This window comes from Malania oleifera, chromosome 3 (genome assembly GCF_029873635.1).
Source record: "Malania oleifera isolate guangnan ecotype guangnan chromosome 3, ASM2987363v1, whole genome shotgun sequence".
NCBI classification, from domain to species: domain Eukaryota; kingdom Viridiplantae; phylum Streptophyta; class Magnoliopsida; order Santalales; family Ximeniaceae; genus Malania; species Malania oleifera.
This window is the reverse complement of record NC_080419.1, coordinates 117,513,811-117,585,899: the sequence shown is the minus strand read 5'-3', so window position 1 is coordinate 117,585,899 and position 72,089 is coordinate 117,513,811. Positions and strand designations below refer to the sequence as shown.

Genomic DNA, 72,089 nt, shown 5'->3' with positions numbered 1-72,089 from the left:
CCTGGTCTTCTTCATCTATACTAATATTAATATTAGCAAGATCCAAAAGAATTTTATTAAATTCATCTAAATGTTCATCAATAGATGTTCCACGGGTCATTCTAAAGGTGTAGAGTCTAGTCTTCTTATGGAGTCTATTTGCTAGGAATTTTGTCATGTACAAACTTTCTAGTTTTGACCACACTCCAGCTACCATATCCTCATTGGCAACTTCCCTAAGCACTTTGTCTCCTAAGGACAAGATAATGGCACTATGTGCCTTTTGAAGGATTTCGGGCTTCACTTTGTCGGTGGAGGGTAAACCTAGTTTCCCCTCTTGTGAAGTAGAAGCTCCTTTCTTTTCTCCAAGAAGAGCCTCCTTAAGCCTTTGCCGTACCAAGATGCAACGCATCTTGATCCTCCATAAACCAAAGTTATTTTTTCCGGTGAATTTTTCTATTTTAAACCTAGCGGTCCCCATCACATAGCCAAGCTCTGATACCACTTGTTGTGTGTAATTCAATTGATTTCTAATTCAATTTTCATATTTCAGTCAATTACAAAATAATAAGAATTTGATTTTACCTAAACATCAACCACAATCACACCTAAACGAAAACTTGTTTATTTTAATGTGTGCGTGTGTGCTAAACTGGATCAAGAAAAATATATGTTCACCAAATCCAATATTCAGCAAATATAAATATGCTACAATCACAATCCACAAGAATACATTTACGTGGCTCGACCCAAAAATTGGCCTACATCCACAGCAGAAACTCACCTTCGGAAATACTATATTAAATTCGGCAAAAATAAATATACATACATAGATTTACCCTTTCTTGGCTTACCAATCTCCTCTAGAAATCAGCCCAAGAACGACCTAAGAAAGCCCCTCTTCGCACCTGCGAAGAACCCTAGGCTTCTTCCTATCATTCTCCCTAATTTCCCTAAAAGAAATCCTCTCAAGAAATTAGATCTGTGCATTACCTCCCCTTTACCTGAGAGTGCACCTCCGCTGTAGATCCCCAACACCGAACCTCCGCCTGCCGGCTCCTTCTCTCCCGTGCTCCCCTCGCTCTCCCACGCAGTTGAAAGAACCCTCGCTGCAGGTGCTCTCTCTCTGCTGGGAAAGACTTGCGGCTGGGAAGGAGAAGCCTCCTGCGCTCAGGTGAAGAAGAAGACTTGCTGCGGCTGCCCTCTCTGAAGCTGAAAACAGAAAACTCTGAATCCTCCAAAACCCCCCGCCCCTCCTATATTTTATTCTATTTACAATAAATAAAAGGCAATTACATCCATGCCCCTATAATAAACAAAATGGATAAACACAGCAGCCATTAGATGTAAAATGAAATTTACGGTCCAAATTTCTTTTCCTTTCTTCAACGCTTGACATTCCAACACGTAGCTCATAAGTTTAATTTTATTACATATTTAGTACATGAGAATCAATTTTATCGCTTGAGTTTTTTAAGCTTTTCATTTAAATTTTCATTACATTCTATTCCACAAATCAAACAAGACTCAAGTTTGCATCAGCCTCAACTATTTAGCTGTCAAGGAAGACAATATGTTATTTTATTTCCTGATAATATTAATTGCATGAAAAGAATAGAATATGAAGGGTTTAAAATCAAATTTACAATTAAGATACCTTATTGAAATTAAATTTACAATTAAAATTTGTAATCTTATAAATTCATACTGTCATTTCATCACTTTCTTTTATCATTTCGTTCGGAAAACTAAACATGACGCGTAAAGGGCCATTTTCAGTGGGCTCCGAGGTTGAGGAATTCAGGCCCATATGCTCCGTACACTTTACAAGGCCATTAAATGATTCACGCACGGTGTACTTAGAACACTGGTTGATGGATCTGGATTCAGAGCCCAAATATAATTAGGGGTGGTAGTTTCCAAGTCACCGTAGTTGGGCCCACAATTAAATGGGATGGTGGATCCAAACGAATTTGAGTGGCAGCAGAGAGCCCAATGGGCTGGTGGACTCGCGGGCCCAGTTGGACCCGACCTCATCCCGCGCCCTCCGTACTCTAACCCTTCCCATCAAATCCAGTTAATTCCTCCTTTCCCATTCCGATTCAAATCCGGACTCTCTCTCTCTCTCTCCTCTCCGTCTTCTCCCTCTTCCCCCTCCTCCTCCTCCTCTCTCTTTCTCTCTCTCTCTCTCTCCCTGAGAGGTCAAATATTTTTCCAATTTCCCTCTCTCTGTGAAGTATTTGCTTCTGTCTCTGTTCCATCTGTTGCTTGCTCTATAATTTTAGTTTCTCTGTGTCTCCCTTTCCGCTTTCTTTCTCTGTGTTGCGTGTTCTTTTCTCTGTAGAAGCGCTGGAGACATGGATGGTGGTGCACCCTACAATCCTCGAACGGTTGAAGAGGTCTTTAGGGATTTCAAGGGTCGAAGAGCTGGCATGATTAAGGCCCTTACCACCGGTAAGTTTCTTTCCCTCTTATTCTTTTTGCTTTATGTTTTTTTTTTTCTTTTTTTCTTTTGTATCTATGAGTTTCTACTTCTTTATAATCCCTGAATTTTATTAAATGCGTTTTTATTTTTGGTGTTTTGCAGATGTTGAAGAATTCTATCAGCAGTGCGACCCTGGTTAGGGTTTTTGACTCTACTAATTTTAGAAACTTATTTGAATTGTTTCATATATATTTCCGGTCTAATGAATTTTAGTATGTTTTTCTGCCAAGTACTTATCTGTGGATTGCTGTTCAATGTGGATGTTGTATATAAACGCGGAAGCTTTATTTTATTTGTTTGCTTATTTTCAAAAATTTCTTCATATTGTGGGTTTCCCCACTGTCTGAGCCTTTACTAATTAGTAGACAACGATTTCACTGTTGATTTCAGTGACATTTCTCTGCTGATTTGAAATGGGCTCGTTGCAGTGTAGTTGGTCAACTTGATTATCAGTGATTTCGTATATCTCCATATCTAGAAGAGGAAAAGATCCCCACATAGGATTCCTCATGCTGCTCTGTTATACATTGGGCTGTTGAAAATTGTAACATTTATATTTAAGCTTTTGAAGAACTTTTGTCTTTCTACTAAACAAGGATTTCTTTTCATGCTCGCGTGAATTTAATAATTTTTGTCAAATTTCTGTTCTTATTTTCTTTTTTCCCCCCTGCTTAAAATCACATACTTCTTATTGCTTAAAATCACACATGCAGGAAAATATTTCTACTTGAGTGATTTGCTACATCACTTGGGGGGTGGGGGTGTTGTTCTGGTTTATTTTTTCCGCTTTGGAAGGATGCCTTGCCCTCCATTTTTTTTTTTTTTCTTTCTTTTTCATAATAATTTTTCTTTGTAAAAACTGGGATGGGAATAGTTTTTAACTGGTTGAATACTTTTAAAATATTCTTGAATGCCATGGATAAATTTTTTTTTACTGGTTGAATAGCTTCAAAATATCCTTGAATGCTATGAATTTGGAATGACCTCAGAAGTCAGAACTATTTTTTGATAGTTTTGAGTCTTTCTGTAGTTTCACGCAGTTATTGATTTGATATATAATTTTCATGTATTTGTAAAGTTCTACCTTATGCTACATTTTCTTGACTATTTAGAGTTGCTTGTGTCTCCTGTAGGAATATATTTTGTGTGCGAATGAGCCATTAAAGAAAATGGTAGTCATTGTTGCAGTAGAGAAATAAAATTGCCACTTTTTTTTTGGGTCATATTCTAGTGATAGTCATGTAGGAATTTTGGTAATGATTTCCACTTCCATTAATGGGCAATTAAGAAGGTAACCCAAATGCTGTTTTATTGGGTCAAAGGCATCAAGTTTAGTCCCAAATTTGTACCTCTGTTCCCATTTTTCAGCTGCTTAGCGAATTGGGGTTTGGATTAAAATTTGATAATGGTGATAGATAAAACAAGTCAGGTAATGACTTTGCCTGGATCCGTTATGACTTATGATTGCATATAACTCGGGAGGTTTAGGAGGATAACTTATTTATTTTGAGTGCTTACCGTTCCAATTTGGTTACTTCTCTTATTTTCAGTGCAATTTCTTATTTTGATCTTGAAAATTTGAAAGCACTTCCCTGGAAAAACTGAAAAGCATTTCCTGTTTGAAATTAAGTTAATTCTCCTGTATAAATTGTTCAGGATTTTATGCTCTTTGGAGCAGTTCTTTAATTGAATTGATGACAAGCAGTACGATAACCTTCCTGAGGAAAGTGTGAATGTAACTTTTTGTGCTGCTTTGAGTGTCAATGTATTTTTTTATTGCATGTTCATACTTCTGGGATCATCTAACGGGTACCTGTGAGCTTTTGTCCTTATTGCTGAATTCAGGTGTTGGTTATGGATTCATACATGTTTTAAAAGGCTCAATCGAGGCTCATCTTAAGGCTTGCCTCAAGGCACAACATGCCTAAAACGCCTTGAGGCTCAATCTAAAATAGCAAATTCCAAAAGGGCTAACGCATTATATGCTGGAGCTAACACATTTTTATAAAAGGCATGCCTTTTTGCAATTTGTAGTTGAGGTTTACGCATTTTGGGTGTGTGATTTATGTCATGTATTCAAGTTAGCAATTTTTGAATGGCCGAAAAGTAGTTTGCGAAGTATATATAATTTTTCTTTCTTACATTATATTTGTGATTTTCTTAATTTTTTTTTTTAAATATATAAAATTTATTTACATTTTTTAATCTTAAAAATAAATTCTTAAAAGGCTTATGCCCCAATGCCTTAAGGCTTATGCCTCGCCTTTTAAGGTTGCCTTTTAAAACATTGTATTCATATTAATATATGGAAATCTTAATCAGTAGCTTGTGGTCTTTTTCTTTTCATTTCTTCTTCCTTTTTGCAATTTGCCTCATGGGTGTTATTTCATTTCTTTTAAAAAAAAAAAGCACATTTGCCTTAAGTGCCCAAATGTTATTGTGATATAAAGCCTCATCATACAATGAAATGCATCAATGATATTTGTACTGTTTATGACACTGGTGTGTTTATTTAAATTTTTTTTTTTTTTTTTCTATTTGAAGGCAGTATACTTCGAAGCTAAAGATAGTTATTAACTTTGTATGTGTTTGATCACAGAGAAGGAAAATCTTTGCCTTTATGGATTTCCCAGTGAGCAGTGGGAGGTCAATTTACCAGCTGAAGAAGTTCCCCCTGAGCTTCCAGAGCCTGCCCTGGGTATTAACTTTGCTAGGGATGGGATGCAGGAAAAGGACTGGCTATCTTTGGTTGCAGTCCACAGTGATGCGTGGTTACTTGCTGTCGCCTTCTATTTTGGTGCTAGATTTGGATTTGATAAAGCTGATAGGTATGTTCTTCTTTGATTTAAATTGTGGGTGTTTGGTTTGGCTGCTTGAGGAACATTTAGGTTGAAGTTTGCAGGTGGAACCATTGTTTGTTGATATTGATTCAATGCATCGCTTCAATAAAAAAGAAAATAAAGGTCATAATGCTTATAATCATATAAAATACACCTTGGTTTTTTTTTTTCTTATACTACTGAATGATTATTTTAAGTTTGAACATCTCTCTCTCTCTCTCTCTCTTTCACACACACACACACAGTAATTAATCAAATTGACAAATGCAAGACACATAGGGAAGGGGAAGGAGGCTTACCTTACCAGTGCCGGTCAATAGTTATACATATCCACTTCGAAAGGGCCCAACCTTTGAGTGATTGACAGTGCTTGCAAGTCTTAGACACAATTGGGGTTTTCCCCTTTTTGGTACGTATTCAAAATTCTCACACAAGGAAAGGGTTGGGAGGCAATTGCGGGGATGCTAGTTTAAGGTCCTCCTGATCAAGATATATTCTCTTTCAATGCAATGTAAATAGAGAATTGAGGTTTATGCACTTGCTAAACTGGATGGTGGTTCGGAAGTTCTTGGGGAAACCAGACTTCCCTCCCATGACTTTTTTTGACAGCTGCAGGGAGCTCATGTGACGTCTTGAAATTACAGTGACCTATCCCTGAGGTTTTCTTATATCATCAGGTACCTTCCTTTTTGTCAGTTGACTGTCAAATATGTTGATGAAGACAGATGACGATTGAAAATCAAAAGGTTTGCCCCTGGGTGATTTTGTCCTTGAACGTGGGGAATAAGTCATTTCAAACCTTTTATTTATAGTCAACAAACTGGGAAGTATTTGGTTAAGTATAGCTTTAGGGTGGGAAGTTGCTGAGGAATGTTAAGAATTATCTGAAAAGCCCAGTGAGATTCATGGGAGGAAGTTTCTTTCAAAATGATAAATAAAAATATCTCTTGCTAAGATGTAGTGTTACTGTGGAATGCTCCCTTAATGGGGTGTCAACAGTAATATAGGGCATGTTTTGACTTTTTATGTATTGTTTTATTTTATTCATGCCATTATGGGATATTAATCATTCTCACTTATGGTTCTGTTAAAAATATTTTTTAAACAAGGTACCATTAATGTTCTAACACATCAGAGGAATAAATACCATTGATGGAACCTTTGCCGTCCAATTGAGTTAATGAGAACAGTGCCCCTGAATCCTTCTCTCTCTCTCTCACACACACACACACACACGCACGCACACGCACGCACACGCACATGCTCATACACACTTACACATACACACACACTCACACGCACACACAATTTTGTTTTCTTTTGGTTTTATAGTTGGAGACTTGGACATGTTGTTTGTTATGCTTATTGAGAATTTGAGATGACATCTCTTTTACACCTTATAACTTGAAGGTATACAGTTATGCAGAAAAAATCTTGGATTGTTTTGGCCAGTTAGTCATACCGTGGTTGGATGAAAAAATATTTTTCCATGTTCGTCCCTTTATTTTCTGTTTTTGTGTATGAGCTTTTCAATCCATTTTTTTATCATTAATTTGTCAGGCTTTTTTATGGTTCTCTTAGTTATTCGCATTACTTGCCATATAGTTCGTATGGATATGCTGAGTTGCAAGATGTAGAAACAGTTGTGTGACATACTATAGGATGCTGATTTTGCCTGATATGTTGCATATTGTTGATCCAGTGATTCTAGCAATATTACATGGAACTGGATTTTGAAAGTTGAGACTTTTTACTCGTCCAAATGACCACTGGGCCACCTCTCAGGCCCTGCTAGCCCTTTTTTTCGCTTTGTTTTGTTTTATTTTTTATTTTTATATTTATATTTCTGCTTTTATTTTTTGGAGTGTAACCCTGTTTATAGTCCAATTTCTTTATTGCAATCTATTTTACATGGCCTTTAAATGTAACATTGATTTAGGGGTAGTTTTTGCACAACTTTTGGTGGAAATACTTTTGAAGTGATGAATGAAGTTAATAGATCTAGGCCAGGGCTAAATCTTGAGTATTGTGTTTTAGATATATTTGAAAAAAGAAAGTAACAATTTTGATAAGCTGCTGTCTGGTAGTCATTTCTGAATTTTTTCTGTTACTGTATAGGGATGAAATGGAATATGGCAACGCATTTATTTACATTGCTAGTTTTCTATTTCTGTGTGGTTTGGAAAAAATTGAAAATTCAATCTTATGATTTTCTGGTTGTGTCAACTGTTGCTATAGGTTTTTAATATCCAGAATTGAGTTTTATGATTTTATGATTTAATGATTTCATGATCATCCATTCCATACAAAACTTGTAGTTAAAATTAAAATAATATGACGGTGTGGATTTAAAAGATAATTAAAAATCTGTAAAATTTGTAAAAATTTGAAAAAAGTCATTTGGGAAAATCATTTGACCTTTTCTTAATTGTCATGTACGGTTGTTCTTGTAACCCAAATTGGGTTTTAAAATATATAATAAAATATTTTAATTATAATTAACTCAGTTTTTTAAAAATATTTTCTTATTTGTATTCTCTTGCATTTTTTATTTTTTTAATAATTTTTTAATTATTATTTGATTCAAGGAGAATAATGAATGTACGTATAATTAGGTTCTACTTTTAGTTATTAGTTAATTTGTAATAAAAGCAAAAAAAAATCTCATGCTTGTGGCAGTTGAATAATTTGAAGAGGAACCCATATATTATGGGAAAAGGTCAAAGTGTGTTGGAAGTTTTTTTCAAAGTATACAATTTTATGTTCTGCAAATGTATAGTATTCTTTCTTGAGTTTCTTCAATTGGTTAGCTTTAATTTGCCAGTTATGGTGGAAACAGGAATCTTGAGTATTATCTTTCTGTTTGACTTTACCAAGAGGATGGCATATTTTAAACTTTTACAATTTGCCCAATAATATTTTGTTCGCGTTTGTTATGCAGAAAACGCCTTTTTAATATGATAAATGATCTTCCAACAATTTTTGAGGTCGTGACGGGGACAGCCAAGAAACAAGTCAAGGAGAAGTCATCAGTCTCAAATCACAGCAGCACCAAATCTAAATCAAACTCGAAGGTAGGAAAGGGATCCTAATAGCTATATGTAAATAACTAGAGAGTACATGTGTGTGTATGTATGTATATATTAGATCTATAATATCGCGTGAAAGAAGTGGGTGGGTGATGCTGCTTGTGTTGGCATGGCTAGTCCAGTGTGCATGCATAAAATCACAGAGGAAACTCTATGGATGGGATATTGGACATTAGAAGGGAGGCAACTTAAAAGTGCTAACATATTTTGTATTCTTCTTTTGTTACAATGCCAAACATGAGCCTTTTTAGCCATGGCAGATTTAGGCTTGACCATGTCTTGCTCTGTTGGTAATTCAGAAATGCCAATTTTGGTATGCTAGTCCTTGATCCTAAAAAGTTAGAAGAATTTCCTCACCCTACCCCCTCCCCTCAAATTTCAGTCTTTTAACTGTCCTCCCTAAACAAATTCCCCTCCTACCCCTTGAGTCTCTCTCAAAACTATATTTAAAAAAAAAATGAACTTCTGTTCTCTCATGCTTTTGGATGGTGCTTGTGTGGGCTTGATGCGCATTTATCATCCTTTATTGTCTGCTTATCCTTGGGAGAGTGCATAATAATTTATTCAAGGGACATGAACATCATTTGTGTTCATTTACTTGTTTACCTTATTATTATTATTATTATTATTGCTGCTGCTGCTGTTGTTATAAGATCTTTTTGTGGCAAATGCAGAGAGGCTCTGAATCTCTGGGCAGGGATTTGAAGGCACTGCAATCAAGGGACGAGGATGAGGAGGGTTTGGAAGAGGAAGATGATGAAGAGCATGGGGAGACGCTGTGTGGAGCATGTGGAGAGAACTATGCATCTGATGAGTTCTGGATTTGCTGTGACATCTGTGAGAAATGGTTCCACGGAAAGTGTGTTAAAATTACTCCTGCAAGGGCTGAGCATATTAAGCAGTACAAATGCCCCTCTTGCAGCAACAAGAGAGCGCGGGTTTGACAATCGGTGCTGAACTGCCATTGTATTCTCACATGGTGGACTTCTCTAACTGCCTAGTAGGTCAGGTTTTTTTTTTTTTTTTTGGGTCCCTTGGCAATGATAAGGTGTCCTTTGGCATTTGAACTATGTCAGATGTTATCTCTAGGTGGTCGCAGTTCTAAGGTAGAAGATACAACATATTCACTCAGGTAGGAAATCATCCTCCTGATAGTGTTGAAAGTACCTGTTTCATGCTTTCTCGACAGTACATGTGTTTATAGAGTATCTATGTACCATGTCCTGATGATTATGTTGGTGTTAGTCCATTGTTTCTAGCTTGTTTTACATGAATAGATGGCTCTTTTATGGAAAATCGAAGAGGAAATTTTATTTGATTGCTACTCTGATAGTGTACGAGTTGGGTGTCATCAAATTCTCTTACTAAATAAATTATGTGTGCTTCTGTTCGATGCCATCAAGATCCAGCTCGGGGATGTAGAACATTTTTTTGGCTGGTCAACCTTTATTGGTTGCTTGGCTAAGTTATCTGCCCCATGCCCCTACACTGCAATAAATGCTGAGCTTGTGAAATCCATGAGAGCACTGGTGCATGGTTCAGGTTGCTAGCTGCGTACTGGGTAATCCTGACGAGTGTGTTAAGGTTTGTAGATGGAAATATTATCTGTTTGAGGCACAAGTAATATTTTGAACTGTTTTGAGTTAAAAGGCAGAGGCCTCCTTCCATGTTATGCACTAATCTGCCATAAGCTTCCGTGTAGAGCTGTTTTGGGCATTAGAATAGTTTCAAAGAATAAGAAATGGTTTGTACCATCTGATGTTGTATGCTATTTAATGAGTCAATCCTACTTGTGAGATATTGGGACTTGAATTGTATCCAAGGTTCTGCTTGAATTTGAGTTATTTGAGTATTTTAATGAATCGAGCTCGAACCTAGTAATATTATTCGAGTCAAATTTTGAGTTCGAGTTTTTAAATTTTATTTTTTTTATATTGTTTGTCATAATTTATATTTTATATTAATTTATAATTCATCTTAGCTCGATTTTAAAGAACTTGTAGCCTATTGTAATAATCATTAAATTAATTTTGTGTAGAGTTTGGATTTTAATATTTATGAGTCAAGTCTTAAGACTTGATTGGGATATGATTGGATAAATTGCCAATATATGATTTTGGTGTTTCAATTGTACCAAGGTTAGATATGATATGATGATGCATTGCACTAATTATAATTTTTTAGTCCTGCATTATTGACACCTCTTTTTGGTGGGGAACTTGAGAAATGAGGGAAGGATAGAAAATTATGAAAGATCTATTTTTCTTGTGCGGTTCATTAGAAAAATTAAAAAGAAATATATTATTAGTAAAATAAAAGACCGTTTATATTTTACATCATAAAAGTGGAATTATATTTGAATAAATTTTTTGGTCTTAGTAATAGTTCATGTAAAGCAATATATATATATATATGTATAATTGAAAATTAATGAATAATTATTTTTTTATCAATTTCATTTTCCTTTTTCTTGCTAATCCATCAACGCCTCTAAACCAAAAGTAATTTGCTGGGGGGTGGGTTGGTGGTAAATTTATCATGAATTTCTCTCCTATTTACTACGGCGATAAGATTCAAATTATCACTATTTTTATTTTATTTTTTATTTTTTTATATTTCATAATTGATAAAATGAATATTGAGAAGATACATGTCACTCAACTAAAGAAAGATAGAGAGTTTATGAAAGAAAATATATTGTCATTACCTATTTTCTTATTACTTAAAATATAATATCTAATCCATTCAATGTTTTTTTATTTTTGAAGTGGGTACCATACAATAGTTTAGCAATAACATATTCACTTGAGCATAATTGCCAATAGACTCAAGAAGATGAAGTTGACAAATTTGCAAACAAAGCCAAAAGTAAAAATGGTGTCCCATCACGCATGATGAAAATTAGTTTTGTTTTTTGTTTTTTTTTTTAAAAAAACTTATCCAAAAATATGTGTGTGTGTGTGACTGTGAGAGAGAGAGAGAGAGAGAGAGAGAGAGAGAGAGAGAGAGAGAGAGAGAGAGAGACCTTTGTTTTGAGCTAGTAAGGTGGAGGCCCATTTTTTATCCCTGGGGCGATGGTCCATAGACTGATGATAGACATGGCCATGGCCCATAGTTTATTTATTCATTTATTTATTGGTTGGAGCTTAACTTATGCTCATAAAAATAAGTATTATTTTATTATCTTTAGTATCCAATGTCCTAAGTTTTTGTCACATAATTTTTTCAATGAACAGTATATTTTTAATTAAATCATGCATTAAAATTTTAGGCAGGTAATAAATTATGGCGTTGAATTATTTTTTGCTAAAAAATGTCTACTTCTGTCAAATTCACCCTTTCTTATTGAGATTATCAGCAAATTTACCTAATTTTTTTACTGTTATTCCAAACTTTACTATTGGAAAGGTAAAAAAAATTTTGGACCTTCCCATATTTCAAAACTAATATCATTATCATGCTTTTTTGTCATTCAATGGATCAAACATTTGACATATTTTTATTATTTATTTATTTTTGGTGGTTGACATTAAAAAAAAAATGATGACGATGTTAGATGATTAGAGAGAGAGAGAGAGAGAGAGAGAGAGAGAGAGAGAGAGAGACTACTAGGGATTATACCCAATTTTAATCTTTTTACTATAACTTATTGGGAAATAACTTTTCCCAGCTCAAATCTTTTCGAGTAATTTTTCTCAATATGTTTTTCCTAATTATGTACAAACACAAATCTATAACATCAAGCATACAATATTAATAATTATCCATTACTAGAAGTTAAAGTGTGTAGATAAAAATGGAGAAACATTATAAGGTTGTTGTATAATCATTAAGATACCCTTAAAATAAAAATTAAAAAAATTCTATACAAGGAGTGAGTTAATGTTGGGCGATTATAAAATAACATATTTAAAAAGAAAAAGGCATTAAAATGAGAATATTACAATCGATGAATAATATAATCCTAAAAGGGAAATTAGGAAACAAGCAAATTCGTATAACGTTATGGGTTGTACAAATAGGAAATGTAACTCTCATATAAAGATCATAACACCTTAATGCATGGGAGTATTTAAGTTGAGGGGAATGCCAAATAAATAAAGGTAAGGCACATTAAAAACTATAAGATAAAGGTGAAAGACATATATAACACTATAATTTAAATTACGTATATCTTAACTTTAACTTGAGTATTGAAGAAGGGTCCGAACTACATAAAGATTCTTCTAAACTCTTACATTGATTATAAGGGATTGCTAAGGATTTAGGAATGTCAATATCAGAGCTTGATTTATAATTTCAATAATTATTTTTATGTATTTGTTATATTGTTTAAAATTTTAAAGATTTCAAATCATAGTAAGGGACCATTTGTTTGTTAGTGATAATAATTATTTCCATTATAGTAGGGTAGAATAGTCTTTTTCCCTTTTATTCTTGTAGGCTATATAGGTCATCTTTATATCTTGTAGAACCCTAATGATTCAATGAAATTTTTTTCTTTCTCCAATCTTTTGCTCATCTTTGATTCTATCATGGTATTAGAGATTTGCTCCATGGAATTTTCATCTTGTCTATCATGGCATCAGAGCTTTGATTCTATCATGGTAATCGTACGGTTCGATTTTGGTCTTCTGACAGATTCTGGCTGTTGGAGAATATGGATGTGGTTTGCTTTTGATTCGAGTTTGACTTGTAATTTGTTCGATTCTCGCTTTGCTCAGTATTGGCAAGTTTGGTTTCACTCTTGCTATTCTCAGATTAATTTGTTTCTTATATCTTGGGTATATTTGTTGTTGTTCGTCATGGCTAGTGAACGGGATGATTCTCTACAATCTATTAGTGTGCGGTTGGATGATAAAAATTATTCTTATTGGAGTTATGTGATGAAAAATTTCTTAAAGGGTAAGAAGATGTGGAGTTATGTCTCGTGTCTTGTAGCGACCCGAAAATTTTAACCTGCTGTAATCATAAATACTCTTTGATACCACATATATATATATATATATATATATATATATATATATATATTGCAACTTGTCCAAACTAGGAAATCCCGGGTGCACCTGTCATTAATGGAATTAAACCATATGACGGAAAATGCTAAAATCTCAAAACACTTAACTAGAGTTGTAACTGTTCTCAAATACATACATACAACTATCAGTCTATATATACAACCCAACAAAACAACAAAATGAAACAGCTGGTGGCCCAAAAGTCTAATCTCTGCCTCGTAGAAAGCTAAGCACGATTCCCAGAAGGACTTGAAAAATGATTTGTATAATGGGGTGAGACACTTCGCAGTAAAACGAATTATATTATTATCAGTGTGTGGCTAGCATGAGTTTCCGTGTGAATATAAAACTTCCATTATTTAACTGTATGTGTAATGTCATTTAAAAACTGTATTGCACTGTATATATATATATATATATGAAAATACATAATTTCAGAATAATAAACTGTTGGCTCAATATAACCCATTTATAGTAAATTTGCCCATATATGCATAAAATATACAGTCTGGATTGATAAATTAGCATCGTCACACTATCACATACTCATACGACATGCTTTCCCCTATGACGAGTTGTGTCGCCCAAAGGCTGGACTCAACTCATAGCCGGCCGACCATAACTGAGTCAGAAATAAAGTTGTAAGTACGATTGTGCCTACCTATGGTCACCTGGAACTGCCTCGAATGGGGCCCCCTGACACTGACCTCGGGGTAGTATTGCGGCCCAGGTCTCTAATCAACTATCCCATATCACACTTCCATGCCCATGTAATTGCACTCACTGCCAACATATAGCTACGGTACCGTGCTCATAACATCACATTTTATATGCACAGAGTTCTAAAATCATATATAACAATTTACACAATAAAAATTGTATTATAGCTCATTTCGTATAAAACTTGACATTTAGTAAAACTTGGCCCCTGGCTATTATATCAAAACTCGGCCCCCAGCTATTATATCAAAACTCAGCCCCCAACCATTATATCAAAACTTAGCCCCCGAACGTTATATCAAAACTGTATAATATCAGTGAAAACATTTTGTTCAGATATGTCATTTAAAAACTGTTCTTATGCCACACAATTTTTATCTGATAACCATAAATAAATCAACTGACGGGGAAATATACAAGTTACTGAAAACAGGGTCTGAGCATCTCCAGGGTTTTATTTAACTCAAACTACAAATTTTATTGAAAATAGGAGATTTCAAACCAATCACATTAGTTTTCCCCAAAAATGTATAACATTCAAAATATCCATTTTCATATAATTGATTCGTTTAGAAAATCATACATATTGTTTCTGTAAACATAAATTGCAATTTAACCGATCAATAATTCAAAAAAAAACTGACATAATATAATCCCCTTACCTGTTTTCTTGAAACTACGCCTGCAGGGATCCCAAGACTGTGCCTGCGGTGCTCACACAAACCTAAAATTCATAAATCCTAGTTTTAGCGACTCGGCCTCAGGTAAAATACTATTTTAACATTTCTCAGGCCCAAAACTCCAAATAAATTATTAAAGTTCCAAAAACATCAAATTTTCCTAATTCCCTAAATCTTACCTTAGCCTTGGAGTGGTGCCTGGAAAGCCCAATTCAAAAATTTACTCCACTAGACTTGTAAAGAAATGTTCCTAGATCCTTGTGGTGACTTCTGATCGTCGATTCGAGCGATGAACGACAAGAAATCAAAGAGAGAGGGGAAATAGGGTTCGTGGGTTAGAGAGAGAGAGAGAGAACGAAAAAGAGAGAGAGAGAGTACTTTATTTTTCTAAAAAAATATCTTCCTTGGCTTCTTTTATAAGCCATTGACCTAACCACCTTCATCGACGAAATGGAAAATTTGTCGATGAAATGCAAAAGCGCCTTCGTTGAAGAAAGAGGGGTTCGTCAACGAACCTTAAGCCTTATATTTTCCATCTCTCGGGATTTTTTCGTTCAATAACGCCTGAATTTCGTCGACGAGTCACAGAAGGAAAATCATCGACGAAAACAGGGGATTCGTTAACGAGTCCTACTGCTCTGCCCTTTTAAATTTCTCTTTTTTTTTTCTTATTTATTCGTTTTATTTTTTTGGGTTCGGGTTTCTACAATCTCCCCCCTTACAAAAATTTCATCTTCGAAATTTGCTAACTGTTTCCAATCACATCCTTAACTGATAACCTATCTTTACAGAAGAGTCAGTAGACACCCACATAGCGGTCCAGTCCCAAGTTTATTAATTACCCTCACTTATGGAGGAGGAATGCCGTGATTACACACAATGTCTCAGGAGAATACAATATCATACAAAACTCTCCCAAAGACCATTCATATACGAAACCGAAAATAACTGACAAAACTACAACCTGCAAACAAAACAACACTTACCTATGCTGTCATATTGAACTATCTAGTGCTAAGTTTCTCTGAAAAGTTGTGGATACTTCTGGTGTATTTCCATCTTTAATTTCTAAGAAGCCTCCTCAATTGCGTGATTCCGCCATAACACATTCACTAACGGTATGTTCTTAGTACGCTATTCCTGTATTTTTCGATCCAGAATCTAAACTGATACCTCTTCGTATACCAGAGCATCCCCGATCTCCAAAGGTTCATAACTTATCATATGCGAAGGATCTAATACATACTTCCTCAGCACTGATACGTGGAAAACATTATGAACTCTAGACAACGCAGGGAGTAACGTCATTCGATAGGCAACTGGACCAATCCTTTCTAGGATCTCGAATAGCCCAATGTACCTAGGACTTAGCTTGCCTTTCTTCCCAAACCTCATCACCCCTTTCATCAGAGCAATCCTAAAAAATATCATATCACCAATCTCGAAATCTAACTCCCGTCGGTGAGTATCCGCATAACTCTTCTCTGTTTAAAAATGAGGCTAACCATTGGTAGTTATCTATTGATCATTCACCTAGTTGTTTGTTTTTAAAAGAAAATAGCATTTAGAAATCCAAATGGAGTGAGAGTTTTCTTTCCAACTAACAAGCTCTTATATTTGACATCTTGAGTGCTTGTGAAAAGATAGAATTTGGGCACATGTCTGGGGTTTGTAGTAGCAATGAAAGAAATATACAAGTTAACGAATTCTTAACTTCTTTACCCATAGGAGATGAATTTTTAGATAATCTTCCCAGATGATTTATCGAGGTTACCTCCAAGAGAAGATTAAATTTAATATTGATTTGGTGCTAGGAATGGAGCCCCTATGTCAACTATTTCATGTAGAATGACATTAAATGGATTAAGGCAACTAAGGGTGCAACTAGAAGATTTTCTTGACAAGGAATTTGTTCAACCTAGTATATTATCATAGGTTGCACCTATGTTATTATCTAAGAAACATAAGGGGACCTTGAGGCTATGCATTAATCATTGGAAGTTGAATCACATTATATTAAGAATTGGTATCGACTTCCAAGGATTGGTGGATTATTTGATTAATTGGTAAAATCTAAAATTTTTTTAGGGTTGATTTGCAATTAAATTATCACTAATTAAGATTTGGGAATTACGCATTCCAAAGATAGAATTAAGTACACAGTAAGTGTAACGACCTGCTTAATTAAATAGGTTTTTTTTTTAAAACGCTGTAACAATTAACATACTCTGATACCATAGCATTAACCCAAGCAGCGAGAAGCAGAATCACGTAAACATATCCATAACCATTATATACAATACAAAACCAATACCAAAGTACCACTATGTTTCCCAAAATATACACATATAACTGTTTTTCAAAAATTCCTTAACTGTACTAGGATATACATAAAAACGCTCCCAAAAATGATACTTACTCTCTGACTAGGCACTACAGACGCCCCTCTATTTGCGAGCCTGATCTGCTCACCTACCTGGATCACCTGAAAAAAATATTTCCACACTGGGATGAGCCAACACTCAGGAAGAAGAAATATGCTATTACTAGTGTGTGGCAAATGAGCTACTATATATCATGAAATCTGTTTCCATATAAACATGAATAGCTGAATACAAAGTACAGTACCAATAATAAAATACACCACCCCTTTTTCCCTATTGCTTAACATACAGTATTATGGTTATAATTCAAAATACTTCTAGTGTACATAAGTAGAGTCCCTGTTTCTGTAAATCCATACGTATGTAATAATAACTGAAACTGTTCCCTGTGGCTATCTGTGTCATGACATGCCCCTCATGATGAGGTTGTGCAGCCCGTAGGCTGGATTTACCCTGGCTGGCTAACTAGGAATAAATCACTGAACTCCGTCAGTCGACCTGCCCACCTCAACCCATATCTGGATGAGGAGTCTAACCTCTTCAAGGGCCTAGGTGGTCGGCCGTACCACGTATTATCTGAATAGGTGGTTGCACTCATAAAGTAACATAGTATCTGTAGCAACGGTACCGTGCTATGTAGCTGCAAGTCCAACAGGGTCTAATATCGTATAATATATTTCTATATACATGTCTACTTGATTTACCATGATTCTGAAGTACTGAAATAACCATGATGCTACATAACGTACTGAAATCTGAATAATCATAACATGGAACTGCATATTCATAATACTGGAATTCATATAATCACAGTACTGAGATTCGTATAATCATGGTACTAAAATCTGTACAATCATGGTACTGAAGTTCACATAATCATAGTACGTAAATCCGTAAAAGCATGGTACTGAAAATTCATAAAAATCATGAAACTAGCATTCGTAAAACACATACTCATACCGTATTCATATTCACATGCCAAACCATACTTAAATACGTAATTTTCGTAATTAAATACACTATATAACATTTAGAAATTTTCTAGCATAGCTTACTTCCCTTACCTTAACTTTGAAAAGCCCCTAGGGAATACAAGCCTAACACCCGCAGGGCCTTCTACAAAACACCTTGAAACCAATATTTTCCAGAACTAAACATCAGTATTTTTCTGTCTGTATCATTTCCTATAGCTACCACAAAGCCAAAAGGAGACTAAAAGGCCTTACCCTGAATTTGGGATGATTTCCAACTCTAATTTCCCGACGCTCCGCCCCGGTAAATGCGTAGAGAACTCTGTCGGGAGCGTCATAGTAGCTTTGGATCGTCTATCCGGCGACCGGTGAGAGGAGAGAGAGAGAGCGGCGAGAGAAATGAAGATTATCCCGTATTTTCACTATTTATAGAGCTAGGCTCGTCAACGAGACACATCCCTTCGTCGACGAGCCCTTCACAAAATTCGTCGATGAGGCCCTGTGTTCGTCAACGAAATTTAGAGCAGCTCGAACCGTCTCTCGGTATTTTCTCGTCGATGAAACCCTGTGTTCATCGACGAAATTCTGAAGACCTTCGTCAACGAAGTCTACGGCCTCCTTCTATTTCTGTTTCTATTTTCTCTCCCTCTAATATTTAAAATGCTATTATTCTTTGGGTCACTACAGTAAGATCATTATAAGTTTCTGGTGTTACCAATTAGGGTTACCTATGCACCTTATATTTCCATGGATAGGATGAATCAAGTTATTCAACCATACTTGGATCAATTCATATTAATTTTATGGATTATTTTTGGGGTTATATTCAACAAATTTTGAGAACGAAATTTTTATAAGGAGAGAATGTAATATCCTAGAAAATTACAGACATGGAAGTGTAAATAAAAAAATAATAAAATAAATAAATAAATAAATAAATAATATTAATAGTATTAATTATTAATTAATTAATAATTATTAAACTGAATTAACTAAATAAATAATATAATAGGATACATATATATATATATATATATATATAAAATAAAGTAATAATATTAATATAATATAATTAAATATAAGTAGAATGTATTAAATGCATGAATGACATTTGGAAGTAAGGTTAATATAATATATAAAAGTTAAAGTAGATACTATATTTATATAATATTATTATACTATATAATAAAGTAAAAAAAAAAAAGAAAAGGAAGTTTGAAGTTTCCTGGCTCAGCGATTTCAAAATTGAAATCCACATTTTCAATTTTGCAGATGGAGGCCCCCAGCATTCTCTCACTCTCCGTCTCTCTCCTTGTCTCTTCTCCCTTTCTCCTCAATTTCTCGGTGGATATTCAGCCGATCGAGAAACATAAGATACTGTTGGATTTCTAACTTTGCCATTGACATTTCTACCGGAGTCGATTTGTCGTGGGAGTGGCATAAGCACCACTCCTAGGAAAAGGTAAACCCTTACTTTTTACTTAATTTCTCCTTAGATCTTCAGCTAAATCGATGATCAGGCACCACCACGGAGTCCTAGTCTCGATCGTCGTCATTTTGGCTGGAGCAAATTTTCAATTTGGTGTCTTAGGTACCACTCCAAAGTGAGAGTGAGATTTAGGAAAATAAGAAAATTGGTTATTTTGGATGTTTAATTATTTATTTGAAATTTATGGGCGTAAGAAATGTTAAAATGATATTTTATTTCAAGTTGATTTGATTAAATTAGAGTTATTGAATTCAAGGTTCGGGTGAGCGCCGCAAGTATAATTTTGGGATCCCTACAGACGTAGTTCAGGAAATTAGGTAAGGAAAATACGTTATGTTAGAAATTTCAGAAATATTATTAGTAATGTATGTGTGTTTTTGGGACATGTTTTATAAGGTATAAATTATCTTTATTATCATAAAATACAGATTTCAGTGTAAGGAGTTTTTATTTAGTTGTGTGGCATGAGTTAATATCAAAACAGTTCAGAATTTATGCCTTCTTTCAGAAAACTATGATTTACAGAATTTTTTGCACAGAAATATGTTGTATCAGATTTTATAGAATTATAAATTACAATATATATATATATATATATATATATATATATATATATATATAGACAGATATTTTACAGCATTTACAGAATTCCATGATTTTCAAAACCATAACACTCAGACATTATAAATTATTCAGTTAGATATTACAGATTATTCAGTCAGATATTTCAGTTAGATATTATAGTTATTTTAGTCATATATTTCAGCATTTCAGATCAGATTTATAGTGTTATGGTTATTTTGGAATCATGATTGTAATAACTCGAGGAATTAATCAGGCCCTCATCGATAAACACAGGGGATTCATCGACAAGAATACATGAGGACCTCGTCAACGAAGTCATGTCTCGTCAACGAGAAAATACCAAGAGAGGTTTTGAGAGATTTTGAATTTCGTCGATGAGGAGAGAGTTCGTCGACGAGTTGTCTTCATGACCTCGTCGACGAGGTGACGTGGCTCGTCGACGAAGGCTAGTGTATAAATAGTGTTAAACGCGATTTTCAGCTTAATCTGGCTGCAGAAACTCTCTCTCTCTCTCTCTCTCTCTCTCTCTCTCTCTCACACACACACACACACACACACACACACTTCCTTCGGTTCCCTACCCTTCTCTATAAGATCTCGGGCCGATTTTCTGCCAGTTCAACGATCTAAAGCCACCACAATGTTCCTGCGAAAGTTTTTTGCAAGTCTGCTGGAGCGGATCGTCGGTGGGGCTAGTTCGAAATTCATCCCAAATTTTGGGTAAGACTTTCTACTCAATATTTGACTTCTTGACAGTTGTAGAAAGCATAGTATGCGTAGAAATACTAAAGTTTAGTTATGGAAAATGTCATTTTCAGGGTGTTGACTAGGGAACCCAGCAGGTGTTGAGTTGATTATTTTAGGGGCTTTTTTCAGGAATCATGTAAGAGAATAAACTAAACTAGTTATTTTATGAAAATGTATGTATGTTATTACAGCATCTGATTTCAAAAAAATAAATATATTTATATATGTTTTATATTTGGAAAATACTGCTATAAAAGATAATATGTTTTAATATCTATGAAACCTATTTCGTGTGGCATGAGTAGAAATTACAATGAAATACTTTTTTTTTTTTTTTGGGAATATGAAAAAGATGGTTTTTTATAATGAGAAAAATCGGTGTATGGGCCTAGCTATGGATATGTTCGCCGGCGTACGGGCCGAGCTATGGTAAAATATGAAATACCGGCATACTGGCCGATGATTTTTATGATATATATAAATATGCAAAAAGATATGATGATATTGATTTGATAATTAATGATATGAAATATCCATGTATCACAGTTTGGTTATATGTTATATGTTATTAGAACCTGGTTAGCTTAGTCTAGGCTAGCACTTGCACGGTACCGATACTATGTGTTCATGATTTATCATGATATTTGTGTTAACGTTGTTGTACGGAGTGGCGTGAGGTTGGATGGTCGATGTGGTTTTAAGAAGTGTGAGTGCCCTTGGTGTACGGACCAAGTATGGCAGACCCATCGGACTTATAGACTGTACTTTTGACTTGGAAGTGGTCGGCCAACCATTGTTAGGTCCCGCTTTCGGGCCACATAACCCAGTCATGTGGGGGTAATACATGACAATAGTCAGCTAACCTATCAGGATTGTTTTCGTATTATATTATATGAGATGAATTATGTTTATGAGAATCATGTATGTTCTGCCATGATATGAGAATATATATTTCCCAAATATGATACAGACAGTTATACTGATATGTTTTCTGCTGATTAGGCTTCCGTTTTGTGTGTCTGTTATATCCCTGATACCCACGGGTTCAGGTTGATTATGACCTACTAGATTTTATAAGTTGATATTGTATTTTACTATTTAAAAGGAAAAAATATATATGAAAAATAAGTAGGTCGTTACAGTTTGGTATTAGAGCCTAGGTTGCTAAGTTCTGTAGACTTTAGAATGCAGCAAAAACGATACTAGAGTATAAGAAATGATTTAAGGTTTTGCTCTACAGTCTAGAGGCAGGACTTTCGTGGTGGTTATTGTGTTTTTCATGGGGTGACAATTTCAGGAAAACCATAGTAAACTATTGTCGGGTTATGTTCCTAGAATGTAGGGCTAGGGTTAGAAATAAGCTGAGAGTGTTGAGATAAGAGGTTAAGTTAAGTGGGTAAATTATAAGGACAGGATTACTGAGTTGCATTTGTTATTTTTCAGCATGGATACAGGAGGAGGTAGTGCCTATGCGAGTGGCAGTGATGGAGTAGGGCCATTAGGTGCAAGTGGGACTGACTCTGACGCGGTATTGCGTAGCGTGGCTCAGCAGGTTATAGCTGAGATCGCTAGGAGCTCTAGGGAGTAGGGTGGTCCATCTGCAGGCCATGGGTGCAGTATAGAGAAATTTATGAAGATGAATCCTCCGGCATTCTTAGGAGAAGTTAATCTTGTAGCCGCTGAGAATTGGATGCAGGTGATTGAGAAAGTTTTGGCAATGCTACCGTGTATAGAAGAACAGAAGGTCCTCTTCGCCATCTATAGACTAACAGGGGAGGCCGAAAGATGGTGGACTGCTGTGAGGCTTTTGGAGCAACAGAGGACTACGCCGATAGCCATGACTTGGGATCAGTTTAGTGAATTATTCTTCGATAGATATTTTCCAACTACTTTTAGGGAGGCTAAAGTGGAGGAGTTCCTGAGTCTGAAACAGGGACAGTTATCAGTTCAGCAGTATCCACCGCGTTTTTTCGAGCTCTCTCGCTTCGTTCCATACATTGTCCTTGATGAGGTGAAGAAAGCGAGGCAATTTGAGAGAGGCTTGAGGCAGAGTATATTCAAGCAGGTGGTGGTGCTATGGATCCAAGATTTTGCTGAGCTAGTCGATAGAGCAGCCTTGGCAGAGATTGGTGAGTGGCTGGATGTAGAGGAGTAGGGACAGAGGAAGAGATATACATCTTCGGACTACTAGTAGGGTCCTAGACGAAATCAGTGGAGGAAGAGAAACCATGGCAGAGGACGGAGGCAAGAGACTGGAGGACGCGAGGTTCAGGCAGTACAAGGTCCTCCTATCTATTAGACTTGTGGTAGGAGACATTGGGGAGAGTGTCGAGTAGGTGATGTGGTTTGCTATCATTGCGGTAGACCGGGACATATGGTGCGAGACTGCCCTACACCACCAGATGCAGCTCCAACTCCCAAACCATACCGGGGAGGTTATCAAGTGCCACGAGGGGGCCAACAGAGGAACATGGCTCCAGCTAGAGTGTTTGCTCTGATGCCGGGTGATGTTGAGACGGCGAACAACGTGGTGAAAGGTATGGTTTGTATGTTTTCTTTTAAAGTTATTACATTGTTTGACTTAGGAGCCACACACTCGTTTGTATCTGCAGGGTGTATTAAAATGTGCGGGGCAGAAACACAGTTATTGAATACTTAATTATTAGTGTCTACACCGACTGGGTCAGTAGTGAGGTGTAGTAGGGTACTCCAGGATTGCCTAGTTGTTATTCAAGGGGAAATTTTGTTTGCTGATCTGATAGTGCTAGATATGCATGGATTCGATGTAATCTTCGGCATGGATTGGCTAGCAGCTAATTTTGCCAGTATAGACTGTCATGAATGGGAAGTGATATTCAAACCTCTAGGAAGAGCAGAATTCAAGTTCATTAGGTCACGAGTATAATTTCTGCCTCAGCTGGTTTCAACTATTTAAGCTAGGAGACTATTGTTAAGTGGTTGTCAGAGGTTTGGGGCAGTTGTGAATGAGATGTTAGAGAATGAAATGAAACTTGCTAGCATGCCGGTAGTAAGGGAGTTTACAGATGTTTTCCCAGATGAGTTACCAGGCTTGCCACTCGATCGTGAGGTAGATTTCCCTATTGATCTACTTCTAGGTACATTGCTGAATTTCTAAAGTATCTTACTAGATGGCGCCATCAAAATTGGCAAAATTGAAGGATCAGTTGCAAAATCTTCTTGATAAGGGCTTTATACAACCCAGTGTATCTCCGTGGGGAGCTCTGGTTCTATTTGTAAAGAAGAAAGACGGTTCGATGAGGATGTGTATAGATTATAGAGAGATTAATAAAGTGATGATCAAAAACAAATATCCTCTATCCTGTATAGACGATTTGTTTGACTAACTCCAAGGTACATGGGTGTATTCTAAGATTGACCTCAGATCCGGCTATTATCAGGTAAAAGTGAAAGCAGAAGACGTCTTGAAGACGACCTTCAGGACCAGGTACGGGCATTACGAGTTTTTTGTTATGTCATTTGGTTTGACGAATGCTCTTACTATATTTATGGATTTGATGAATATGATTTTTCATCTATATTTAAGTCAGTTTGTTGTTGTGTTTATTGATGATGTACTAGTCTATTCGATGAGCTATGAGGAGCATGAGACACACTTGAGGCAAGTTCTGCAGACGCTACGGGAAAAGAAGTTGTACGCTAAGTTCAGTAAATGTGAATTCTGCCTTGAAAAGGTCGTGTTCTTGGGGCATGTTATATCTAGAGATGGTATTTCTGTGGATCCTAGTAAGGTTGAGGCCATAGTGAATTGGGCTAGACCAAGGAACGTCTAGGAGATTAGGAGTTTCTTGGGGCTAGCTGGGTATTACTATCATTTCGTTGAGGGATTCTCAACATTATCAAGGCTCTGACACGACTGACTAGGAAGAATGTTAGATTTGAGTGGGATGACAGCTATGAGCAGAGTTTTCAAGAGTTAAAACAGAGGTTTGTCATGGCACCAGTGTTGATCATCCCATCAGGAGGTGAGAGTTATGTCATTTACAGTGATGTGTCCTTGAAAGGATTGGGCTGTGTATTGATGCAGCATGGCAGGGTGGTGGCGCATACTTCTAGACAATTGAAAGAATATGAAGAGAACTACCTTACCCATGATCTTCAATTAGTTGCAATAGTACACGCGCTAAAGATTTGGAGGCATTACCTGTATGGCGAGCGATGTGAGATCTTTTTCGACCACAAGAGTTTGAAGTACTTTTTCACGTAGAAGGAATTGAATATGAGGAATAGAAGGTGGTTTGAGCTAATTAAGGATTTAGATTGTACCATCAGTTATCACCCGAGGAAAGCAAATGTGGTAGCTGGTGCATTGAGTAGGAAATCTAGGGAATCAGTATCGGTGGCTATGGAGATCCAGAATCCGATCATAATGGATCTGGAGAGACTCATCATTGAATTAGTTGAAAGTGGTTCTCAGGCTCACATTTCCAGTTTAGTAGTGCAACCTACTTTGCAGGAACAAATTAAAGCTGCTAAAAAAGAAGACCCAGAATTATTAGAGGTGATGAATAGAGTGCAGAGAGGTTAGGGGGAGAAATTCAGTATTGTAGATGACGGAACTTTTCGGTTCAGATCCAGATTATGTGTTCCTACTAATGTGGATATCAGGAAGACTATTTTAGAGGAGGCTCACAGATCTTTATATACAGTTCATCCCGGCAGTACGAAGATGTATAAGGATCTACGAGAGTCGTACTGGTAGAGTGGTATGAAGAAAGAGATCGCCGAGTATGTAGCACTATGTTTGACGTGCTAGCAGGTAAAAGCTGAGCACCAGAGGCCGGTAGGTCAATTACAGTCGTTATTTATCCTAGAGTGGAAGTGGGATCATATATCCATGGACTTTGTGTCAAGACTGCTGATGGCGTTACATGGTCAGAATGCCATTTGGGTGATTGTTGATCGTTTAACCAAGACTGCCCACTTTTTACTTATCAAGATCAGTTACTCCCTCAATAGGTTGGCGTAGATTTACATTCAAGAGATAGTTCGTTCATATGGGGTGCCAGTATTGATTGTGTCAGATTAAGACCCGCATTTTATGTCACATTTCTGGAGGAGCTTGCTGGAAGCTCTAGGGTCTCAATTATCGTTTAGTATGGCATACCATCCCCATTCAGATGGGTAGACTGAGAGGACGATACAGATATTAGAGGATATGCTCCGAGCGTGCGTAATGGATTTTGGGGGTAGTTGGACTCAGTTCATGCCACTGGTGGAATTTGCATATAATAATAATTATCAGGCCAGCATTGAAATGACACCGTTTGAAGCTTTATACAGTAGAAGATGCCGTTCTCCTTTATTTTGGGATGAAGTGGGTGAGTGGCGAGTAGTGGTGTAACGACCTGCTTAATAAACATATTTTTATTTATTTATTTATATATATACTATGATAATCTACATACTCTGATACCAACTGGGAGGGTAAACTCATTCATTAACCTAAGCAGCAAGAAGTAGAAACTGAATAAACATATCCATATGTAAATATATACAACACCATACCACACAATACCATAGTGCTACCTATTTCCCAAAAATATACACATATCTCTGTTTCCCCAAGCACCCTCAACTAGCTAGGGTATACAAAATCATTCCTAAAAATGTACTCACTCTCTGACAGGGCACCACTGAAGCCCCTCTACCTGCGAGCTTGATCTGCTCGCCTACCTGGATCACTTGAAAAATAATTCAACACTGGGATGAGACAACGCTCAGTAAAAAGAAATATGGTATTACTAGTGTGTGGTGAATGAGCTACTAGTTCACAAAATCTATTTTTAATAAACATGTATAATTGAATATATAAACAAAGTATACGTGATAAAATCCACCACCCCTGTCCCTATTGCTTAACATGACAATATTGGAGTTTATTATTCAAAATACTTCTAATATAAGTAAGTATGTTCCCTGTTTCTGCAAATCTATACATATGTAATAATAACTGAAAATGTTCCCTGTGGCTATCTATGTGTCATGACTTACCCCTCATGACAGGGTTGTGCGGCCCATAGGCGGGATTTACCCTGACTGGCCAACCAGGAATAAATCACTATACTCCGTCGGTCAATCCACCCACCTCAACCCATATCTGGATGGGGAGCCTAACCTCTTCAAGGGTCTAGGTGATTGACCTTACCACATATTATCTAAATAGGTGGTGTAGACACCCTATTTTTGCCCTAGCCAAATAGAATAAGGGATCCTTTCTCATTGTATTATTATTATTATTATTATTACCTTATTTTTATTATTATTATTTTATTATCACTATTATTTTATTATTATTATTACTATGATTTTTGTTATTTATATTATTATTATTATTATTTTCACTATTATTTCTATTATTAATTATTTTCCTATATTGATATAAGTAATTTATTATTATTACTATTATTTTATTATTATTATTATTATTAATTATTTTCCTATATTGTTATAAGTAATTTATTATTATTATTATTATTATTATTATTATTATTATTATTATTATTATTATTATGACCATTACCATTCTCATTACTATTATTAATATGTTATTATTATTATTTCCCTTATTATCGTTATTTTAAATATTATTTTATTATTACTTTACTATTATTTTTCTTATTATCCTTATTATTATTATTATTATTTTTAAATATCACTTTATTATTATTATTATTATTATCATACTATTATTATATTATTATTTTCAAATCTTGCATTATTACATTACTATTATTATTATTATTAATAAGATATTACTATTATTAGTTACCATATTTATTATTACCATAAAAGTACAAAAAATAAAAAGAAAAAAGGATTTTAGGGTTTAGTTTAGCTTATAAAAGAAGAGAACAGTCCCAAAGGAAAGGAACACACGGGGAGGCAACCCTAAAAAAAAAAAAACCCTAATCTTGTTATGGTTACACGAGCCCTGTGCACCTCTCAGCCCTCTGCTCTCTCTAATCTCTCTCTCACCAATTTCTCCCTCTGTAGCTGTGACTCCCACTAGCTTCAATACCAGACCACAGCCCCAGCAGCTATCCCGACAATATCTCCACGACCATCGTCTCCGCAAGTCACGAACGCCGCCATCGTACCCACGCTGTCACCCTACGACCACGGCTCTGTCGGTCCGACACCAAGCAGCAGTAGCAACTTAGGTCTCCCCATATCTCCGTCCGGCCATTGCTCGTTCACCAGATCCTCCACAGCCCAGCCATAGCTTCCAAGTCGCTGCAACACTCCGACGACCCCCACCGCCATAGTTTCCGGAGACTCTGCGCCGGTTGTCGTCTTCGGCATCTTCCCCGCTCCACAAACCAGACTCCCACAACAGTCAGCCCCCACAGCTTGTCCTCTGCAATGTCCTTTGCTCCAGTTGAAATTCGCGACTAGCAACCACCATCTGCAGCACCCGACCTCGCCTGCAACTCCGAGACCACCCAGCAACAGCTCCTCTGCCTCGCGGCCAAGTTACTCGACGAGCCTCTGCAACCTCCTCCGGCCGTGAACCTCTGCTCCAGGACCAGTCCCTCTAGCCGAGAACCCATGTTGAGTTCCCTGCCCCTCTGCTGTATATACATACACACACATACAAATATATATATATATATATATATATATATATATATATATATATATATTGATTCAACTTGTGTTTTATTACATAAAGTTTAAGTTTTTTTTTTTTATTTTATATTTTACTTCTGCATCTGTGTGTATATCCTGCAGAACTCACAGCCTCGCACACACCTCAGTAAGTCCTTCTGCAAATACAGAGAATACTCACACAAACACACACTGTTCACACACGTTAAAATACACAGCGGGTAAATACACATACACACTTTTTTTTTTTTTTAACTTTAAATTTCTTTTTGTATTTTTTTGGTATTAACATTTGCTTATATTTATTGTTTGAGGATTTTTAATAATTAATGTCTATATTTATGAATACTAATTTGTTTGTTTTCATTATTGTAGGATTTTTATTTTTATGACAGAGGTAAGATTTCCATTGTTAAATATTTGGATGTAATAATTTTTTGTCGTATTTTTAATACTCAATATTCAAGTTTTGTATATCTATATAGGGTTCCAGTTTATCATTGTGTTAAGAGTCCTCATTATCAATATGATATTATATTACTATGGCATTTGTTTATGCTTTAATATTTTAGTATATATATGATATTATTATGGTATTCTTAGTATTATGTATTATGTTATATATTTGGTATGCTGACATGATAGTAGTTATTATGGTATTGTTTTTTTTTATGTGTATATTTTTATTGATATTTTAGTATATGTAACTCATTATAGTATTTTAGGTACATATTTGGTATTATTACTACGTTTACATTTAGTATCTTTATTAGGGTATTTATTAGAATTTTAATATAGAAGGTACTGCTTAATATGGCATCTTTAGGACATTTAATATTACCTATTAGGGTATTTTTAGTCTTTTGATATATAAGGTATTACTTTTTATATTATCCCTAGTATATTAATATATATAATATCATGGTATCTTATTACTTATTTTGATACTCATAATATTTTAGTAGGTATGTGTCGCCTATTACCCTATTACCATATATTAAAACCTCCAATATTAGTATTTTCCTATAAAAAATCCCATAAGATTTCCAAAATTTGGAAGTATACTTTCCTAAGTATTTTCTTGATTTTTATTTCTATGATTTTAATACGGGGGTATGAGCTTTCGAGCTTTACGTACCTTTAGTTCTGAGGGAATATATATAGTACATATATTGTTGTATTATTTATTTATTTATTTATACTACATGTATATTTGTAAATCCACTAATAGAGGAGTAATTTGAAAGACTTATTAAATTAACTTAGGGATAATTCTGAATTAATTAGGTACTGTTCGTAAGAACGGGCGCGTAGGGGGTGCTCGTACCTTCCCCTCGCGTAACCGAACTCCCGACCCCAGCTTTGGTAACATAGACCCATTCTACCCCTAACGGGGTAGTAATCATGTGTTCTAACCACACTAAAAGGTTAGTGGCGACTCCAATATTCCTATTTTTCCTTGAAAATAAAAATACATTTTTATTTTCGCCGCCCGGGGCACACACGCTCTGGGACATCACGACAGGTGGTTGTACTCATAAAGTAACATAGTTTCTGTAGCAACGATACCGTGCTCTGTAGCTGCAAGTCCAGCAGGGTTTGATATCATATAATATATTTCTATATATATATATATATATATATATATATATATATATGATTTACCATGATTCTAAAGTACTGAATTAACCATGATGCTGCATAACTGCACTATAATTCATATGTCGTAATACTGAGAATTGTATAATCATAACACTGAAATTGCATAATCATAATACTGAAACTGCATAATCATAATACTGATATTTGTGTAATCATGGTACTGAAATATCGTACAACATATATTCGTACTATATTCATATTCAAAAGCCACACGATACTGTAATACGTAATTTTCATCATTAAATAAATCGTATAATATTTTAAAAATACCTAGCATAGCATATTTCCCTTACCTGACCATTGGAAAGCCCCTATGGAATACTAGCTTAACACCCGCAGGGCCTCCTACAAAACACCCTGAAAATAATATTTTTCAAAACTAAATATCAGTATTTCATCACCTAAATCATTTCTTATAACTACCATAAGGCCAAAAATAGGCTAAAAGGGTCTTACCCTGAATTTGGGATGAAATCCCACTCAATCTCACCGACGATTCGTCCTAGAAAACTTGAAAAGAATTCCACCAGGAGCGTCGTGGTGGCTTCAGATCATCGATCCGACAACTAACGGGGCCAGAATCGAAGAGAGAAGGGAGAGAGAGAGCGGCGTGAGAAATGAATAAAAATCCGATTTTTAGCTATTTATAGGGCCAGATTCGTCGATGAGACACATCACCTTGTCGATGAGTCTTTCATTAAATTCGTTGACGAGACCCTGTATTCGTCGACGAAATTCAGAGTAGCCCCTAAACCGTCTCTCGGTATTTTCTCATTGACGAAACCCTATATTCGTCGATGAATTTCCTTATTCACTCGTAGACGAAGCCTTGTATTCATCGACGAATTTCATTATGCACTCGTCGATGAAGCCCTGTATTCGTCGACGAGTCCTGGTAGTCCCTCGAATTTATTATATTCTCCACAATGCAATGTCGTCGACGAAGTCTATGGCCTCCTTCTGTTTCTATATCTATTTTCTTCCCTCTTATTATTATTAAAATGCTATTATTCTTCGGGTCACTACATTCTCCCCTACTTATAAAATTTCATCCTCGAAATTTACTATCTGTATCTCTATCAATACTCTCCATCATCCCGTAAAGAAAAGGGACTACTTATTTTATTACCTGCCCTCACTTATGACGAAGGAATACCATGGTTACATTGGTAGTTTTGGGAGATTACAACCATAAAAGAAAATTTCTCCCAAAACAAAATACTACCTACCCTATACTCTACATTACAATTACACTGGACTCAACAAAATAAAATTACCATCTAAGCATATACATCAATACTATAATTCATCAAATAGATGGAGATATTTCCGTCTAATTTCATCTTCAAGCTCCCATGAGGCTTCCTCAATCTCGTGATTTCTCCATAAAACTTTTACTAATGGTATCCTTTTGCTACGTAATTTTTGTTCTTTCCTATCTAGGATCTGTATTGGAGCTTCTTCATATGCTAAAGCCTCACTGACTTCCAATTTTGCGTGGCTGATGATATAGGAAGGATCTAGGACGTATTTCCTCAACATAGAAACATGAAATAGGTCATGAACTCGAAATAAAGATGGCGGTAGAGCCAGCCGATAGGCTATTGACTCAATCTTCTCAAGTATCTCAAAAGGGCCAATAAACCTAGGGCTCAACTTACCCTTCTTCCCAAATCTCAAGATCCCCTTCAGTGCATTTATTCTTAGAAAGACATGGTCACCCACTTCAAATTCCAGTTCTCGGCGGCGAGCATCCGTGTAGCTTTTCTGCCCACTCTGCGTTGCACTGATCCTATCACGAATAAGTCGGACTTTATCACATGCTTGTTGAATTATTTCTAGACCCAAAACTCGCCTTTCGACTACTTCATCCCAAAAAAGAGGTGATCTACATCTCCTACCATATAATGCCTCATAGGGTACCATGCCGATGCTACCCTGATAACTGTTATTATAAGCAAATTCAACTAGCAGCAAAAATTAAATCCAACTACCTCCAAAGTCTAGCACACATGCACGAAGCATATCTTCTAATACCTGGATGGTTCTCTCAGTCTGACCATCGGTTTGAGGGTGAAAAGCTGTTCTGAATGCTAGCTGAGTCCCCAGTGCCTCCTGCAAACTCCTCCAGAACCATGATGTAAAAAGTGGATCACGATCGGAGACTATGAATACCGGCACTTCATGGGATCGAACAATTTCTTGTATGTAAATCTCTGCTAACCTATTCATAGGGTAGCTGACCTTAATAGGCAGAAAATACGCTGTCTTCGTCAATCTATCAACTATCACCTAGATGACATTCTGTCCATGCAATGCCGGCGGCAGCCCAGTAAAAAAATCCATGGACACGTGATCCCACTTCCACTCAGGAACGAAAAGTGGCTGCAACTGACTAGCCAACCTCTGGTGCTCAGCCTTAACCTGCTGGCATGTCAAACACTACTACACAAACTCTGCTATCTCCCTCTTCATACCACTCCACCAGAAATAATCTCACAGATCCCTATACATTTTCGTACTACCAGGATGAACAGTATAGAGACCTGTGTGCCTCCTCTAAAATTGTCCTCCTGATGTTATCATCTGCAGGCACACATAATCTGGTGCGAAATCTCAAAGCCCCATCATCAGAAATACTAAACTCCTCCCCATGACCATCCTGAACTCTGGCTATCACCTCCACTAACTCTGGATCATCTCTCTGAGCAGCTTTAATCTTCTCATACAATGTGAGCTGTACAACTAAACTGGCAATAAGCGCCTGAGAATCATCCTCCACTAACTCCACATCGAGTCTTTCTAAATCCATCTGAATCAGATGCTGAAGTACCGCTGCTAGCTGTGCTGTGTCTCCTGATTTACGATTCAGTGCATCAGCTACCACATTTGCTTTACCTGGATGGTAACTGATGGTGCAGTCGTAATCCTTGATAAACTCCAACCACCTCCTCTGTTGCATATTCAATTCTTTCTGTGTGAAGATGTATTTTAGGCTCTTATTGTAAAAACCCAAAAAGAGATATAAAAGATTAGTGGATTGATTTCCAAAAAAAAAAATTTTAAAAAAATAATAATAAATTAATTAACTAATTAATTAATCAGATTTAAAAGAAAAAGAAAAAAAATTAAATTAATTAAAATTTATTTTTATTTTTATTAATAAAATATATTATTATTAATATTAATTAAATATATTATTATTATTATTATTATTATTATTATTATTATTATTATTATCATTAATAGTTATCCTGAAGCTGAAAGCTTCAGGATTCTTCTTCTTCTTCTTCTTCTTTTTCTTCTTCTGTCTTTCTTTCTTTTCTTTTCTTTTCTTTTCTTCTCCTGCTGTAGCGCAGCTCTGAACACTCTCTCTCTCTCTCCTCTCATTCTCTCTCCCTCTCTCCTCGATTTCGTGACGGATTTTCGCCCGATCGAAAATCTAAAAATACCACTGGACTCCATTCGCTGCTGCCGTCATTTCTACTAGAGCGGATCGGTGGTAGGAGCGGCGTAAGCGTATTCCCTGGGGTAAGCCATTTTCTCCTTTTTCTTTAATTTCTCACAAAATATAAGCCCAATTGACAAACGGACACCACCACGAGAATCTAGGGATGATTCTCTACAAGTCTAGTGGGACAGAATTCTCGTGGGGGTGTCAGGCCAAAACCCCAAATTTGGGGTGCGGCGATTATTAAGGGGCTTATTTTTAATTAATTAGCATTAATTTAGAAATGCTAAAATATTGAGCATTTTGGGTTGAAGTAGGATTTCTGAAATTTAGGGACCGAGTGAGCACCGCGGGTGTAATTTTGGGACCCGCAGGCAAAATTTAGAAAATTAAGTGGGGGTGTTAAATAATAGTTTAAATATTAATTTGAGGTATATGGAGTCTAGGTAAGGCTAGATGGGTATTATTTTGGAGAAATAGATTAATTATTTTGGAAAAAATTTAAATTGCAGGAGTTGAATTTTAGACACCAAGGGCGTAAAATTTGGGATTCTAGGGAGACTCTTAGTAAGTCAGGTAAGGGGAATAAATTATAGCAGTGTTTTTAGAATCATTATTTGAATGAATATGTGAAATTGAGCATATGATATTTTGTTTGAAAATTATTATGATATAAATATCAGATAAATTGTGTGGCATTTAAGTAATTGTAAACTGTGATATTTTGGAGTGTAAAATATAATAATGTGTAATTTCTGAGAAAATATTGAAATGAGAATTACTGATCTAATTAGTGAAAAATAATGTAATATGGTATTATTATATAAGTAGAAATGTTTTGCCTGGAAAATGGGATTTTGTGAATTATTGATATTGGAAAATAATGAAATGTGGTATTTATTTGTGAGTGGAAATTATTTGCATGAGAAATGAGTATTTTGGGAAAATGTGAAAAATACATGAAATATGATATATGATATTACGAGATGATGAAATGTGCATAGAAAATGATGAGAATATTTATATTGAACTGAATTGTGATATACTGGAATATAATTGATGAAATGCCAATACCGCATAATGATTACGGGTATGTGGTGGTAAACCTTGTTGGATGGTTATGATATTTAGCACGGTACCGTTGCGAGTGGTGTTGGTGCAATCACACAGACTTTTGGAGCGTGTGGCGTGACAGTCGACTGTGCCATTGTGTAGGGTTGTTGGGGCCCCTGAGTCTGGATCAGGGCATTAGGCTGGCCAGTCGTACTACAGACGCGATATGTGATATGATATTTGATCTAACCGGGTCGGCCAACCGCGGTTAGATCCAGCCTTCGGGCTGCACAACCTTGACCATGGGGGGAAGCATGGCGTGTATAGAAAGATCCTTAGGGTGGCCATGAGTTACAGAAGCGATGTTGGTATTTGATACCGAGGATACTCATGAGCCGGAAAGTAAGTGGAAATGAAAAGTGAAAGAATGATAAAAATGGCTAAAATGAGAAATGAAAGAAAGAATGGAAATTGAGAAATAAAGAATGATAAAATTGAGAAATGGAACAGTGTGAGTTAATAATATAAATAATTAAGGCGAAGTGAAACTCTCTGCCTGAGGGCTTACTGAGTAAGGTGAGTGCCCTGATGGGTATCAGATGTGGCCATACCCGGCGACATAACGTGCTAGGGCAGAAGGAAGTTACCTGTATGGGCGGGTAATCTTCCCTATTCTCAGGAACTTCGCGTGTAAATATGTGTTGGAAATTATTAAATTTGATAAATGATTTTTAAGCTTATAAAAGCTTGTGTTGTATATCTATATGATTATGTGTTTGTGAATATCAGTGTATTTTCTCAAATGAAATGGTGATTTGAAAGGTAAAGTGTATTATAATTTTACTCATTTGGCCACACACTGTAAATAATCTATTCCTTCTTACTGAGATATGTCTCACCCAAATTATCTAAATTTTTCAGGGACCAGAGACAGGCCAGGTGGTAGAGCTCTGTGATCATAGGGACCTGGGACCCTGAGATACAGGGTGAGTTTTGACTAGGGAGGTGTGGTTTCCTAGGATTGTATTATTTTTGGGTATAAGATAGTGTTGTGTATTTATGTATGTTGATACTTTAGGTATTGTATTTTGACTGATGTGTATATACTGGCTTCCGCTGTTAGGTTGTTTGATAAAATACTTTTTACCCGCTATCCAATGCGGGTCGGGTCGTATGAATGGTACTAGGATTGTTGACGTGGCCGATTTGTGGATGTTGTGGATTTATGACGTGATTATTTATTTATTAAAAGAAAAAAAAATTGTATGAAAATCGGGGCGTCATACTTATGATCAAAAAATATCTTACACCTCTCACCATAAAGGTAATGCCTCCAGATCTTCAGTGCATGTACCATCGCAACCAATTCCAAATCGTGAGTAGGGTAGTTCTTTTCATACTCTTTTAGTTGTCGGGACGCATATGCTACCACCCTACCGTGCTGCATCAACACACAGCCAAGCCCTTTCAAGGACGCGTAACTGTAAATAACATAACCATCGCCTTCCGATGGAATCGTCAGAACTAGTGTAGTGACCAGCCGCTGCTTTAATTCCTAAAAGCTCTGCTCACATTTTTCATCCCACACAAATCTGGAATTTTTCCTAGTTAACCGCGTGAGAGGACCTGACAAGGTTGAAAACCCCTCAACAAAATGACGGTAATAACTTGCCAGCCCTAAGAAACTCCTAACTTCTTGCACATTACTCGGCCCAGCCTAATTTACCACCGCATCGATCTTGCTGGGATCCACTGAAATACCGTCCCCCTGAGATCACGTGGGCTAAGAATGCCACCTTCTTGAGCCAGAACTCACACTTTCTAAACTTAGCATAAAGCTTCTCCTCCCTGAGAGTCTGCAACACCTGCCTCAAATGCACCTCGTGCTCCTCAAAACTCCTTGAGTACACCAGTATATCATTAATGAAAACTACTACAAACTGATCTAGATACTGGTTAAAAACTCTGTTTATCAAGTCCATGAATACAGTTGGGGCATTCGTCAGACCAAACGGCATAACAAGAAATTCATAGTGCCCATACCTGGTCTTGAAGGCTGTCTTTGCAACGTCCTCCACTTTTACTCTCACTTGATGATACCCAGATCTGAGGTCGATCTTGGAATATACTCGTGTACCCTAGAGCTAATCAAACAAATCGTCTATACAGGGTATAGGATATTTATTCTTGATAGTAACTTTATTTATCTCCCTGTAATCAATGCATATCCTCATGGACCCGTCTTTCTTCTTTACGAACAACACTGGAGCTCCCCATGACGATACACTGGGTCGTATAAACCCCTTGGTCAACAAATCTTGCAACTGCTCCTTTAATTCTCCCAATTCAGTTGGAGTCATACGATACGGGACCTTAGAGATCAGCGCGGTCCCTGGAGGTAAATCTATAGGAAAATCTACCTCGCGCATAGGAGGCAACCCTGGTAGCTCCTCTGGGAAAACATCTGAAAATTCTCGTACTACTGGAGTGCTGTCAATCTTCAACTCATTTTTAGATGCTTCTTTCACAAATGCTATAAACCCTTGACCTCCATCCAAGAGTAATCTGCCTGCCTGCACGGCGGACACCAATTGTGTTGGAGCACGCACCCGTGAACCAACGAATCTGAATTCCTACTCTCCAGGAGGTCTGAAAATTATTTCTTTCTGGAAACAATCAATGCTGGCATGATTGGTAGCCAACTAGTCCATACCCAGTATTATATCGAAACCACACATATCAAACACAATAAGATCTGCTGGTAATACTTTTCCCTGAATTTCTATCGAATAGCCTCTAAGTACCTTCTGACATCTGATCACTGACCTTGATGGTGTAGCTACCGATAGCGATATATCTAATAACTGGGTCTCACTCTCAGATAGTTTAACATAAGATGTAGAAACGAAAGAATGAGTAGCACCCAAGTCAAAAAGAACAATAAATGGGTATGATGAAACAGTAAATGTACCTATCACCACATCCATAGCAGCCTCTGCATCTGTTGGCGTCAAAGCATATACCCGCGCTGGGGCCATATTCCTCTGCTGGCCACCCTGAGGCACCTGATATCCTCCCCTAACTGCTTGATGTCCTCCTTGATAAGGCCTGGGAGCTGGGACCTGGTCCTACTGACCTGGGCACTCATGCATCATGTGATCGGGTCCCCCATAACAATAACACACACCCTTGCCTACCCGGCACTCTCCCAAATAATGTCTCCCATATGTCTGACACACTGAGTATGTCGACGCACCCTGGTTCCCATGAGGTCCTGCCATCTGCCTCTGGTCTCCCTTATCACGACCACCTCTCTATGAGCCCCTACTAGAGTCATCCTGGAAACCCTGAGGCGCAAGTCTCTTCCTCTGACTCTGAGCTGCTACACCCCTCTGAATTCCACTCTCAATGATTGCAACTCTATCTACAACTTCTGTGAAGGTCTGAGCCCTAAAACCAATCACCTGCTCAAACAGATTCTGTCTCAGTCCCTCTTCAAACTTCCTTGCTTTTTTCTCTTTATCAGGTGCTAGATGTGGAGCAAAACGCGACAACTCGACAAATCGAGCCGCATACTGAGATACAGTCATCTGCCGCTGTACTAAATGCAGAAACTCTACTGCCTTCACACCTCGAACAATAGCAGGGAAATACCGCTCAAAGAACAGATCCTTGAATCGGTCCCATGTCACTGGAACTAGAACCGGCCTCTGCTCCTCTATCAATCACGCTACTCTCCACCAACGCTTCACTTCCCTTGTCAACTTAAATGTGGCAAATGCTACCTTCTGCTCATTTGTACACGGAAGCACTGCCAATGTCTCTTCAATGTCCTGGACCCAATTCTCAGCTACAACCGTGTCATCTCCTCCAGCAAAGGATGGGGGCTTCATACGCGTAAACTGCTCAATCGAACAGCCACGCTCCCCAAAGCTCCTAGCCATCTCAGCCATCACCTGCTGAGTGACGCTACGCAGTACAACATCAGTGTCTCCTCCACTTATGCTGGAAGGTCCTGGCTTGTCCTCCCCAGCATTCGTGCCACTACTTCCTGGGTACATCCTGAAAACAAGAAAACACACTTAAGCACTTTATCTCCTATAGGGACCTATCCTGTATCAACTCAAAATTAACTACCTTCCCTGACCTTACCCAATATCCAGTTTTGTCACCTAGACACACAACCCAACAATAGTTTACTATGGTTTTCCTGAAATCGTCACCCTAGGAAAAGCATAGAAACCACTACAAAAATCTTGTACCCAGACACAAAACAAACCCTAATCCTTTTCCTATACTCTGGTATTGCTTATGCTGCACTCTAAAGTCTACAGAATCTAGCAACCTAGGCTCTGATACCAAACTATAACAACCTGCTTAATAAACTGATTTATTTATTTATATATATACTATGATAATCTACATACTCTGATACCATACTGGGAGGGTAAACCCATTCATTAACCTAAGCAGCAAGAAGCAGAAACTGAATAAACATATCCATATGTAAATATATACAACACCATACCACACAATACCATAGTGCTACCTGTTTCCCAAAAATATACACATATCTCTGTTTCCCCAAGCACCCTCAACTAGCTAGGGTATACAAAATCATTCCCAAAAATGTACTCACTCTCTGACAGGGCACCACTGAAGCCCCTCTACCTGCGAGCCTGATCTGCTTGCCTACTTAGATCACCTAAAAAATAATTCAACACTGGGATAAGCCAACGCTCAGTAAAAAGAAATATGCTATTACTAGTGTGTGGCGAATGATCTACTAGTTCATGAAATCTATTTTCAATAAACATGTATAACTAAATATATAAACAAAGTATAAGTGATAAAATCCACAACCCCTGTCCCTATTACTTAACATGACAGTATTGGAGTTTATTATTCAAAATACTTCTAGTATAAGTAAGTATGTTCCCTGATCTGCAAATCTATACATACGTAATAATAATTGAAAATGTTCCTTGTGGCTATCTGTGTGTCATGACTTACCCCCTCATGATAGGGTTGTGCGGCCCGTATGCGGGATTTACCCTGACTGGCCAACCAGGAATAAATCACTATACTCCATCGTTTAATCTGCCCACCTCAACCCATATCTGGATGGGGAGCCTAACCTCTTCAAGGGCCTAGGTGATTGACCTTACCATGTATTATCTAAATAGGTGGTTGCACTCATAAAGTAACATAGTATCTGTAGCAAAGGTACCGTGCTCTGTAGCTGCAAGTCCAACAGGATCTGATATCATATTATATATATATATATATATATATATATATATATATATATATATATATATCTGATTTACCATGATTCTGAAATACTGAATTAACCATGATGCTACATAACTACACTGTAATTCATATGTCGTAATACTGAGAACTGTATAATCATAACACTGAAACTGCATAATCATAATACTGAAACTGCATAATCATAATATTAAAACTGCATAATCATAATACTGATATTCATGTAATCATGGCACTGAGATTCATAAAATCATGGTATTGAAATATCATAAAATCAGAATACTGAAATATCATAAAACATATATTCGTACTATACTCATATTCAAAAGCCACACGATACTGTAATACGTAATTTTCATCATTACCGTATAATATTTTAAAAATACCTAACATAGCATATTTCCCTTACCTGACTACTAGAAAGCCCCTATGGAATACTAGCCTAACACCTGCAGGGCCTCCTACAAAACACCCTGAAAAAAATATTTGCCAAAACTAAATATCAGTATTTCATCGCCTACATCATTTCTCATAACTACCATAAGGCCAAAAATGGGCTAAAAGGGTCTTACCCTGAATTTGGGATGAAATCCCACTCAATCTCACCGATGATCCATCCTAGCAAACTTGAAGAGAATTCCGCCAGGAGCGTCATGGTGGCTTCATATCGTCGATCCGGCAACTAACGGAACCAGAATCGAAGAGAGAAGGGAGAGAGAGACGTAAGAGAGAGAGAGAGAGAGAGAGAGAGAGAGGAGAGAGAGAGCGGCGTGAGAAATGAATAAAAATCCAGTTTTTTAGCTATTTATAGGGCCAGATTCGTTGACGAGACATGTTACCTTACCGACGAGTCCTTCATTAAATTCGTCGACGAGACCCTGTATTCATCGACTAAATTTAAAGCAGCCCCTAAATTGTCTCTCGGTATTTTCTCATCGAGGAAGCCCTATATTCGTCGACGAATTTCCTTATTCACTCGTCGAAGAAGCCCTGTATTCGTCGACGAATTTCCTTATGCACTCGTTGATATTCGTCGACGAGTTCTAGCAGTCCCTCGAATTTATTATATTCTCCAAAATGCAATGTTGTCGACAAAGTCTACGACCTCCTTCTGTTTCTATATCTATTTTCTTCCCTCTTATTATTATTAAAATGCTATTATTCTTCGGGTCAGTACAAGTGGGACCAGAGCTTGTTTAGCAAGCGTGTGACAAGGTTTGGCTTATCAGAGATAGGATCAATACAGCTCAGAGCCAACAGAAAAGTTATGCAGATAACCTTTGCAGGGAATTGGAATTTGATGTTAGTAATCATGTATTTCTGAAAGTAGCTCTGTTAAAAGGAGTTATGCGATTTGGGAAGAAGGGAAAACTTAGCCCTAGGTTTATCGGTCCATTTGAGATTCTAGATAAAGTTGGGTCGGTTGCCTATTGGTTAGCTTTGCCACTTGTGTTGTCCAAGATCCATGACGTATTCCATGTTTCTATGTTAAGGAAATACGTCCCAGATCCTTCTCATATTATCAGTTGTGGTGAACTGAGTTCAATGATTCACTAGTATATAAGGAGGTGCCACTACAAATTCTAGATAGGAAAGTGCAAGAGTTGCACAACAAGAACATTCCTCTGGTAAAAGTTTTGTGGAAAAATCATACAGTGGAAGAGGCCTCTTGGGAATCTGAGGAATAAATGAAGCAGAAGTATCTGCAATTATTCCAAGAGGTTTAACCAGGTAAATTTAAAATAACTAGGTAGTATTTCCTTTGTAGGTACATGTAATAATTCAATTAGTGTGTAGCATTTTAGTTTTTGGGGAATTTTCTTGTGCGTATGTAATCTCTCAGCACTTGAAATGTAACCACGGTATTCCTCCGCCATAAGCGAGAGTAAGTAATAAAACAAGTAGACCATTTTCCTCAGAGAATGATGTATGATTCAGATAGTAAATTTCGAGGAAGAAATTTTATGAGGGGAGAATATAATAACCCGAGGAATTAATCAGGACCTCGTTGATGAACACAGGGGATTTGTCGACGAGGATACATGAGGACCTCGTCGACGAAGACATGTCTCGTCGATGAGAAAATACCGAGAGAGGTTTTGGGAGATTCTGAATTTTGTCGATGAGGAGAGAGTTCGTCGACGAGCTGTCTTCATGACCTCGTCGGCGAGGTAACGTGGCTCGTCGACGAAGGCTAGTGTATAAATAGTCTTAAACGTGATTTTTTTAGCTTAATTTGGCCGCAGAAACTCTCTCTCTCACTTCCTTTGGTTCCCCACGCTTCTCTCTAAGATCTTGAGCCAATTTTTTTCCAGTTCAATGATCTGAAGCCACCACGATGCTCCTAAAAAAGTTATCTGCAAGTCTAGCGGAGCGGATCGTCAATGGGGCTAGTTCGGAATCCATCCCAAATTCAGGGTAAGGCTTTCAACTCAATATTTGACTTCTTGAAAGTTGTAGAAAGCATAGTACACATAGAAATACAGAAATTTAGTTCCGAAAAATGTCATTTTCAAGGTGTTGACTAGGGAACCCAAAGGGTATTGAGTTGATTGTTTTAGGGGATTTTTTAGGAATCAGGTAAGGGGATAAACTAAACTAGTTATTTTATGAAAATGTACGTACATCATTACAGCATCTGATTTCAGAAAAATAAATATATTTATATATGCTTTATGTTTGGGAAATACTGCTGTAAAAGATGATGTGTTTAATATGTATGAAACCTATTTCGTGTGGCATGAGTAGAAATTACAATGAAATACTGTTTTCTAGGAATATGATAAAGACATGGTTTTTTATAATGAGAAAAATCGGTGTACGGGCCGAGCTATGGATATGTTTGCCGGTGTACGGGCCGAGCTATGGATATGTTTGCCGGCATACAGGCTGAGCTATGGATATGTTTGCCGGCATACAGGCCGAGCTATGGATATGTTTGCCGGTATACGAGCCGAACTATGGATATGTTTTCCGACGTACATGCCGATCTATGGATATGTTTTCCGGCGTATGGGCCGAGCTATGGATATGATTTGCCGGCATATAGGCCGAGTTATGGTAAAATGTGAAATACTAACATATGGGTCGATGATTTTTATGATTTATATAAACATTTAAAACGATATGATGATATTGATTTGGTAATTAATGGTATGAAATATCGATGTATCACAGTTTGGTTATATGCTATATGTTATCAGAACCTGGTTGGCTTGGTCTAGGCTAGTACTTGCATGGTACCGATGCTATATGTTCATGATTTATCATGATATTTATGTTAACGCTGCTGTACGAAGTGGTGTGAGGTTAGATGGTCAATGTGATTTTAAGAAGTGTGAGCGCCGCTGGTGTACGGACCAGGTTTGGCAGACCCATCGGACTTGCAGACTGTACTTTTGACTTGGTAGTGGTCGACCAACCATTGTCAGGTCCCGCCTTCGGGTCACATAACCCAATCATGTGGGGGTAATACATGACAACAGCCAGCTAACCTACCAAGATAGTTTTCGTATTATATTATATTATATGAGATGAATTATGTTTATGAGAATTAAGTATGTTCCGCCATGATATGAGAATATATATTTCCCAGATATGATACAGACAGTTATACTAATATGTTTATGTATGATTTTATATAGAACACAGAAATACTCATTTTGCCACACATTAGTATTAGTTTATTTCCCTTACTGAGAGGTGTCTCACCCCGAATTACATGAAATTTTCATAAACGCCTGATAAGAGAGCAGATAAAGCTCCGTTGAGATAGTATTGTTGATCTGCCCTCTCTGAAGGGTAAGTTTTGGTGGGAACGGTTGGATTTTGTGAGAAATGTCCCTAGGACTTTCTTTTTAGGATGTGCATATAAATGTAATGGATGTCGTAACTTTGGTATTGTGATGGATAGTTTTGTGTTTATGATATTATGATTTTATGTTTTCTGCTACTTAGGCTTCCGTTTTGTGTGTCTGTTATATCCCTAAGACCCACGGGTTCAGGTTGATTATGACCTACTAGGTTTGATAGGTTGATATTGTATTTTACTATTTAAAAGGAAAAAAATATATGGAAAATAAGCAGGTTGTTACAATGATGAAGCAGTAAGATAATTATATATATTAGTATTATATAGTATCAGATCCCTGATGAATTATTTCATAGAGATTCAGTCAGTAGAGCATGGTACCGTTGCTATTTTCATATTAGAGTGCAACCACATATCTCAGATAGTGTGCGGATTTCGTCAACCGTGCCTAGGAGGGATTGTAGTCTGCCCAGTATTTTAGGTTGAGGAGACCAATTTGATGAGATAGATACCAATACCATGCCTTTGGAGAGATTGTTGTAAAGGCCGAACTAAAGATTGGTAGAGTATTCAGGTGACTTATCGTGATAGGCCAACCAAAGTTAAGTCCAGCCTACGGGCCGCACAACCCTGTCATGAGAGGTTAAATCATGACATACATATGTCCAGGGATATTTCTCAGTTATTTATATATATACATATTTACAAAAGAATAGCAGATATATTATATTCTTATCAGTATGGATAAATAAAAAACTCAGATAATACAATTGTATTTTAAGTCATGTAGGTGTGAGTTGCACAGTATTTACATGATATCTCAGTTTAGTTATTTATTAGCAAATTATTTATATAGGCTCAGTTGCCACACACTAATAATAGCATATTTTTTCTTACTTAGCGTTGTCTCATCCAATAAATTAACATTTTTCAGGTGATCCAGTTAGACAAGTGGATCAAGCTCGCAGGTAGAGAGGTCGTCTACACTACCCTATCTAAAGGGAAAGTGTTATCAAGGGATTGTATTTTTTAGTAGTATTCAGAAGTGATGGGTAGAAGGTGCTGGGATGATGTATAATTATGTATGTATGCTTTGAGTTAATACTGGATTCTAGTATTGTAATTATGGATGTTTGACTTTATGCTTTCCGCTGTATAAGTGATTTTAGGGGTATCAAAAGCAAAATGATTATTAGTATATTTTATATATTATTTGGAAAAAAAGTGGTATGGAATTTCAGGTCGTTACATGTATATATTTATGAGATGTTAGAAATACTAAAATGCGTTGAGAATATTTATTGTGTTTGATTGTTGAATTAAAGTTGAATGTGAATGTTAAATTGCAAGTTATCACTTGAGAACTTCAGTGGATTTTGGTTCGTGTTATGCATAGTACTGTTTCGCGTGATTTCTGAAGAGTTAGTGCTCCCACAAGTCTCGTGGAGAGTGTAGAGACGAGATGGTCAATTGTGCTATGTAGGGTAGAGTTCTCCCTAGAGTCTGGACCAGTTTGGGAAAGCTAATCTGACTTATAGACTGAAGAGATTGTTTTTTTTTTTATTTAACTCTGGCAGGCCGACCAGGGTTAACTTCAGGCTTCGGGCTGCACAACCCGTCGTAGGGGGAAACATGACAATGTGTTATCCATCTTGTAGTGAGTTCTATATACATAATTGTTAATTTAACCAGTGAATAAAATGATAATAGATAATATAAATGCAGATAGGAATACAGAGAAAGTGAAATGTGAATGTGAAATATAGAAGTGAGATTTATGTGATGTGAAATATTGAGAAGTGTGAAAACTGAGAACTTGAAAAGATGAATAATACAAAGATAACAGACACAGAGTAAAGTAATAAATGTATTATATATTGTAATATTATATGTATTTGGGGGCGAAGTATACTCTCCGTCCGAGGGCTTGCTGAGAAAGGCGAGTGCCCTGATTAATATCAGATGTAGTCATACTAGGCTGCATAACGTATTAAGGCAAAGGGAAGCTACTTGTATATGCGAGTGATCTTCCCTATTCTTAGGAACTTCTTCCTGTAAACATTTGTGTGAATGTGTGTGAATACGAGATAAACTATTCACTTGAGGGCTTACTGAGTAAGGTAAGTGTACTGATATGCTTCAGTTGTAGTCATAGGTTGCATAAGGTATCAGAGCAGAAGGGTGCTACTTGTATGGACGGGTAATCATCCCAATCCTTGGGAACTCTCGTTAGTAAAATATGCTGCATGTGTGTGAGTAAGGATAGAAAATGATTTCATAATTATGGATTAATTTGTAAATGATGATTATATTTTGTACACTTAACCTTGTGATAGCCACACAATGATATTAATCTATTCCGATTTACTGAGATATGTCTCACCCGATATGAATTTTATCTTTTTTAGGACCTCCACGTGATCGAGTTCAGTGAGCCCGAGGCTGGCTTAGCAGTTTCGAGAGAGAGAGGGGATATAAACTTTGGTTATATTTTTGGGTTGCATTATATTTATGTTTTCTGAGTTGTATATTTGTGAATACTGGATGTTGGAGAATACCTTTTGAGATTATATATATGTAAAAACTCTGGTATATTATTAAGGAGTTGTTATTATTTCTGCTGCGTGGTTGAGGTTATAGTATATAATACAAGTGAATTGAACATGTGGCACCCGAGCCCCACCTGGTGGGTTCGGGGCGTCACATTGTTGCTTCACCTACATCTGTGCATTGGTTAGGTGTTTTGCGCATCTTGGTATATTTTCAAGGGACTCTCTATCAGAATCTTTTATTTTCTTCGACCTCGTCATTGAAGAGTTGTGCCTACTCTGATGTGAATTGGGCTACTGACCCTACTGATCGAAAATTTCCTACCGGCTTTTGCATATTTTTAGGTGACTCCCTTATTTCTTGGAAAAGCAAGAAGCAAGTTATTGTTTCACGCACTTCCACCAAGGCTGAATATCGTGCGATTGCGCCAACCACATATGAGATTGTGTGGTTATGTGGCTGTTGGCTGATATGGGCGTTATATTTTCTACTCCTAGTCCTCTATGTTATGACAATAGGAGTGCTATCCAGATTGTAAGGAATTCGGAGTTTCATGAATGGACCAAACACATTAAAATTGATTGTCATGTCACCATACACCACCTTCAGCAAGGGACTATTACTTTGCCCTTTGTTCCCTCCTCTATGCAGGTTGCTGATTTCTTTACAAAGTCCCATACCGTCTAGTATTTTTGCTTTTTGGTTGACAAACTCTCGATACTTCTTGCTGCCACATCGTGAGTTTGAGGGGGGATGTTAGTGATAATAATTACTTACATTATATCAAGGTAGAATAGTCTTTTTTCCTTTTATTTTTAATGATTCAATGAAAGCTTTTTCTTTTTCCAATCTTTTGCTTCTCTTTGATTCTATCATGTCTAACCTTTAAATAGAGACTACATGTATCTGAACTAATTCACTAAAAAAGTGAAACATTAGAGCGTTTGGTAGTAGTTATAAATTTTCTTAAAATTTCTAGAATCATGTTTGATTTTGATTCAAAGGTTTTTTTTTTTTCAATTGTATCCTTTATAAATAAAAATAAAAAATGACCAAAAAAAAATCACTACCCAAGTGATTAAAATTAAAGTAATAAATTTATTTTTGTACTATATAAATTATAATATTTTTTATTTTTAATTATTAATTAAATATATGGCAAAAAAATTGTTTAAGTTAAATTTAAAACTTTAACTCATATAATTGCTCATTGATTTTATCAAATATTTATATGTTTAAGCATTGGGAAGGTTAAAATTGAAAAAGAATATAAATTCAAATACTAAATACCAAATAGTTAAAAAAATCAAAATTTTAGATTTAATAATTTGTTTAAGCTCAATTCAAAATTGATTTACAAAATGAGATTTGAATTTAGTATCTAAAATTAACACTTAATTTTATCAAACACCCTCACGCTCTTCTAAATTCTTGTTTTCATTCATTGTAGGAGATTATTCATGATTTATGAATGTAAAGATAAGAGCTTGATTTGTAAGTTGAACAATTACCCTATATTTGAGACTTTAAATTTGGAGTTATATTGAATTTGAACACGTATAATATAAAATTTTATTAAAATTTATTCAAATCTCTCTGAATCCAAATCTAAGGTTAATTGTCAATCCGGTGATGAATTTAAATTTATATCATAATAAAAATTATTAAAATGAGATAAAAACACATAAATTTTATAAATAACATCTCCATGGTTAGAATTTAGAAGTTCTGTTAAAAGTTTTTGATTCATTAAAAGAAACAAAAAATTAGAAAAGGGGTTTGGTAGCCTATGAAATAATGATGCATTAATTAGGTTTGCAAGCCAATGAATTTAATATAACTCCACTTAAGCTTTAAAATAGTTTATTTAAATCAAACTATAAAGTCAAGTGGAATTCAAATAGCTTAGAAGTGGGTACCATACAATAATTTAGCAATAACATTTTCACTTGACCATGATTGACATAAGAAGATGAAGTTGACAAATTTGAAAACAAAGCTAAAAACAAAAATGGTGTCCCATCAGACATGATGAAAATTAGTTTTGTTTGTTTTTTTTAAAGGGGGAGAGGGGTCCTATGTTTTGTGCTCGTAAGGTGGAGGCCCACCTTCTATGCCGGGGGCGACGGTCCATAGACTGATGATAGACATGGGCATGGCTCATAGTTTATTTATTCATTTATTTATTGATCGGAGCTTAACTATGCTTACCACTACTATTGTCACATTTTATTATCCCAATCTCTTAAAGTGTTTTTGACACAATTTTTTTCAATAAACAATATAGTTTTAATCAAATCATGCGTCAAAAATTTTAAACAGCCAATAAATTATGGTGTTGCTTTATTTTTTGTTCAAAAATATTTGATTTTATCAAATTCACCCTTTCTCATCGAGATTACTAGAAAATTTACTTGATTTTTTTTTTTTCACTATTTTTCCAAACTGTACTATTGAAAAAGGTAAAAAAAAATTACCTTTAACTATGCGCATAAAAATAAGTAATATTTTATTACCACCACTATTGTCACATTTTATGTGACGACCCAAAAATTCTCCTATATATATATATATATATATATATTTCTTTTTTTTTTTTTTACATACATAAAACTCAAATACCATGGATAAACCATCCATCCTCAAGTGGGTACCGGGCTGACTTGTCCATATCTCAACTTAAACATGCAGCGGAAACATAAACATAAACTCCGAATACAATACTAGAGTTCTAGAACCATCATATCATATATATACATGTCTTCCCAAAAATCAAATAATACTACAACCCAAAGTAATACAAGACATATTCATATACAAGTACATACCAATGTCTCACCAGCACTAATTTCAATCCCCAAAATCACTAATCTTGCCCAAAACTCTCTAGGCTCCCTTTTCTAGATTCCCTGAAATGTTAAAATATTAAGGAGTGGGACATCTCCTAGTAAGATGGAATAAATTATTGTTAATGTGTAATAACATGAGTTTTAATGTATAATAACACATTCATTTAATAAATAGTTTAACTGAGTAATCATAAAAAATGTAATCATATCCATAGTACTTGTTCAATATGCTTTCTTGAGTTCGAAAACCAACATGTCTGTAAGCGTAGATTCGTCATGTTTGTAATGAGGAACCAACGTGAGTGGACATTCATATATCACTGTCATGTAATCACCCCACATGACCAAGTTGTGCAGTCCGAATGTGGGATTTAGCCATGGTTGGCCTATTAGGTTAAGTCAAAACTATTCTTATCTGTAGTACGATTGACCCACCGCAGCCCGGTCTAGACCCAGGGGTGGTCAACATCTCTCCGCAGGCCCAATCGACTTCCAATACCAACACTCTCCCTCGAGCAATGTTGTTGCACTGACTCATATCCTAGTAACGGTACCGTACTCTCACATACATCACTGGTCCATCAAGGTTCTTATTTCCACAATTCTATAGTAATTTCATTATAACCATTATCATTTATGTTATTTCAAATCTCAATATTAAAATATTATATCTGTATAAATCACATTTCTCAGTATCAAAATATCATGTCTGTATAAATTACATTTCTTAGTATCAAAATATCATAAATCATATTTCTCAGTATCAAAATATCATATCTATGTTTTCAATATTTCCATAGACCAGTATGTATTACATTTCATCATAAACCAGCATAAATCACATTTCTTATACCAAACAAATTTTAAGTAATATTTAATAAAATAATAATTGCCACATAAATGTATGATAATCCAAAACTAGTATTTTCAAATGTTTGATATATCAGAAAATAATACTATATTTTCATATTCTCGTAATGTCAATTAATTGAGTTAATTTCCAAAATGCCTAACATAATTTATTCCTCTTACTTGTTTCCTGGAAATATGAGTGCAAGGATCCTAAAACAACGCTTGTGACGTTTGCCGAAAACCTTATATCCATATGCCCTAATTCAATCAGTTCAACTCCTGAATAATAACTATCTAACATTCATAGGCCCACATACTCTAAATGACTAATTAAACTTTAAAATATTTCTCTTACCCTAGTTTTCGAGTGGTGCCTGGAATCCCCAAACAGTTAATCTGCTCTAATTAAACTGCAAAGAATTGACACTGGGATCCCGATATGCTGTTTATTAGTTGATTCATGTTGATTTCAGAAGGAAAAATGAAGAGAGAGGGAGTGATGGTCGTAGCTAGAGAGAGAGAGAGAGAGAGAGAGGGAAATGAATGAGTTTTACCCCCAAGAAACGAATGAGTTTTACCCCCAAAAAATGAATTGAAACTTATTTATAGGTTTTGGACCCGGAGCAAAATCGCAAAACCGTCGACAGTTTGGTTTTTAACCAAACCCTATTTCTACCGTTTTACCCTTATCTTACTGCGGTAACTTAAAACCGTAGATAATTTTCTAAGCTCCATCAAAACCGTCAACGGTTTGGTCTACACCAAACCAAATTTTCTCTTTTCTTATTTATTTTTATTCTTACTATTTTCTGGGTTTCTACATTTTATTATCCCAATCTCCTAAGTTTTTTTGACACGTCATTTTTTCAATAAATAGTATAGTTTTAATGAAATCATGCGTCAAAATTTTAACTAGGTAATAAATTATGGTGTTGCATTATTTTTTGTTTAAAAAAGTCGGTTTTTATAAAAATTCACCCTTTCTTATCAAGATTATCAGAAAATTTACTTGATATTTTTACTGCTTTTCTAAACTTTACTATTGAAAAAGGTAAAAAAAAAAAAAATGGATTGAAAATTATCATGTTTTTTTTGTCATTTGGATCAAACATTTGACATATTTTTATTATTTATTTATTTTTAGTGGTTGACATTAAAAAAAATGTTGGCCATGTTAGATGATTATATATATATATATATATATATATATATAGAGAGAGAGAGAGAGAGAGTACTAGCCCATAGAGAATTTTAATGAATTTTAATCTTTTTACTATAACTTATAGAAAAATAACTTTTTCAAACTCAAATCTTTTAAAGTAATTTTTCTCAATTATTTTTTCCTAATTATGTACAAACACGAATCTATAATATAAAGCATACAATATTAATAATTATCCATTACTAGAAGTTAAAGTAAGTAGATAAAAATGAAGAAACATTATAAGCTTGTTGTATAATCATTAAAATACCCTTAAAATAATAATTAAAAAAATCTGTACAAGGAGTGAGTTAATGTTGGGCAATTATAACACTATAATTTAAATTATCTATATTTTAACTTTAACTTGAGTGTTGAAGAAGGTTCCGAACCACATTAAGATTCTTTTTTTTTTTTTTTTTGCATATGCCGGGTTTCCTAGGCTTACGCGAACCACATTAAGATTCTTCTAAAACCTCTTATATTGGTTATAAAGGATTGTTAAGGATTTATGAATGTCAATATTAGAGCTTGATTTGTAATTTCAATAATTATTTTTATGTATTCTTATATTAAAATTTTAAAATCTTATTAAAATTTTAAAGATTTCAAATCATACCAAGGGACCATTTGTTTGACCTTCGAATAGAGGCTACACCTAAACTAATTCACTAAATAAGTGAACTGATTAGACATCAGAGCATTTAGTAGCAGTTTTAACCTTTCTTAAAATTTCTCTCATAGAATCATACATGGAATCATGTATCCTTTATAAAAAAATGAAAATGACAAAAAACTCAATACCCAAGTGATTAAAATTAAAGTAATAAATTTTCTTTTTGTATTGTATAAATTATATTATTTTTGTTTGTAATTATTAATTAAATATATGGCAAAAAAGCATTATTTAAGTTAAATTTAAAACTTTAACTTATGTAATTGTTCATTATTTTTATCAAATATTTATATGCTTAAGTGTTAAGAAGGTTAAAATTGAAAAAGAATACAATGAAAATTCATTTACAAAATGAGATTTGAATTTAGCATCAACAATTAACACTTAATTTTACCAAATACCCTATGGCTCTTCTAATCTCTTGTTTTCATTCATTGTAGGGCATTGATTACGATTTATGAATGTAAAGATAAGAGCTTGATTTGTAAGTTGAACAATTACCCTATATTTGAGAGATCTTCAATTTAGAGTTGTATTGATTTAAATACATAAAATATAAAATTTTATTAAAACTTGTTCAAATCTATCTGAATCCATATTTAAGGTCTGAAATCCATATTGTCAAAACACATTTTTTAACTTACAATAACACTTCTTCATTTGACCATGGTTGTCAACACTCAGTAGACATGGGAAGTGGGATAAGCAACTAGTTCAAAAAGCAATATTAACAATTTTTGTAAATGAAATAAAATAATAATAAATCAGGTGACAAATTTTAATTTGCATCATAATAAAAATTATTAAAATGAAATAAAAATATACAAATTTTATAAATAACATCTATTTAGAAGTTCTATTCAAAGTTTTTGATTCATTAAAAGAAGAAAAATTCAAAAAGGGATTTGGTAGCCTATGAACTAATGATACATTAATTAAGTTTGCAAGCCAATGAATTTAATATAACTCCATTAAACTTTAAAATAGTTTCTATAAAGTCAAGTGGAATTCAAATAGTTTGGGAGCCCTTAGATTTTTATTTTTATTTTTTAAAAAACATCTTTATGATACCCTATAAATCAATTAATAATGCTCATGCAATAATCACCTATGAGGATAACAATAACATTACAAAAATAATATAGAAATACATATTCTACATCTTTACAAGAAATTTATCTCCAACAGAAATGGAAATGGTTTACACTCAAAACTGTTCTGTTCTAGGGGAAGCCAGTTAAGCTAGCTAGCTAGCTACTAGCTATGGAGGAGCTCTAGCTAAATCCATGGATGTTCTTCGTGGACAGCCGTTTCAGAAACTCATAGGTTGTGATCATGGTCGCCGCAGACATGGACATGGAAGCCCACCTCGGCCCCAACCCTCTGTAACAAGCTCCCAATCCTCCTTCCTTCACCAGATCCCTCACCGTCTCCACCGCCGTCGCCGCCCTCCGCCCCTTCCCCTCCCCCCCCAACACCTGCATCCTCGTCTTTATCGTGTCCAGCGGCGTCGTTATCAGCGCACACACCCCACTCGCCACTGCCGCGCTCACCCCCTGCACCGCCACCGCCGCCGCCGACTCCGCCCTCAAAACCCCGCCAACACCGTCGTCTTTCTTCCCGGCGAAGCGACTGCCGACGCCGCCCCATATGAATTTGTGCGCCACGGAGTACGAAGCCCACCAAACCGCGTTCGAAGGAGCGTATGTCAAGATTGAAATCCCAAATCCTCTGTACAGGCCTCTCGGACCATCGGTGCGGACAATTCTTCTGAAGGCGTCGATCCCTCCTCGGTACCTGTAAGAATCGACATTAGAGACGATGGATTTGTTGCCATTGCCTTGAACCATCAGCCTCTGGCTCACGACGTCGATGGGGGTCCACACGAGCTGCGCCGCCATGGCAGAGCTTAATCCCGCGGCGGCGTTGGCTATTGCCGCCGCCGTAGTCTCCGAGAACCCGAGCCTGATTGTGGCGTCGCCAACCCTGCATTTGGTGATTTCGAGAGCTCCCATGTAAAGGGCTCGAGCCGGGATCGTACCCATTAGAGATGTCCCGAAGCCTCTGTAAAACCCCCTTAGCCCTTCGTATCGCATCACAGAGAATGCGGTTTTAATGCAGGAGATTTGAACTTGGGATACTTGTTGCCGGGTTTTTAAAACGACGGCGGGGTAGAGCACGGCGGAGACGCCGGAAAATAGTGCCGCGCCGAGAAAGAAGAACCTGGACTTGTCGAGCATGTGCCAGTCCACATCGGCGGGGAGATGGATTTCCGCCGCCGCCGCTGAATCATGACCCTCCGCTGTTCTCAAATTCATCTTCTCAATCACGATCACGAAATTAAAGTTGACCCACTTCAGGAATTATTAGGCTGAATCCACTAACAATACGAATCGCTATTCTGATTCCACACAGAAAACTAAACCGCCGCTTGCGAGGAACCTCTGTTTTAGCAGAGATATGAAAACAATCGCCGATCCACCCTTTAATCCTTCGATATTGCAAAGACCAAAACTTGCAGAAGTGAATCTAAAGCGAGCGAGAGAGAGAGAGAGAGAGAGAGAGAGAGAGAGAGAGAGGGATGCCCAGATCGATGTAAAGCAGATGAGCAGAGAGAGAGGGAGAGAGAGGGGAGCTTTAAGACTCACAGATTTGTACAGAGCAGTGAAATTTAGTGAGGGTTTAAGCGGCAGATGGAGGAAGGAAGACAGGCGTCGCGTGCCATGGCGGGGGAGAGCTTTTCTAGGGATTCACAAATTAAAGGGAGTGGGTTGACGTCGATGAGTACCACTGAATCTGCTCTTACCTGTGGGTGTTTCCAATTCCGCAGGTGAAACCAATGGATTATGCATTAAAAAAGTTATCTTTCTGTTTTGGTACTGTCTTTTTTAATACTTCCCATTTTCTATTTCTCTCCATTGGCCAAGCCTCTGGATTATGAATAAATTAATATATTGTAGTACTCTGTTTTTTTTTTGTTATTATTATTATTATTATTATTATATTTACACTTCTATGTTCTTGCCCACTACATAACTTCATTAGCCAAGCCAATAGATTATGAATAAATAAATATAAATTTTTTTTGTTACCATGTTTCTTATTTTTTTACATATTTCTCATATATATATATATATATATATAAATTTTTTCAAAAGTATTTTTATTCTATGTATCTCAGCTGCCTTTAGTCCTAATTTGCCTACCTTAGTTAAAGATATATAAAACATATTGAGATGTGAGTTTTTTTTTATCAAAATATTAATAAAAAAAAAATAAAAAACACAATAATGAGTGAATTGGACTTGTTAGTGCATTAATAAGGGGAGAGAGGAGAGAGAGGGGAGGGGGTACTTTGCTGGGGGGTCTGATTGCAAAGGGGCTGGGGGAGTGAGCCTGTCAGGCGCAGTGTAACGACCCGACCCTTTATACGGACCTAAATGTTACCATTCATACATAATACCTATACCTATTAAACATACATAAACAACCCGCCCTAAATAGGGACATACGGGTATAACTCATATATAACTGTAATGTAAATGTTGCGGAAAAATATAAACATTTATCGGGATTTCTAATAGACATATACTAGGGTTTGCTCGTCATATCCTTAATTACAGACATTCATACCTAAAACATAACTAGTTCTGGCAATATCCAAATAAAATACTCCAACTACATTTATTACACAAACAAAACGCTTATGTAAATTAAAACCAAAAACCACCTTCCCATTCCCTCTAGCAACTAAGACTAATGTCCTGAAAGACCTGAAAACAAAGATTGTATAATGGGGTGAGACACTTCTCAGTAAGGCGGAAGATATTACAAACAGTGTGTGACCACATATGCTTATTTCAATTTAAAACTAATCTGTACCACTAACATTTTCAATACTGTAACGCAATAGATATATCGACATAAGTACTATAAATTTTCCCTATAAAAGCTTTTAAATCATGTATATGAATATTTAGAACGACGACCAGCTTGGTATGACATATTATGTAACGACCCGAATAAAATGGCAGTTAAATAATGAAAGAAAAGGGATATCGAAACCGAAAACAGAAGGAAGCCGTCGACTTCGTCTACGAATACAGGGGATTCGTCAATGAAGACTTTAAAGATTTCGTCGACGAACACAGGACTTCGTCGACGAGAAAATACCGAGAGGGGTTCTGAGGCAGCCTGAATTTCGTCGACGAATACAGGGCCTCGTCGATGAAATTTGTGAAGGACTCGTCGACGAAATCTTCTGTTATATATATATATGAAAATCCAGATAATTTGGCTTCTTAAAGAAGCCAACACTCCCTCTCTCTCTCCCCTTCGGCTCACTCTCTCTTTCTCTCTCTCTCTCTCTCTCTCTCTCTCTCTCTCTCTCTCTCTCTCTCTCTCTCTTCGTTTTTGGGCTATTTTTACATATATATATTATATATATATGAAAATCCAGATAATTTGGCTTCTTAAAGAAGCCAACACTCCCTCTCTCTCTCTCTCCCCTTTGGCTCACTCTCTCTTTCTCTCTCTCTCTCTCTCTCTCTCTCTCTCTCTCTCTCTCTCTCTCTTCGTTTTTGGGCTATTTTTACGCCGGATCAACGATCTGAAGTCACCACGACGCCTCTGGCGGAGTTCTCTCCAAATATGCTGGAGCGAATCGTGGGAGAAAGCTAGTTGGAAATCATCCCAGAGTTGAGGTAAGGCTTTTTAAGTCATATTTGATCTTACACTAGTTATAAGAAATGTTATGCACATGAAAATACTGAAGTTTAAGACTGGGGGTTTACAATTTCGGAGTATTGGTCAAGAAACGCCTCAGGTGTTAAACTTGAATGCTTTTGGGTAAAAACTTTCTACTCAATTTGTGGGTTTTTGACAGTTGAGGAAAATATTGTATGCTTAGAAATACTAAACTTTAATTCAGGGATTTTTCATTTTCAGGGTGTTGAGTTAGGAACCCTGCGGGTGCGGGGTAGTTTTATTAGGGGCATTCCAGGAATCAAGTAAGGGGATAAACTAAACTAGTACTATTTTGGAAAATACTTATATATATATATATATATAGTTATCATTTGATTTATGGAAAATGTATATGTTTATATATGTATGTTTTATATTTGCAAAATACTGTGAAAATGATCGTATGTTGAATATGTGGAAAATCTACTATGTGGTATGAGTAAAAATGTTGTGAAATGCTGTTTTCTGGCAATGTGGATGAGATGAATTTTTATGATGGAAAACCGGCGTACGGGCCAGATGTTTTCATATATATATATATGGATGTGGTTTTCCGGCGTATGGGCCATCCTATGTGATTTACCGGCGTACGGGCCGTGCTATGTGACTGTGATTGCCGGCGTATGGGCCGTGCTATGAGATGTGATTTGCCGGCGTACGGGCCGCGCTATGTGATTAATGTTTGCCAGCGTACGGGCTGTGCTATGTGCAGCTGGCGTACAGGCCGATGATTTTCATGATACATGTATATATGTGAAATGATATGATTGATGTGAAAATAAATGATATGAGATATTTATGTATCACAGTTTCAGTATATGTATATGATATCAGAACCTAGTTGGCTTGGTTTAGACTAGCACTTGCACGGTATCGTTGCTATGTGTCCATGGTCCTCGTGATCATGATATCTGTGTTAATGCCGCTGTACGGAGTGGTGTGAGATTGGATGGTCGATGTGGTTACTTTAAGAAGTGTGCTGTTATCGCCCCTAGTGTACAGACCAGTCTGGGTAGACCCATCGGACCTACAGACTAGACTATTGACTTGGCAGTGGTCGGCCAACCATTGTTAGGTCTCACCTTCGGGCCACACAACCCAGTCATGTGGGGGTAATACATGACAACAGTCAACTAACCTACCAGGAATGGTTTTATGTTATTATTATTATGATATGAGATGAGATATGTTATGAAAATGTCGTATGTTCTGCCATGTTGATTTATATATATATATACACATATGTTTTCCTAGATTGATGAAACAGTACTAAATGTGTTATATATGATATATGTTGAACACAAATTACTCATGTTGCCACACACTAGTATTAGTTTATTTCCCTTACTGAGAGGTGTCTCACCCCTAAATCTTATACATTTTCCAGGAGCCCCTGATAGGAGAGCGGGAAAAGCCCCGCTGATCTAGAGCAGTGATTACTCTCTTTGGAAGGGTAAGTTTTTGGTAAGGACAATTAGGATTTTTGTGGGAATTGTCCCTAGATTTATTTTTGTGATGTATATATACTGAGAGATAGTGTTGGTAGTACTCTGGTCTGATGTATTGCACCTTATGACGAGATGTATATGATTTTATACTTTCTGCTGCGTAGGCTTCTGCTGTATGTTCTGATGTATCCCTGGTACCCACGGGTCCAGGTGGATTGTGACCTGCTGAGTTGTGATGTTTGATGTTGATATTATTATAAATATATATATATATATATATATATATGTGAAAAATGAGCGGGTCGTGACATATTACGCCTATTTACCCCGTGGCACGGGTTGTGCATTGATAACTCTAACAATGCCATATTCGTGCAGGTACTGTCAAGTATCTATTGTATAGTACGACTGCCCCCAACTGGTCTATTATTTCACCAGTGGTTTCATTACTCCTGCAAGCTGACTATCTCTGTACTCACACTGATTCACACGTGTGGTTGCACTGTACTTTACTAGCTACGGAACTGAGCCTTTAGTAACGGGAGTATCTTTCAACCCCTTTATCTGAAGTATGTTTCAACTCCTTTAAACTAAAGTATCTTTCAACTTCTCTGGTAGCAAGCTGTGGTTCCATTTATCATATATACAATTTACAATAAGATATAATACCCTATACAATTTCAGTATTTTCACAAACTCATACAATCACATCGGGTATAAACCGGCACACACCCTCTCGGTTTACCCTTTTTACGTACATAGCTCGGTATATAACCGGCACCTATTTTCCACATTTTCTATATAGCAAAATAGAACTCCAGTTCCTATAGTTCATGCAAGTAATACAAAAGATTCTCACATTCTATTTCATTGCACATGTCACACTAGTTTAATCAAAAGTCTGCTATATAGTACATAATACAATAATCATCATTTAAATAATAAATAAGGGTTTCAAGCATCTCCTATATTAATAATAATGCAAATAAGGAAGTTTTGAAAAGTTTGGAGATCATATGCCAAAACCTGTATTTTTATCAAAACCGTAAAATCGCAAAACCGACATTTTTACCTAATGAAATTTAGTAAATAATAGTCAAATCATACATATAAACATAAACTATCTTTTTAGCGGTTTAGGTTTACAAAAAGACTGTTGTAAAAAAATTCCCCCTACCTTAAATCCGGAAATAGAAACACGTACGGATTGGTCCAAAACAATGACCCAGAATCCTCGAAATCTAAAAACCACAGAACATTATTTCGCTACAATCTCGACTACTATCTAACTACTATCTAACTACCTAATCGAAGATGGAATCAGATCCTTCACTCGATTTTTGGAAAAATCTCGAAAATCTTCAAAACGACGATCCGATTCGCTATAATTGTAGAGCTTCCTCTCCTGATCTACATAGGAACCTATGATCGTAGACACAGACGACGAACGACAAAGGATCGTAGAGAGAGAGAGATAATTCGTTGGTTCTAGAGTGAGAGAGAGAGAGAGCTTTTGGGGTTTCTTAACCCTTAAGCAACTAAAAAGGATATTTATAGGGATTTTGATCGAGTCAAACTTGTCGACGAGGTGGCGCCTTCGTCGACGAGCCAGCCACGCAGTTCGTCAACGAAGTCCTACCTTCATCGATGAGCTTCGCTCAGATATTTCTTTGGCTCGCTCAGTATTACTTCGTCGAAGACGCTCCGAAATTCTTCGACGAAGCACTGAAGGAACCTTGTTGACGAACATACTGCCTTGCTTGATGAACCCTGCTGGAATACCCCTTTTCTTATTTATTTTCCTTATTTACGGGTTCGGGTCTCTACATGCAAGCGCAGGGGAGAATAGAGAGGGGAGAGGGGAGAGAGAAGAGGGGGGTGAATTGGGTATTTTAAAAAAAATTTTGAAACTTATTTACCAATCAATTCCTATTTCTATGTTTAATTAATTAATAGCTGGAATTTGATGTTGATTTGAATTACTAAATCAATGAATTCCCTTTTACCCAATTAAATGCGTGTAAAGTTATTCAACATACACAAGCAAGCAAGAAATTGAAATACGATGTGGAAAATGAAAAGGATAAGGGAAGAGAGAATGCAACCACGATTTTACGAGGTTCAGCCAACCCGGCCTACATCCTCGCCTTGAGCAACCCACTCAAGGATTCCACTATAATATCTGTTCCTTAAATTGGGACGAAGCTTCCCTTACAATCCGCTGCTTACAAGAGGTATAACTTCCTCATAATTCGCAGCTTACAAAGAGGTATAACTTCCTCCTCACACCCGGTTCACAACCTAAACCGTGTTTACAATTTAGGCTCAAATCTGCAAACACTCAATGTTGCTTCTAACAAAAGTTGGTGAGTACAATTCAAAGCCCTAATATATAATCATATGATAAAACTTGAAGCTCAGTATGAATGAAACGATAACATCGTTTTATGAATGAAATGCTTCAATACACAATTTCCCTCTTTAACCAAAACTCTCAAGTAATGATATATTTAAAATGCTTTAGAGAATTAGGGTTCTAGTTCACTTTGTAAAGATGCACAAATATGTCTAATGTGAACTTGATAAAAGCCTTATCTTGAATATTTTATCAATCTATATCAAAAAACTTTCTATTAAATATTTAATCACAACTCGATCTTTGTAATATGCAAATGTACATGACATGTAATTCAAAGATCAAAATACTGAGTATAAGATTTTCCAAACAAGATATCCCTTAATAAAATAGATATTTTTGAATACCAAGGATATATTCTCAAGTGTTTTAATATATATATAAAATATGAATCCTATAACTAAATGCACACTTGAATCAAACCATTAAATCAATAACACAACCTTAATCAAGTAACGATCTTGTTTAAAATAAATATGTATATGTATAAGCAATTTCAAGATCAACCTTTTAATACCTAATCAAAAATAGATTTTTCAATAATACGCTCTATGAAAACTATATGTATATACTCTTGAATAAAAAATAATTAATTAATAGCTAAACAACTTTCTCAAGTAATGATATTTTCAAAAACAATTTTTTATATGTATGAACACACATAAGATCAAACTTTTCTAATGATGTTCAATAGCAAGTAATGAGATGAGAAGTTCTTGAAAATAATAACTTGAATGATCAAACCTCAATACAAAGTTGACAATCAAGATGTATAAGAGAGATCCCTTTGAGATTCTAAATTGATTTGCCCAAACTCGATGAGTAGAAGTTAAAGTGTAGGCAATCGTATAGCAATAAGAGCAAGTTTTCAATGTTCTTTCAACAAGATGTGTTCTTCTCTTTCTTAAGTATCTTAACTTAGTTGTAGGGTTTAGATATTTAGTATTTATAGTGTTTTACCCTTAGGATTGATCTCAACCGTTGGATCAAAGAAAAAGCTCTCGAGTTCATTTAATAAAAATCTGATTTTTAAACTTTCCCACGACTTCAGGCTACTAATGTTGAAGTTCAGGCTCCTAAAGTGACTTCAAGCAACTGAAGTTCTAGGGTCAAGCAACCAAAGTACTTCGGCCTTCTTGCTGTGTTTTCCCATTAATTCTTTAGGCTACCAAACTTAATCTTCAGGCTCCTGAAGAAATTCTTCAGGCTACTGAGGGTGAGTTCAGGCTACTGAAGTCCCATTTTTCTCCATTTTTTTTTTTTTATTTAAAAATCTATTTTACTTTATTTCTTAGCTCTTTTTTAAAGGTACTTTCCAAGGTTTTAAGAATATTTCTAAGTCCATGAAAGTTCCCTAATGATATACATGAAATGCATGAATCCTAAAATCATTCTAAGTTATGTTGAGCCTCAAATTAAATCATACGAGAATGTAAATACATAAGTTCTAAATACCCATTCCCAAGATGTTCTTGAACTTTGCCACTTGCATCTTGATTCTTGTACTCTTTGATTTCCATGAAGCTTGCCAAAATGTATCAGCTTTACTTTATGGCTTTCATGACTCGTTATCTTTCCGTGCATGCTTAGTATATGTCCTGTTCACAAACTCAATGCACAGATCAAATACCAAGTGATTTTTCATTATCAAAATTGGATTGGACTTGTAGAGTCAACAATCTCTCCCTTTTTGATGATGACAAATATACGAGTAAACATATATAATGGGTTACACCTAACAAGGCTCCCCTCAATTAATGCATCAAATATTCAATGAATGACAATATGCTCATGTTTATACACAAAGTGTTTAGCCTAAATCCAAATGAAATATGAAATATGCTCATAATGAATATGCTCATGATGTTTCAACTATGACATCAATAACAGTTTCTCCCCCTTTGTATATCTCACCCTTTGCATAACATTAATAACAGTTTTTACTCATTCTTTTTTGCTTCTGATTTTCTCGTGTTATTATTTTGTCTCCTGATTTTTCTCCCGATTGTTGACTCTACGAGTCCAATCCTGTTTTGATAATGACAAATCACTTGGTATTTGATCTGTGCATTGAGTTTGTGAACAAGACCTATATTAAGCATGCATGGAAAGATAACAAGTCATGGAAGCAATAAAGTAAAGCTGATACATTTTAGCTTCCATGACTCATTATCTTTCCGTGTACGCTTAATATAGGTCCCGTTCACAAACTCAATGCACAAATCAAATACCAAATGATTTGTCATTATCAAAATAGGATTGGACTCGAAGAGTCAATAGGGGGTATGATTGCAAATAAAAAAAATGAAAGGGTGAAGGATGTGTCAGGAGAGGGAAAGAGGAGAGAGAGAAGAGGGGGGTCGCTTGGGAGATGGGATGAGGAGAGAGAGAGAGAGAAGACAAAAGCGGAGGGGGCTGGTTCTGCATGCATGGCACGACCACGCGTACATAAAGGGTGTAAATTATTATTTTTTTAAAAGTGAGCAAACTGGCTTTTCAAAAGTCAGTTTGGTAAAATTTTTTTAATTTTTTTTAAAGTGACCAAACTGACTTTTGAAAAATCGATTTGGTAAATTTTTTTGTCTATATATATATATATTCATATCATCCTCAAACTGATTTGATTCGTATCATGTAATGACCTGCTTATCTTATCATATAATAAAACATATTTAATAATAATGTCAACCCGAACCCGTGGGTAACGGGGACACATATGACATTCACAGTGGAAACCTAAGCAGCAGTAAATAAAAATCACATACTTATAACCACAAAATACATAATACCAGGATCAACTACATCCCCAAAACACTGAGTTTATATACAATCTCCAAAACACAAAAATATATATACATATCTAGGAACCCATTACATAAGTTTCCTATCCCTAGATTAAAACTTACCTTCCTAGCGGGGTAGTAACAATCTATCTGAACGGCGGCCTCGATTCGCTGGTCTGTCTAGGTTTCTTGAAAATTATTTAAGTTTGAGGGGTGAGACACTTCTCAGTAAGGAAAAATAAACTAAATACCGCTGTGTGGCAACATGAATATTTAGTGCTATAATACATATACAGTACATTTCATAAGTGGAAAAACATTCATTATAACATACTAAATTATCGTATACTTTCATAATTTCTAATAATTCGTACTGATCATGACATGTATGATATAAATGATAATATTGAAATTTACCCAGGATGTATAGTTAGTTGATCTCATGTATTACTCTCCATGATGGGTTGTGCAGCCCGAAGGCGGGACCCGATAATGGCTGGCCGACCACTGCCGAGTCAAAAATATCTGTAAGTACGATGGACCTGCCACACCCTGGTTCGGACTACCAAGTAGACGTCTACAAATCTACACTGAAAGCCACATCAACTATCTATCTTCCACCCCCTCTACTTGTAGGGGCGGTTAGCACAAGTCTGAACATAATAATCTGATTTGTATAGCAATGGTACCGTGCTCTTGTAACTGAACTGAACTATCATCCGAATTCTGATAACATATAATACATGATAATATACTTGTATAACATAAATAGATTGATAGAATTTTCTGAAATAACATACATACATATGGCCTTGTGCCAGTTTCTTTAATATCTGCGGCCTTGCGCCGAACATTCATACGTAAAACACGGCCTTGCACTGGCTATTAATCACGGCCTTGCATAGAACATTTCATACATATAATTCTAAATAAATAATTCATTTATCATGTATTTTAAAACCATAATGCACTGCTTTATTTCACAATTCCTGAAAACATACCTTATTCATAAAATTGTCATATCATAATACTTCCCACGTAAAATAACATTCATGCCATACATTGCTGTATAAAACCATACATTATATTCTAAAATCATATTTTCTGACATTTCATACATATATATACATTTCAACATAATAGCAGTATTTTCTCAAATATGCATTTTCTCCATAATATACAAATATAATACATGCTTTCCTGAAAAAAAATTTGCTGATAAATAATAATAATTTGAATGGAAAATAACAGCTTTAGTTTATTCCCTTACTTGATTCATGAGAAGAAACCCCCTTAAATCATACTCATCTCGCACCAGCAGGGTTCCCCGTTCAACAACCTAAAAATGATGTTTCCTAGAACTAAAGTTCAGTATTTCTATGTGTACTACGCTTTCACAACTATTAGAAAGTCAAATACTGAGTAGAAAGCCTTACCCTTGATCTGGGATGGACTCCGAACTAGCCCCACCAACGATCCACTCTAGTAGATTTGCAGAGAACTTTCCCAAGAGTGTCGTGGTGGCCTTGGATCGTCAAACCGACGTAAATCCGGCCTAGAAACTTAGAGAGAAGGGAGGGAAAATGAAGGGAGGAGAGAGAGAGAATTCCTTCGGCCAAAAATAACTGAAAATTCGTGTTTAGGGCTACTTATACTCTTGACTTCATCGACGAGCCACGTCTCCTCGTCGACGAGGTTAAGAAGACAATTCGTCAACGAATGCTTCCCTCGTCAACGAAATTCAAAAATGCCCAAAACATCCTCTTGGTATCTTCTTGTCGACGAGCTTAAAGTGCAACGTTATCGACAAACGTGAAGCATTCATCGACGAAGTTTGCTGCCTCCCTCTTTTCTATTTTCATTTTCTTCTCTCTGCATTATTTAAATACCATTAGTCTTTAGGTCATTACATATCATCCTCCAACTGCCCTCCAACTGATAAATATTTATTCTGCACACTCCTTACTATATTTAACACATAGAGATGAAGTTTGGTCCACTTGATTCATCTATTTTGACTTTGGGACTGTATATCCTTCATATAAGGCATGGGAGGAGGATCATTCTGACGCCTTTAAAGGGTGTCAGTGTATGCACACATTAGAGACTATGTGGTATACCCATCCTAGAAGTATTTCGTGGATTCAACGAGCAGGGTTCTATCCACTGTATCAGATTCGGTACATTCGCTTAAATCATCACTTAATTAGTGCATTATTGGAGTGTTGGAAGTCTAAGACACACACATTTCATTTTCCTTGTGGCGAGGCGACGATAACGTTGCAGAATGTCGCAATCATCACAGGATTACCCATTGATGGCGACGCTGTTACGGGCATGATGCAGCAAGACTGGGAGATGTTGTGTCAAAGCCTACTTGGATGCAACCCCCCCCCAACTAGCCGAAGCGGATGAAACGACGCGTCCTTGTCTTTGACATGGATGGATGGGAACTTACCTAATCTTGCTGATGAAGCATCTGAGTAGGCTATATTATAGTACGCTTGAGGGTACATACTACGTCTAATGTGCGGTTTGTTGTTCGTGAACAAGTCGCAATACTATGCGTCACTGATGTTCTTCTTGCTGTTGAGTGACTTGGAGAGGGCATCGACATATAGCTGGGGTAGCGCTGCCCTTGCATGGCTGTATAGAGAGATGTGCCAGGTTGGTCGTGGGTAGGCACAACCAGCTGGAGGTGCGCTATTCCTCCTGTAGGTTTGGGCATGTGAGCGCATGCCCTTTCTTGCTCAAATTAGAGTTGGCCTACCGCATCTGCCTGCTAGTGTCGACGATGGCCCGTTCCCATTTGCCGTCAGATGGTGAGCTTCATTTCATGCCGTGCACGTCCCTCAGCATACTCTGCAGTCATATCGATATGACATTGGTATGATGCGTGAGGACCAGGTAATACGGTATTTATTGCATTTGAATAGTTCAATATGGGTTCGAAACGTTTACTATTCATAGTAATTTTCTGACCTAAATTCATTGTTAGCAGTTTATATGGATGTTGTACACTGCATATGTCTACGTGAATCTACCCCCTATATGCCTCATAGGTGTACAAGTTTGGCTAGTTCGTAATCCTATGATTTGGTTTTAGATCATGGAGTGGCACTTTTTGGACCGTGTAATGTGGCATTTTGAGCTGAGGCAGCAGATCCCTCGTCCAGCTTAGACAGGTTACGACCTTGACAACCATAATTTTGATCTACATGATTGTGACTAGCACGACAGTCATCAAGTCAATTGGCGCAATAAGTACGAGCGTACCGTCTAGATGTGGCAACACAGACTGGACAATGCCATCTACGTACTTAAGGAGCTTCCACTTCCTAGGCCTCCATGGGTGATGACAGATATAATGAATGGTATCGATCCATCACGAGTCATTGCGTGAGTAGAACCGCTAGTTTACACATGACAGTGGTAAGTGAAAAAAATTACTGAATGCATGTAAGGAACAAACCCCGACTTTATAATTAACTTATTGGTACTTTCAAAACATATTTTGTTGTAGGAGCACATGATGGGGAGCATCCACTTTTCAGACTGTGTCCTGATATGTCTCTCTAGACCGATTGCGGAGGCGTGTATATAGTTTTCTGCTGAGGAAGCTCATCGATCAATTCATAGGTCTCTCCACACCAACGCGGGGGGCCCCAAATCAGATGATGATGTTGCAGATGCTGAGCAAGCATTGCGTAGGAGAGGTTGTTGTGGACCTCGCCAGAACTGTGGGGGGGGGGGAAGTTGTGCTCGAGTTGAGGGGGAGGCTCCCACCCAACCATCCCAGTGGACACAAGGTGATTGGGGAGCATCAACACTGCAGTTCATACCGGCACAGACCTCCATCTGGAACGCAGAGGCTTCTTCTTCCCGTATGCCATATGGGGGGTATCAGCATCAGTATGGGGCATCCACCAGTACACCATACCAGCCAAAGGCTTTGCAGTCCACACAAAGCGACCCACCCCCAATTCCAGCTGAAATGATGTACGGGGACGTCATTCAAATCTAATGTTGCAGTCACTTATGAAAGATTATCAAATAGTCTGCTCATCTCACCGGTATCATATTCGATATATGGTTGAGAATGGATGAATGCTTCACCCTGCAAACTTGGGGCTCTGCCCATACTACTGCTACGAGGAATGCGTTTAACAAAAATCTCAACTACAAAACGTCCGAACAAGAACTCTGTGAGTCCAACGCAATTAGGACATCTACATCAATTTTTATTGGGACGTCAATGTACATGAAATTTCCACCACCCCCTCGTTGCCAATATCTCGATGTTAGTTCTAACATGTACTCATTTGGATCAATATCTAAGCCTTCATATATTTTGCGTTTCAAACTTGCTAACTTCATCCTCCTTCGAATTCGAATGACTTTCGTTGGCCAGTGTTGTACTCAATACCGGTTGATCCATGAATAATCTCACTGTCAATATAAAATAAGACCGTCACTTTGTTTGCTGACGAATTTGACGTCATTATGACTTCTAAAAAAAAAAAGTTTATCTGTAAGAGGTGGTGAAGGAGGTTGGAGGATCAAAGAATAAATGAAAGAAGAGAAAACTTGAGTGATGGCTCAGAGATGATGAACAAATATATAGGGGGCATGCATAACCAAACCGACTTTTGAAAAGTCAATTTTGATTTTTTTACATGTTTTTTTAATACTAAACCGACTTTCCAAAAGTTAGTTTGGACGACAGAATTAATTTTTTAATACCAAACCGATTTTTCAAAAGTTGGTTACACTATTCACGTACGTCCACGTACGTCTGCGCATGCATGGAAGGAAATATTTTAATACCAAACCGACTTTCCAAAAGTTGGTTTGGACACTATTCACACACCCACGTATGCAACTGTCCCATCCTTTAAAAAAAAATTTTTTAAAATTTTTACCAAACTGACTTTTCAAAAGTCGGTTTGCTCACTTTTTAAAATATATATATATATATATATATATATTTTACACCCCTGCTACTTACGCATGGCCGTGCCATGCATCTAGAGCCAACCCCCTCTCCTCTCTCTCCTCTCTCCTGTCCCATCCTTTAAAAAAACATTTTCTGACAATAATAAATAATTTTTTTTTTGCATTCATCCCATCCCCTTCTCTCTCTCTCTCTCTCTCTCTCCATCCCATCTCCCCTTTAACCCGAGTGACGCCCCCTCTTCTCTCTCTCCTCTCTCCCCCTCCTGACACCACTTGTCCCTCATCCCTTTATTTTTTTTATGCTTGGAATCAGAACCCCCCGCCCCCCCTGTGAACTACACCCATCCCCTCTCTCTCCTCTCTCCCCTCATTAATGCCCTAACAAGCCTCATTTTCTTTTTTATTATTGCTAACAACGAGGACTTTGACTCACCTGACCGTATTTTTTATTTATTTTTATTTTTTTATCTTCTTTCTCACTCTTGAAACGCCCCTTACCCCTTTATTATTATTATTTTTTTATGTGCAATTAGATCCCCCCTCTTCTCTATCCCCTCTCCCCTTTCTATTCCCCCCTGCGCCTATGCCTGACAGGCTCACTCCCCCAGCCCCCTTTGCAATCAGGCTCCCCCTGTAAAGTACCACCTCCCCTCTCCCTCCTCTCACCTCTCTCCCCTCATTAATGCACTGACAAGTCAATTTTTTTTTTCTTATTACTGACCATGACACTACCCAGCCGCAAGTTTATTTTTTTCTTTCTTTGTTTTTTATGCCCAAACCGACTTTCCAAAAGTCGGTTGGGTATAATTTTGTAATTTTTCCCCAATTCATTCATTATTGTGTTTTTTTCATATATTTTTTTATTAATATTTTGGTAAAAAAACTCATTGAGATGTCCTAGTGAACTTATAAGCTTAAGTTTTGGGTAATCATTATTTTAAAATATTTCATCCAAGGTGGGATCATTTTTGGATAAGTTTACATAAACATAAAATGTGATGAGCGCATCCTTATGGCATTTGTAGAAATTTTTTTTTAAAAAATAATAAAGAGAAATATTGAAAAATATTATACTTGTTCGTCATTTTTAAAATGATCTAATTATTTAATAATGAAAGATGCTATTCTTATGCAAATTTTGGTGGGAAAATTTGACTGTAAATTCACAAGTTATAGCATGATGTAGTTCTTTTTAGTATTATTAGAACTATTCTAAGTGATATTTGTGAACTAGTCGATTTAAAGCAATTGATTTTTGAGAATATTTTACGAAATTATTAAGAAAAAAACACAAGTGGGTGGGGGAATATTTATACTTTTAAACTGAACCGACTTTTGGAAAGTCAATTTTAGAACAACTGCACTATGTGGCCTCCCCTCGTCCGCGCAGTTCCCTCCCTGCCCCCTACCCCCCTGGGGCATGCCCCTTCCCTTGCCCCTCTTCCCCTGCATGCCCCCTCCCCGCACCCCCTCTCCCCCCAACCCCTATTTATTTCCTCCATTTCCACTCCCTACCACCCACTCGTGCTTCTCTTCTCTTCTGCATTTCTCTTACAACCTCCCCACCACCTTCTCTACCACCCACTCGTGCCTCAATATTTCTTATAATATTGAGGCATGGATTTTGGTCTAACCGATCCTTCCATCCTAACATTGGGAGCCCTTCATCTCTTCTACAGGGCATGGGAGGAGGATCATTTTGATGCCTTTAAAGAGCGTCAGTGTGCACACTCATTAGAGACCCAATGACATGCCAATGCTAGAATCATTTTGTTGATTCAAGGAGCGAGGTTCTATCCATTGTACCAGATTCTATATATACGGCTTAAACACCATCTAATTACCTGTAAATGGTGACGTTGTTATGGAGACGACACAACAAGACTAGCCCAACATGTATTATAGGCTACTTGGATGTGACCCCCCATTGGCCAAAGCAGACGTTCTGACTCCTCCCTGTCGATGTCATGGATGGATGGTGACCTACCCAGGCTTGCTAATAATGCGTCATAGGAGGAAGTAATGCAATACGATCAAACATACATACTATGACTCATGTGCGGCTTGTTGTTTGTGAACAAGTCATAATACTATGCATTGTTGATGTTCCTACCTCTACTAAACAACTTGGACATGATGTCCATGTATAGCTAGGGTAGCGCTGCATTTGCATGACTCTACAGAAAGATGTGCCAAATTGGTCGTGGGGGGAGGGGGCACACTCAGTTAGAGATTCATTGTTCCTCCTGCAGGTTTAGGCATGAGAGCGTATGCCCTTTCTTGCCACAATTAGACTTGGTCTACCACATATTCCTGCTGATGTGGGCGATGGGTCGTTTCCACTTACAGTCAGGTTAGCATGTGTTTTACTTTACATACATTTCCAAAATTTGAGTGTTGTTATATTGGTAAATAACAATAAGCACTATCTAACTTTATATGAATACAACATATTACAAATGATGAGCTTCATTTCTTGCCTTGCATGTCCCCATGCATATGCTGTAGTCATATTGATATGATGTGTGAGGACCAGGTAACAACATTTTTATTTTCATTGGAATCGTAAAATGTAATTACATAATATTCATAATTGTTCTTGCATATATCTTCTTTTATCAGTTTATATGGATGTCATACACAACAGATGTGTACATTAATCTACTGCATGTCTGCTTCACTGGAGTATAAGTGTGGTTTGTTCGTGTAATAACCCCAAAAAGGGATATAGAAGATTAGTGGAGTGATTCCAAAAAAAAAATTAATTAATTAATTTATGTGAAATATGATATATATTATTAAATTTAAATTTAATTTTTTTTTTATTAATAAAATATATTATTATTAATATTAATTAAATATATTATTATTATTATTATTATTATTATAAACCTCCTTTAGGATTATTCCTAAAGGAAGGAAAGGAAGAGAAATTTTTCAAGAAGACTCTGCGTAGGTCCAGAGCCCCCCCCATTGAACTCTCTCTCACTCCTCTCGTTCTCTCTCCCTCTCTCCTCAGTTACGTGGCGGATTCTCGCCCGATCGAGAATCAGAAGATACGATTGAGCTCCATTCTCCGCTGCCGTCATTTCTACCGGAGCGGATCGGTGGTAGGAGTGGCGTAGACGTATCTCCTGGGGTAAGCCAATTTCCCCATTTTCTTTAATTTCTTACAAATTATAAGCCTGATTGATGAACGGATACCACTACGAGAATTTAGGGATGATTTTCTACAAGTCTAACGGGACGAAATTCTCATGTGGTCGTCGTGGGTAAAATCCCAAATTTGGGGTACGGGGTTATTAAGGAGCTTATTTTTAATTAATTAGGATTAATTTAGAAATGCTAAAATGTTGAGCATCTGGAGTTGAAGTAGAATTTTCAGAATTTAGGGTTCGGGTGAGTGCCGTGGATGTAATTTTTGGACCTGCAGGCAAAATTCAGAAAATTAAGTGGGGGTGTCAAATATTGGTTTAAATGTTAATTTGGAGTACATGGGGCCTAGGGAAGGCTAGATGGGTAGTATTTTTGGGAAATGAATTAATTAATCTGGAAAAAATGTAAATTGCAGGAGTTGAATTTCGAGCGCCAAGAGCATAGGATTTGGGTTCTAACGAGACTCTCAGTAAGCCAGGTGAGTGGAATAAATTATAGCAGTATTTTTAGAATTACCATTTGAATTAATATATGAAAATGAGCATATTGTATTTTTCCTGAAAATTAT

The 72,089-nt window shown here is 36.6% G+C and overlaps 2 protein-coding genes across 2 annotated transcripts; one reads left to right on the top strand and one right to left on the bottom strand.

Moving 5' to 3' along the window:
* The first annotated feature begins 2,045 nt into the window (after nucleotides 1-2,045).
* LOC131151574 (PHD finger protein ALFIN-LIKE 4-like) lies at nucleotides 2,046-9,717 on the top strand. The gene is made up of 5 exons (XM_058102816.1): nucleotides 2,046-2,433; nucleotides 2,567-2,599; nucleotides 5,064-5,292; nucleotides 8,246-8,378; nucleotides 9,068-9,717. Exons 1-5 carry the CDS (start codon nucleotides 2,337-2,339, stop codon nucleotides 9,335-9,337), a joined length of 762 nt encoding a protein of 253 aa, XP_057958799.1. The 5' UTR covers nucleotides 2,046-2,336; the 3' UTR covers nucleotides 9,338-9,717.
* A 43,395-nt stretch (nucleotides 9,718-53,112) lies between these two features.
* LOC131152347 (uncharacterized) lies at nucleotides 53,113-54,972 on the bottom strand. Its single transcript, XM_058104184.1, has one exon. It carries the CDS (start codon nucleotides 54,332-54,334, stop codon nucleotides 53,291-53,293), a length of 1,044 nt encoding a protein of 347 aa, XP_057960167.1. The 5' UTR covers nucleotides 54,335-54,972; the 3' UTR covers nucleotides 53,113-53,290.
* Nucleotides 54,973-72,089: the final 17,117 nt, after the last annotated feature.

What these genes read in the sequence shown, in the direction of transcription:
- LOC131151574 (XM_058102816.1), top strand. Translation starts at nt 2,337, where the DNA reads ATGGATGGTGGTGCACCCTACAATCCTCGAACGGTTGAAGAGGTCTTT. An exon ending in GGATTTGATAAAGCTGATAG is followed by an intron (nt 5,293 to 8,245) that starts GTATGTTCTTCT and finishes TTTGTTATGCAG; the next exon opens with AAAACGCCTTTTTAATATGA. An exon ending in AATCTAAATCAAACTCGAAG is followed by an intron (nt 8,379 to 9,067) that starts GTAGGAAAGGGA and finishes TGGCAAATGCAG; the next exon opens with AGAGGCTCTGAATCTCTGGG.
- LOC131152347 (XM_058104184.1), bottom strand. Translation starts at nt 54,334, where the DNA reads ATGAATTTGAGAACAGCGGAGGGTCATGATTCAGCGGCGGCGGCGGAA.